At 35.7% G+C, this 72,089-nt stretch overlaps 1 protein-coding gene across 1 annotated transcript; it reads left to right on the top strand.

The window, feature by feature from the left end:
- Positions 1 to 32,529: 32,529 nt before the first annotated feature.
- Positions 32,530 to 70,886, top strand: LOC121382717 (phosphatidylinositol 3-kinase catalytic subunit type 3-like). The gene is made up of 23 exons (XM_041512270.1): positions 32,530 to 32,609; positions 33,256 to 33,444; positions 35,033 to 35,176; positions 35,596 to 35,719; positions 37,489 to 37,671; positions 38,580 to 38,651; positions 39,325 to 39,429; positions 40,113 to 40,205; positions 41,221 to 41,406; positions 42,253 to 42,398; positions 43,123 to 43,228; positions 46,402 to 46,469; positions 51,138 to 51,243; positions 52,736 to 52,852; positions 55,959 to 56,096; positions 60,779 to 60,907; positions 61,472 to 61,541; positions 62,204 to 62,353; positions 63,010 to 63,084; positions 65,364 to 65,532; positions 66,640 to 66,730; positions 68,378 to 68,503; positions 69,625 to 70,886. Exons 1-23 carry the CDS (start codon positions 32,539 to 32,541, stop codon positions 69,637 to 69,639), a joined length of 2,673 nt encoding a protein of 890 aa, XP_041368204.1. The 5' UTR covers positions 32,530 to 32,538; the 3' UTR covers positions 69,640 to 70,886.
- The last annotated feature ends 1,203 nt before the right edge of the window (positions 70,887 to 72,089 follow it).

Genomic DNA, 72,089 nt, shown 5'->3' with positions numbered 1-72,089 from the left:
TTGAAATGACCTTGACATCTATATTATCTTCTTAAACATTTTGTCCATGGTATATATGCCTGATGTAACGCTTTGTAATACCTTTTCTGGACATTGTCTAAAGTTGACCTTTAACCTTGACCTGACCTTGATCGTGACATCTAAAATCGGGTTGCATCATCCCCAAAAATGTGTACTGTCCTAAAGTAGAACAGTGCCAAATTTGGTGCTTTGGGTCAGCAAGTCCCAATCATTCCCCTAAGCCAGTCCATTAGTAACTGTTCTGGAAGCCAAAGCTCGTTTCCAACAGACAAACATAGCGTGATGTAATAACATTGTAATAAAGGGGTTCCACAGTTTCTTCGAAGAGTATTGAATGCATGTATTACACGCTGTGTATATACTGCCCTAGTAACTCCAGATGTGGCTTCTATTATTTTACGAAGAAATCTTATCATTACCGTTAAAGGGACATTCCTGAGTTTGCTGCAATTTTTAAGATGTTATCGACTAACAGAGACTTTTTAATGATTGTAATTACATATCAAATATATTTTTTCTGCATAAAATATTAGTGGCTGTATATTAAACGTGTTTCTAATCGTTATAATATTTGTACTAGATTAAATTTCATTTTATTTCCTAAAAACTCCAGTTTGGGCTTCTTACAAATATTAAGAAGATCAGAAACACATTGAATATACAGACACTGATATTCTAAACAAGAAAATATATTTAATATTTAAGTTTAATTGTAGAAATATTTTATTAGTCAGAAACATCTTACAATGCAGCAAACTTGGGAATGTCCCTTTAATACGATTTTATTTGGTCTAATAACACCTGAAAGCACTAGTTCTCGTCGGATCACCGAAATTAAGAAAGTCGGGCCCGGTTATTATATGGTACTCAAGTAAAGAAACAATTTTAAACAAAAAGTGTTTTTCTCTTTGGCGTGCTGGATTGTTGTAGACATTGTGGAAGCCAAACGATGTCATTGTGACGTAAATTCATTGTGATGAAACATCTTTAAATTAGTACGTGCGCGCACGCACACATGCACGCACATATGATACACATACACGCACGCGCATTTCTTTTTCATAGATATTTGATGATGTTCTGGAAGTCAAACTTCGTTTCCCGACGACGAATAATAGCGTGATGTAAAAACATTGTAAGAAAGGAGTATCACAGTTTCTTCGATGAGTATTGATGCAGGTATCTGTATATCTGTATATATATATATACTGCCCTAGTAGCTTCTATGACTTTTATAAAGAAATCTTAACATTGCCGTAAATACGATTTTATTTGATTTAATGACGCCGGAAAGCACCAGTTCTCGTCAGACCACCGACGATAAGCAAAGTCCAGCCCGGTTAATACTTGGATGGGTGACCAAGAGGCACACAGACAGAAACAAAGAAACAATTTAAAAGGAAAATATCTTTCTCTTTGGCGTGCTAGATCGTGATAGACATTGTGAAAGGCAAACGATGTCATTGTTGTGATAAAACATCTTGGAATTAGCGCGCACACACACACACACACACACACACACACACACACACACACACACGCTGGAGCGGATCTGGTGGGGGTCCAAGGTGTTCGGACCCCCCCCCCCCCCCCCCCCCCCGCCCTCAAATTTGAGAAGAGACTCTTTTATTTAGGATTTTTAGGTTTTTTACAAATTTATTTATTCTGTCAATGTATAGAACACTGTAGAATACGTCTGCCAGCGTCCCTGTTGTAGCACTATTATATTATGGTCCATGTGAACCGTGTGTAATTTTTCAATAGTGCCTTTTCATAATATTATGGTGCCCTTTTTGTCTTGGACCCCCCCCCCCCCCCCCGTCAGAAAAGCTGGATCCGCCCCAGGCACGCACGCACAAATACACGCACACACACACAAACATACATACATACACACGCACACATACACGCACACACGCAAGCACGCGCATTTTTTTGCATAGATCGTTGTTGATGTTCTGGAAGCCAAATTTCGTTTCCCTATGACGAACAATAGCGTGACGTAATAGCATTGTAATAAATGTGGAGTCCCACATATTCTTCGAAGAATATTGAATGCAAGTATCACACGCTTATATATACTGCCCTATTAGCTTCATATGTAGCTTCTATGACTTTTATAAATAAATTTTAACGTTACATTAATGCGATTTTATTTGGTCTAATGACACCCGAAAGCAGCAGTTCTCATCGCAAAATTAAGCAACGTAGGACCCGGTCATTACTTGGATGGGTGACCAGGTGGCGTGACGCAGATGGGTGACGCAGCCAGAAACAAAGAAACAATAATAGAGAAAATATCTTTCTCTTTGGCGTATATTGTATATTTTGTTTCTGCCTTTAGTATTACTTACTTATTATTTAAAATATTGTACAAATCTTTACTTCTCGTGTTTTCATTTAGCATAATTTTCATTTTAAAAGGTAATATAGGTATTGGTAATGTTTTGTAATGAGTGTAAAAGAGATTTTACAGCATTCACTAGCGATGCATAATTTAGAAAGTTTGTCTTTAGATCATATCTTGCTTTAAAAGTTATATAATCAAAAATATTTCCTTCATCATCAAGTAAATCATTTATGAAAAAATCCCTTTGTTTATATAATAATTATACACAAATGGTTTATTGTCTTCTAGTATTTTTATATTGTACCAAATATTCAGTCCTTGTATATCTTCTGTATTTTTTAGATTTTGGTTTTTCTGTATTAACAGCTAACTGATAAGTACATCTTTTCAAAACCTATTTTGGATATTTTTCTTTTTTAATGTAATGAAATAATCTCCATGAATAATAAGATCTTTTGTAGTCAGACCGGTGTAAACGGAATGCAAGTCCGTAGGAACAGTTGTCTGACCGGACTTAATCTCCTAGGAATGCAGGTCCTAGGTCTAATATACCTAGGGATGCATGTCCTAGGACTTACGTTCCTTAGGAATACTGGTCTGACTGCCAGGATATCAAGTCCGGGCCGGACTTGCATTCCTGGACAATCAAAATTTAAGTCCGGTCGTACACATAAAAATTAAATTATAAATGTAAACAAAACGAAAAACAGCTTCCGTTTTGGTTTATTTAATTAACTTAGGATACTAGCGCCTCTGTTTAAATATTTTCTATTTATTCCATTATTTTCCATTTATATCATTTGCAAGAGTTTGTAAACATTTTGTTGACCGTATTGCATGAGCAGAACCAAGGTCTTTATTCATTGCGTATTGTTCCAACTAATAAATGTTTAAACATTTAAAAGTAACTCAAAAACATTTTCCATAATTCGAAGCATATTAGTACTCGCAAATAAGTATAACTTGCCTATATGATATACCAACACAATTATCTGTTAGACATTATATACTGATATTTGATAATAATAATAATAATAATAATAATAATAATAATAATAATAATTTACCTGTAAAAATGTGATATTTGCGTTATATACATTATCTTATTATATAATTTTAAGTTTGTACCTTTTTGTCAATAATGTTGCAGGCGCGTGTACATAGGGTGTGGGGTGGCGTGTTCTAAACACCCCTCTTCAAAGCAAATTTCTAGACCTCTCCCCTGCATAGCTTACTGAACATGTGCCTGCTTTGTCAATTTTGCTAATTTTCAAAAATTAATTTGGTCTAACATATGACATATCAGACTCTAGCCTCTATGTTATCTTAGTTCCAACAAACCATACCATCGATAAACAAATATGTTAAATGGTTTTCATTAATGTTTATCAATTAATAGAAATATCAATGACTAAGAGTGGGTTTTAGTAGCTCAATCGGCTACTACACTGACTAAAACAAGACAGTAACCCCTGAACAATTATCATACTGTCAATAATATGCACACACAATTTACAAAGATCCTTTTAAACAGACTAACTACTCATGACACTTTTACACCTGACAGTTTTGGTCGCAATAGGCATCCAGGCTCCCTTTTTGCTGATTGTTATTGGCCAAATGAAACGAAAATGGAACACAACGTATATTTATATTCGCATTACTACCAAGACGCTAAATAGGATTCCATACAAATCAGTCTGCATTTTTACATGGATTACAACTAATATTGTGAGTAAAATTATGAAAATGCGTGGTGAAGATTTTAGGCCAGCTCATTTTGCCCGAACGTGTCCATTGCCCCCCCCCCCCCCCCCCCCCCTCCACCCAGTCTCGAATGCGTATGGTGTTCCTAACGACCAGGTATAATAATACAGACCCTTTCCCTTCATATCTTATGCTTTTTATGGTCAAAACTGCCAAACAGTCGGTGATAATTGTTTTGATGCTATTTTTAATTGTTCATCAATAAAAGTCAAATTTTTATTCTTATTATTCCTGTTATTTTATATTGTAGTAACTGGTCATTATAGTACTAGTTATAAGTACTAACTACTAGAACTAAGTACAGTTTTTATAGTTTTATTTCAGGGATTTTCAGGAATCATATATATAGTCAAACCTGCCTTCGCGGCCACCTCCATATGGCGGCCACCTGTCCATGGCGGCCACCCTGAGGTCCCCCCAATGAATTTTACTATATATTTTACCTCTATATGGCAACCACCTGTTCAACGCGGCCAGCGGCCACACTTTTGTCATAAAAAAGCGAAAATGAACCTGCTATCGCGGCCACAATTGTTTTTTAGTGCAAGTTATAAAGAAATGTCGGCAATCGTAAAATAAACCGTAAAATGTTTTTGTTGATATAACCAATTGGCTTGATACACAGTGGTCCTTTAAAGGTCGTCGGTCGCTTAGCTGTGTTTGATCAAGACTCCCTTGACTACTCCACCCCCAAAAAACCTAAAAAAAGCAAACCAAACTCTCCCTTGGCAGATATTAGACAACCCATCAACCTATGAATTTTTGTTCTTACAAAACTCAATCTCTGAAATCCAAAAATTACAAAAACCACAAATTAAAAATGAAGTCTTTTTCTACTCTCAGCTTCAAAACGGTGAAACATTCATCAGAGGTGATGAATCTTCACTCAAAATCATTGGACCCTTCCTTACCCTTAGGCCAGACCCAGAAAACAACAAAGAAATTCTAATTTCATTTGGAAAAATTACTGCCCCCCCCCCCCCCCCCCCCCCCCCCCCCCCCAGGAAGGCTCCTGCCTTAATAAGTCTTGTCCACCCACCCCATCCTTTTCGGAGGATGAACTTGACTCTCAAATTACCCAACCCATAACTCAAAGCCTAAACATACATGTTAAACTAAAGAAATTACATAAAAACAAAAAAGGAATCCAATCTGGGATTGAAAATACCTCTTCCAGCTCGGGCTACGATCACGTCCGCAATGGTCATAATAACACAGTAATAGCTGGTCACACCAATGTTTAAAATATGACTGGCAGCCCCTTTCCTCTTAACCTCCCATGGGCTTAATGAATATTGTTTAAGAATTATTATTAATATTAGACCAGCCCATCTAAATTTGCGCCGAAAATATATTATATTAATAATTTATATAGGATAGTAATGTTGATATGTTTCTTTAAGGGCGCAGCCAAACTTTTTTAACCCCAATTTCCCCCATTTTATACTTTTGGCGTTAATTTTCAAAATTTCCCCTATTTGTTAGGTTATCCCTGTCCCGAGTCAGACTCCAGATCCTATCGGAGGCCGGACTCGGGATAGGCGTGTTCGAAACCCTAGTGGTATATGGACACGTTAAACAAGTTACTAAGCTAAGCTAAACAGTAATAGCCACATCTGATGGTAATGACCTTGCGGGGGTGGGGGGAGACTCCGATATGGTTGTAGATGTACCCAATGAGCAAGGTACGGAAAGTGTGCCGGGAGCGGTTATAGGGGGAACCAACCCGGACCACCCAAGTACTTTAAACCCTTTGGGTAAACCAAAATCTAAGTTTTGGGCTGATCCGCGTGCTAGGTCCGACCCACGTAATGGGTCGTAATGGCCGAACCCCCGGGAAACATTCAAGGGTAACCGGGTGTTCTCTGGGGTTCTCTTTGGACTCAGATGCAGATGGTTTCCCCAAGTACAACCTAAAATCAGGCGAAAAGAACTACTTGAAAAATCAAGTTAGGGAACCGTCTCATCATACCAAAAAACATAGAAAAGGAGTTAAATTACCATCTACCAATGCCCACTCTAACTTGGAAAAAACAAATCAAAAAGAAAAAGTTAAGGCAGAAGAGTATCCACCTCTCAAAAATCAAACTCCCGAAACTATTTCCCAAACCCAGATCACAATAAATGGAAACAAAATTGAGGAATTAAATGACAAAAAAAACAATAGCTCTTTTTACACGGCAAACCCAATCGGTAAGAAAAAGATAAAACCCAATCAGGGCCCAATAAATGTCAACACTGACGAAATCAACACTGATCAGTTTACCGAAGTTAACTCTACTAAAAGTGTAAAGACAGTCAACCCCTACAGATTCATTGTTAAAACTAAAAGCGTGGGATGCACCGGCACTGAGTTGTTAACCAAACTGAGGATTGAAAACCCCCCTCTCAACATTAAAAATGTAGTGATTTGGAACAACCAGTACATGGACATCCTACTGCATGAAATTTCAAATGAGGAAACCATTTGCTTCAACGGGGACATCTTTGAGCTCTTTCCATATGTCATTAAACCTATAAAGTGCTCTAAGTGCCAACGTTGGGGCCACACCGCTCGGGGGTGTAGGGCGACTCGTACATCCCCCACCTGTTGCCGATGTGGTAAAAATCATCCTAAAAGACTGGGTCTACATCAATGTCGGGAAGAAATCTCTTGTGCCAACTGTCGCGGCCCTCACTATACCCATGATAAGGGCTGCCCCGAATACAAGAGAGCTCTCCTAGTACTATCCAAAAAAAATCAGAAACCTGATAATTTAAAATCAATTCCCAATCCAACTAAAACATTTAGCTATAAACCAATTGTTTCAGGGACTCTACTCCAACATAGTCAAGAATAATGCTGGAGAGGTGACCCCCAGTCTGCCAACTGTAATTAACCCCAGTCTTCCCATAACCCCCCTTGATCTTGTCAGGCTCCTCAGTGGTCTTTACATTAATGGGGGCTTTGGGGGGGGGGGGGGGGGAAGTCGTTGACTCTCCTACGCGCCCCCAGGTTGATAGGGCCACTGGACGGGCTTGTCACATTTTAAAAACTACCCTTGGAATCCATATTAATCAACAAGATATAATAAATCGAACCTGTCTGTGGTATGGAGTCCTATGTACTGTTGACTCTATATGGGAAAACTCTAATACTACTGAGGCCGTAGTACATAATAATAACAGGGATATAATAGATTAATTATTAATAATTAAGTGGATAATTTAATAGAACTGTTCCCAACGGCATTATGGGAGACAATTATAATATGACTAATAAGAATATTAAAAACAATAATAAACCTTGTCTAAATAAAATAGCTGATAATGGCCTATCCATCCTACAATGGAATGCTAAGGGCCTTAAATCTCAAAATCATGGAGATGTATTAAAGTTATTTATGTCTACTAATTTAAATATAGATGTTATCTGTGTACAGGAGACATGGATTAATGAGAAACAATTAAATAAATCTATGTATCCATATAGTACTGAGGGATATACTGCTCTCTTTACTAATACTAACATAACCACTAGAGGTGGCTTAGCTTTTTTTGTTAAAAATAATATAGCATATACCAAAATGCCTAAAATAGAGCTACATGATAACATAGAGGTAAATGGAATTACTATTCATGGTAATAAAGATCAAATTGACTTATATAATATATATATTCACCCTGGAGGTAAGCAAAGAGACATAACTGATACTCATTATAATAAACTAATTAATAATGACCATAAAAGTATAATAGTAGGAGATTTTAACAGTAGAAATATTCTTTGGGGCTCCACTACAACATGTAAACAAGGAAAAATGATAGAGCAATTCCTTGATAATTACAATATGGCTTGTCTTAATGATGGTTCCATAACTCATATATCAGATCATAATGCAGCATGTACATGCATTGATTTAACACTGGTCTCTTCCTCAATAGCCTCCATCTGTGAATGGGAAGTTCTTAATGATCTTGGGAGTGATCACTTGCCTATTCTAACCACATATAAAATTAATAAAGAATGGAGGGAAGTACCTAAACATAATAAAAAATGGAATTTTGATAAAGCTGACTGGAAATTATTTTATAACTTATGTAAACAAATTAATATTAAAGAGGTTAAATCTAATAATATTGATAAATTTAATGATGAATTAATAAATAAAATAATTGTTATAGCTGAAAAATCAATTCCGATCTCTTTATCAGGTTCCAGGAAACACTCCGTCCCATGGTGGAATAATAACATAGGAGATCTAATTAAAATAAGGAATAAAAATAGAACTAAAATGAAAAAAAATAAAACTACTGATAATATTTTAAATATCTAGTGACACAAGCAGTTTTGACAGCTAAAAAGGAATCTTGGGAGAAATTTTGTTCTAGTATTTCCCAAGAAACTAATAGTAAAGAAGTTTGGTCTAAAATTAAACGAATACAAGGTAAAAAATATAATAATCAAATACCATTAGCTAATAATAAAGACTTTATAACCAACCAACAAAAAGCAAATATATTTGCTCAAACATTTGGAAATAATTCAAGTGATAAAAAAATTTCTATGAAATTCCAAAAGAGTAGAATACATAAAGAAAATATAAAAATACCATTAGATGCTAAATATAATTCAGAAAAATTAGACATTAATAATAAATTTAATAAACAAGAATTCATTGAAAGCTTTATCCACAAAAAGGGTACTGCTACTGGACCAGATAATTTCAGCTATGTATTTTTTAAACATATGCCTGATGAGATTTTAGATATATTTCTAGACCTTTTTAATGTAATCTGGAGTCAGGGATATATACCTACTAAATGGAAGGTAGCCACGGTCTTTAGTTTACATAAGAAGGGTAAAGATGCTAGCAAACCAGTTAATTATAGGCCTATATCTCTGACCTCTAACGTCTGTAAAACCATGGAGGCTATGGTCAATAATAGACTGACTCTATATTTAGAAAAAAATGAATTAATTACTAAGTTTCAAAGTGGATTTCGCAAAAATCATTCTACCATAGACCATTTAGTAAGGCTTCAGTCAGAAATTAATAGAGCTTTTTCCAAAAATCACAAGGTAGCAGCAGTTTTTGTTGACATTGAAAAGGCCTATGATATGGTTTGGCGTCATGGGTTGCTTGAAAAGGTATACAAAATGGGTATTAAAGGTAACTTATTCAATTTTATTGAGAAATTTATTTCTAATAGATCATTTAAAGTTAATGTAAATGGTTATTTTTCTGCTACAACAATACTGGAGAATGGGATTCCACAGGGATCAGTCATTGCTCCAACACTATTTAGTATTTTTATTAATGATCTGGCAGAAACAATGACTGATAATATAAAATATAAAAGTGCAAAATTTAGTATCGGACTATTTGCAGATGACACTGCTTTTTGGCGAACAGGTATGGATTTTAATATTCTCAAAAAACCAATCCAAACTGATATTGATAAATTAGCTAAATGGTCCGAAACCTGTGGAATCAAACTCTCTGATTCTAAAACGGTTTGTATCTTTTTCAAGCACAAAACTAGAGGCGGGAGCTATAGGCTTAATTTAACCCTCAATAATAAAAGCTTAATACAGGTTAATAAAGTTAAGTTTTTAGGAGTCGTTTTTGACCATGCTCTTACATTTAAACAACATATTAATGAAATAGTAGCACATAGTGGTAACTACATTAACATTCTTAGAATCCTATCAGGAACCACCTGGGGAGGAGATAGGAAAACACTAATTATGCTTTATAATGCATTCATAGTATCTAAGTTACAATATGGCGCTCAGGCCTTCTGTTGTGCCGACCCTAATATACTAAATGCCTTGGATGTGGTTCAAAACAAGGCGTTGAGAATCATCTCCAAGGCATTCATAACTACCCCTAATGCTAATATACAAGCAGAACTTGGTATTCCTCCCTTAACTCAAATTAGGAATAAGCTATGTTTAAAATATTGGATGAAATCAAAAAATATAACGCCATATAAACCTGTTAACCAAATACAGACACATTCAGAGAGTAAAATTGGATTGGGGTTTAAATCAACTGAGGGAGTGGGTGATTCGTTTGGTATATTTATGCATAAATTATGTAATCTCTTAAAATAAATAACCTGCTAATAAGTAATGATAGCTATAACAAAAATTCTCCATGGCTTCAATGTAGGCCTCCAGTCCCGCTTCTTATTAGGGACAAAATATTAAATAATAATTATGAACCCTTTAAAAATACTGTATTTAGAGCAAATGCAGAAGAAATATATTCTGACTGTATTCATATATATACTGATGGATCTAAAGACCCGATTTCTGGAAGAGCAGCCATGGCGTTCTATGTACAACCTGATCCTCCCCTCAAACGTTTTGTGGGTAGAACTAGGCTATCTGACCATGTGTCGGTGTACACGGCTGAACTCATGGCTATCTTCCATGCTTTTCTATGGATTAATTCTAATTATAAAAAAATTAATAAAAATAAATATATTATTTTTTCTGACAGTCTTAGCTCCCTTCTGGCTTTGAGGGGGGCGGACTCAGTCAGAAAGGATCTAATACATAAAATATCAGCGATAAATGATCTCCTAGTGGGCAAAGGTATCATAACTAAACTGGAATGGGTCCCAGCACATGTGGGGATCATTGGAAACGAGCACGCGGACATTAACGCAAAAAAATCGTTAAATGACCCTAACGTTGGCTGTAGGCTTGGTTATAATTACTCTGAAATCATGTCTATGGCCAATATTGAAATTCTTAAACTTTGGCAGATAGACTGGACTAATAATAATAATATTTGGCATCTAAATCTTAAAAATAAAGTTAATACATTAGGTCCTACTTCACTAAATATTTTTACAACTAAAATAATAACTAGATTAAGACTTGGAGTAGTAGCAGGCCTCAATGATAACAAATTTAAAATAAAAATGGCTAAATCTCCTAACTGTGTTCAATGTAATGTAGTGGAAAATGTTGACCATTATCTATTTCACTGCACTAAATATACTAATAGTAGAAATACTTTTAAGAATAAAATGATAGAATTGGGTCTGGCCTTTAACCCACGTAATTTACTTAATCCTGATAAATATAATAACAAGAAAGTTTTCTCTTTACTTAGTGAATATGTTACTGAGACAGAGATACTTATTTAATCTAGATATCAACATGGTGGATAATGGAAAAGATTGACTGCCGGATTGAACCGACACACCGGGCCTAGCCTCTGGCAGGGCTGTCCCGGAGGTTAGACGGGACTTCTAGCTCAAACGTATAATTGTTTTTCCATGATTTATAATTATGACGTTGTATTTTTTCTGGTTTTAGGTGGATGGTACTAATGATGTTTTTCTTTTTTTTTCTCTTTCTTATAGTTTTACTGGAAATATGGTAATTTAACTATATTTGCATGTAATTAGTTTTTTTTATGCTTATAATTATATTGTGCAAAGGGACCTTGTAAGTGGGTCTAGCATAATGCTTGGCTTATTTTTAATTTTGTTTGTTCTTTTTTAGAAATATACATACTACTGACTCCTGGCAGAGTCTAGTAGCAATTCTCTTATATTTTATGTTCTTTTATAATTTTATTTTTAGTGTTAATATAGGCCTGTGAGATGGAGGCCTATATACCTTTTTATATTTATGCTTGATATGAATGGCTTGCTTTCTTTATCTGCTCACTGATACGTGATTTGATCCCTGGCAGGATCTGTCCCAGCTCGGTCTGATGTTGGATTTGTAACCTCCTTCTTTTTTAACTTTTGTATTAAATGCATGTTTTTTATTACAGACAAGTTTAATTCTTAGTTAGATGCTTTTTAAATTTTATTAAATTTGGTATTACTTATTTTAACTAAATGTATAACATGTTTTTATTTTAAACAATTAAAGTGATCATAGGGTCAGATCGCTCCCTTGTGTGTTTGCGGTACTATATAGTACCGTGTGCACGCAGGGTATTTGTACATTAATGGCTTGTCTGGGCCATCCGTATAAGTGACACATTGGTACCAAATATGTACCTGCGTCGGATGCGAGGAGGACCTTGAGGATCGCCTATCCAAAACCTCATTCAATATACGTTTCGCTTCACCGCTCGAGCTCGGCGGCTGAAAATTAATTCATATTGGGATCATCTCCTATGATCCTAACCTAACCACCACCTTGTGGTTAATATATTGCCATCACCTTATGGCACCCTAATATATGGTTGTGTAACCAAAACACACCTAGGTGTGTATTCGAGCCCTCAAAAGCTCACCCTAATACTACTTCTCACCACTGGCCGGAATGGCCTCCCGCGACTTGGGGGGGGGGGGGGGGGGGGACGGGTATGCCAGAAATAGGGCGGTAGGGCGTTGGCGATTAGGTGTTAGGGTTAGGGCTAGGTTTGTCTGGCCTCCCCTGCCCGCCAGCCACTTGCCGTGGGGATCCGGCCCGGTTCGGTGGTGTATATCTTCACCCGGGTGTTGGATCGCGAATCCGGATTGAACGCAATGCCCACCCCAATCGTTAACCTTTCCTCCAGGGCCTAAAAAAAGAAAAAGTTAAAATTAAACATTAGTAAATTTCGCAAGCCCGGTCAAAATTAGTGTCAACTAAATATTTTTTCTTAACTGACAATACCATTCACTTATTGGTTTTGGCCGACACATCAAAATTATTATTAAAGTCACTGATTTAGTTTAAGTTTCTAAAATACTCCCTTAGTACAACCCTTCTGCCCCTGGTCGAATCGCTGGCCCTGCCAGGGTTGAGACCAGGGGGAGACATGCCTGAACCCTAGTGGATATAGGCATGTTAAAAACGGTGTCATAGTCATAGCTGTGTTCGTTAATTAACAAGCGTTTTTAATCTGGATTAACGGTGCGATGTACTAGTCATCGGCGGTGGTCATTAAACGCAGTTGACAAGAAGGTATCTAGCCTAAAACTCTAGAAGGAATTAAATACTGCTGCAGTTTATTTCTGATATTTATTTTCAAAATGCCACCTAAACCCAGTAGGCCGATCGCGTTAACGTTGGAACAGAGAGTAGAGGTCATTAAAAAATCAGAGAAAGACAAATTGAGTGCTAGAAAAATTGCTGAATATTTCGGGGTGGGTAGAACTCAGTTTGATGGCATTTTAAAGAGAAAAGCGGAGGTGATACGTGACTTCTTTAGCAAGTGAACATTAAAGGATAATCAGTGGCTTTAATGCGCAGAACAGTGCTCCATTATTCTGTTGTTTGTTAAATATTCTCTTTTTCACTTAATAAAATTTCATATAGATGATAATTTGTTGTCTTGTTTTTAATTACGTTTTTGCACATGTATATGGCTCCTTAATAGTTCTATTGCAACATACGTGTAATTGTTTTTAAAAATTCGGACTTATATATGACCTGCATACGGCGGCCACCTCTCTATGGCGGCCACTTTTGTCATGTCCCACGAGTGGCCGCCATAGACAGGTTCGACTGTATATGTAATAAGCGAACTATCGGAAATAAATCCCAGAGGACTAGGACTACTAGGATTGAAAGTCCTGTGGACTAGAAGTACCAGGAATAAAAGTCCCACGGCCTTCAATTCCTCGGAATGCACGTCCCACAGACTTAAATTCCTAGGGATACAGGTCCCACAGACTAGGATTCCGAGGAATGGAAGTCCGATCAGACAAAAATTAAGAAAATCACTATTAATCAGATTGTGACTTACCGTCAAAATGTAAACATATTATTAAAAATTATGTTGGTGTATATAGGAATTGTCTTTTGTTGTTCACCAAAGTTTTTTTTTGTTACCAATTTTCATATATATATATATTTTTAAAACAATTTTGGGCTACATAATGGGTGTGTGTGTGTGTGTGTGTGTGTGTGTGTGTTCGTGTTGAACACATGGACATATAGCCTACTTTATATCTGTATTTACAATATATATTTTTGAAAAAGCAAGATATTCGTCCTACTTCAGTATGCTAACAAAAATCTAAGACGACTACAAAAATTCACTCAGGTGTCTCATCCACAACTCTATGACGTAAAAAAAATAATTAAGTTGATACTTAAAAATATATTTGACATGGAGGTTTGAACTTACAACAATCTTAAGAAACTGGTACACTTATCCATCACACTACCAGGGAAGGCTGCCAACACCTCACTTTTTTTCTCGTGTCTTTCTAGCAGCTCGTGCAAATTGCAGAGTATAATAAACGGACATCTAATTTGCCGGACTAGTATTTAGTATGTAGAAGGAATTTAAGTCCGGTAGGAATACAAGTCCTAGGATAAAAACAACTTAAAAATAAACCAGGAATGAAAGTCCGGGTAGGACTATGGTTCCTAAGCTATGGAGGTCCGATATGACTACTGTTCCTAGGAACCACGGTCCTACGGACCTGCGTTCCTTTTACACCGGTGCTTGACTTAAATAAATTTACCAATTTTGTGTTGTTTAGAAAAAGCCTTCTCATCCAAGACGATTTTAAAGAGGTCATAACATGATGTATATCTGGCATTTTTAAACCACCATATTTGTAATCTTGTGTTAATATATCTCGCATAACATTTTCGGGTTTATTTAGCCAAATACATTTGAGAAACATTTTATTTATATCTTCCATAATGCATTTTGATGGATTTGGTAATGATATTAGTAAATGTGTTGTTTCAGGTTTTATTAATGTTTTGAGAATTGTAATTCTTCCTAATGATATTAGTAAATGTGTTGTTTCAGGTATTATTAATGTTTTGAGAATTGTAATTCTTCCTAATGATATTAGTAAATGTGTTGTTTCAGGTTTTATTAATGTTTTGAGAATTGTAATTCTTCCTAATGATATTAGTAAATGTGTTGTTTCAGGTATTATTAATGTTTTGAGAATTGTAATTCTTCCTAATGATATTAGTAAATGTGTTGTTTCAGGTATTATTAATGTTTTGAGAATTGTAATTCTTCCTAATGATATTAGTAAATGTGTTGTTTCAGGTATTATTAATGTTTTGAGAATTGTAATTCTTCCTAATGATATTAGGTTTGTTTCAGGTTTTATTAATGTTTTGAGAATTGTAATTCTTCCTAATGATATTAGTAAATGTGTTGTTTCAGGTTTTATTAATGTTTTGAGAATTGTAATTCTTCCTAATGATATTAGTAAATGTGTTGTTTCAGGTTTTATTAATGTTTTGAGAATTGTAATTCTTCCTAATGATATTAGTAAATGTAATGCTTCCTATTTTGAAATGTGTTGTTTCATTTGGAGAATAATTCTTCCTAATGATATTAGTAAATGTGTTGTTTCAGGTATTATTAATGTTTTGAGAATTGTAATTCTTCCTAATGATATTAGTAAATGTGTTGTTTCAGGTTTTATTAATGTTTTGAGAATTGTAATTCTTCCTAATGATATTAGTAAATGTGTTGTTTCAGGTATTATTAATGTTTTGAGAATTGTAATTCTTCCTAATGATATTAGTAAATGTGTTGTTTCAGGTATTATTAATGTTTTGAGAATTGTAATTCTTCCTAATGATATTAGTAAATGTGTTGTTTCAGGTATTATTAATGTTTTGAGAATTGTAATTCTTCCTAATGATATTAGTAAATGTGTTGTTTTAGGTTTTATTAATGTTTTGAGAATTGTAATTCTTCCTAATGATATTAGTAAATGTGTTGTTTCAGGTTTTATTAATGTAGAATTGTAATGTATTAGTAAATGAGAGGTTGTAGAATTGTAATTCTTCCTAATGATATTAGTAAATGTGTTGTTTCAGGTTTTATTAATGTTTTGAGAATTGTAATTCTTCCTAATGATATTAGTAAATGTGTTGTTTCAGGTATTATTAATGTTTTGAGAATTGTAATTCTTCCTAATGATATTAGTAAATGTGTTGTTTCAGGTATTATTAATGTTTTGAGAATTGTAATTCTTCCTAATGATATAAGCTTTCTAAATGACCAAACATTTTTTTCAGATTCTGCATTTGTTTGATTTTAGAATCAAAATTAGATATTATGATTTCATTTAAATTTAATGTAAAGTTTATGCCAAGCAGAATAAATTGGTTTACACGCCATTCTAACTTCCAACGAGTATGATGGTAGACATCTTTAGAATACTTTTTGTTTCCTATCCATATTGCTTTAGATTTAGTGTAGTTTATTTTTTAACAGGTAATTATACCAAGTTTTTGAACATTGGACATTTCTTCAACAGTATAGCTATAATTTATTGATCGGACTATGGAATGTCCTAAATCTGCCCAAAAGAATTCGAAAAAGTCTGCATTGAATCCATATGCATTTCTCACAGCATTGAAATAGCATTGTAATAAAGGACCCCGACAGTTTCTCCGAAGTAGCTTCTATAATTGTTAATGAAATTTTTTTAACATTACATTTTATTTGGTCTAATGACTCCCGAAAGCACCATCCCCAAGTTGAGTCAGTGAACGTTTCGCTAACGTTCGCGAACTATTTGAATGGTTTCCGACGTGGCAATTTGGTTTAACGTGAAGCGCATAAACCAGTCTAGCTAAACGCAGACCTGTTCTTGTCGGATCACCGAAATCAAAGTGGGGTCCGGTTATTACCAAGTGGCACACAGACAGAAACAAAGAAACAATTTAAAAGAAGAAGAAGAAAAAAAAAATCTATTTGTTGTGATAGATCGTTGCAGGCAAACGGTGTCATTGTGACGTAAATTCATTGTGATGAAACATCTTAGAATTAGCGCACGCGCCTGCACACACACACACACACACACACACACACACACACACACCACACACTCTCTCTCTCTCTCTCTCTCTCTCTCTCTCTCTCTCTCTCTCTCTCTCTCTCTCTCTCTCTCTCTGTCTCACATACATGATCATGCAAATTTTTAATAAAAAAAAAATCTTTGTTGATATTCCAAACGACGAACAATATGGCGTGACGTAATAGCATTGTAATAAATGGGTTCCAAAGTTTCTTAAAAGAGTATTGAATGTAGGAATTATTTGGAATAGGAAGTGAATTCAAAAGCTTAGTGATAGCCAAGGAGTTCATTTTTAAAATGACAATTGCTTTGTCACCAGGAGTGCAAATGGTTTATCTATAATGAGACTTCGTATTCATACAGCGAGTTTTCCTTGTGACAAAAGTGGGACGCGGTAAATTGTGGTAATTTTCAAACAAGCTGTTTTTGTGAAAAATTGAATAACTAAACCTTTATTCAAATGAGGGTTTTTATAAGGTTTAGCATTCAATACAAACTCAAACATCTTGAAATATATTCTGTTAGTTTTTGGACATCCTAAAACAAGGTTTACGGACAACAGACAACTGTGCAAGAAAAGCTCTGCCAAGGAAATCCTGGTAGAGTTAAAAAATAATATGCCACCTGCATCTCATATTACCAGCATCTTTATTGTAATGAATACAAAATCTATCATTTTCTAGCTGTAATTATTTGTTAAAATTATTTTTTGTTTTTATTCACTGAACCCCTGTTTAGGCTTCACTTGTATCCATCATAACCACAGGGAAGAAGTGACGGATATTTTAAAATATGAATGTATTACAACTGATTAATTATTCTTAGATTTATCAAAGAAAATTATTATAAACTATTAAATCAAAATCACTGAAATAGATGCTTTACAGAGAGAGAGAGAGAGAGAGAGAGAGAGAGAGAGAGAGAGAGAGAGAGAGAGAGAGAGAGAGAGAGAGAGAGAGAGAGAGAGAGAGAGGCGAAAGCTAAACTGTAAGCTAGGTGTGGGTAAAGGGTAAGGTACATTACAGTTATATATTATGTAGTAGTTAATTCTAAAAGGAGTTCTGCGAAGAACTGTGAAATGTTTGATAATTGGTAATGTAACCGTTACTTAATTTACATTTGTAAATAACGAACTTTGAAAGTAATAAAAAGAAATTAAAAAATATTATCTGTTATTGTTTTATTATTTTCACCAAGAAGAATCAATTCGGCATCAAGAGACAAGTTATAAATGTGTGAACAGTTCTCATGTATCAGCTGTAATCATGTTGCAGCTATGTTATTACGAGGAATATGCTTGCAGGTGGGGTGCATTTCAAACTCGTCTATGGAAGATACCTAGCAAAAGTAGTTTTGTGTGTGTGTGTGTGTGTGTGTGTGTGTGTGTGTGTGTGTGCTTGTTAAAGTATTCTTAAAAATAATAATTTACTCCCATGCATTAGCATAACACGTATTATTATTATTATTATTATTTTATTATTATTATTATTATTATTTTATTATTATTATTATTATTATTATTATTAGTTTATTATTATTATTAGTTTATTATAAATTTTTGTTGGGCGGATGCACCCACACTGGCTTAGTTATTTATGGGACGACAGGAAAAGATATAATATATAACAAAAGATGGTGGTGGGAAAAAAGATCCCCCCCCCCCCCCCCCCCCCCCCGGCTTCGCCAGTACTAACGTAAACGCAGGAGATTAAAACACTGCTCACCTCGTCAGAGCCTTGAGACTGGGAAGCTGAAGTTGGTTCGATATTCAACGTTCAGCACTCAACATTCAATATTGCTGTGACAGAACAACATTCAACATTCGATATTTTTCTCAATTATGTGACATTCTTTAAAATCTACGATACATTTAAGTGTATGTCCGTTGATCGATACTATGGTGAATCTAGGGTGGCTTAGTGATATAAGATAGTATATGGTGTGGTTCGGAAAAAAAGCACAGAGCTAAGCATCGCCGAAATCTACAAAACACAATGATTATATAGCAAAATAATCAGCATCTGAAACTTAACATAGAATGATTATGATATGATAAACAGATATTCACTAGTGGACATTCCAACGATATATAACATATACAGTCATATCATAAACAGGTGTTCAGCTGTGCACATTCATCCCATATATATTGTGACGGTACATGCTCTTAAATTTGTTTCGCCTGTGGCGATTTTAATTGTGTTAGAGGGCCGTGTGCAGTTTCATTGCACTTAAGCCCAGATGGGCAACTTGTTACGTAATACTTCTGCGCGACGGTCCTCGATCGGTACGCCTAATACACACCCAGCCAGGTGCGGAGGCCATGTGGCTAGTAGTTACGTAATATCTCCGGTAGTGCTGTTTATGGCCAGGAGATTGCTCGCGGTTGGCGACAGCCAGACTGACGATCAGAGAGAAATATACCGACTCTAGTAGAGGTAGAATATGAGATGATACGTGAGGTACCGCCTTGTACCCCCAGGCAAAATCCTGATTTATAATAAATAGCTAGTGTTTTAGAGATATCGAGGAGAAACATTTGGAAGGCGTCCAGGGGGAACGTTGTCCGTTTGGACTGGTAAATATTTTTATTTCTGCTCTGTGTATAACCTTGATGTGATTGATGTGACTTTAAATATTTTAATACTGTATTATACCAATATTCTTTAGACAGTGTCTTCGGTCATCTGACGAAGTAAACGTAGACTTTTTGTTCTAACATTATACGAGTATTTGGTAATATAAAGCTTAGCCAGTCATCCTAGACGACCTAGGTAAACTGTAGGTTATTGTCTTTATTGTGATAGGTACCAGTATTAATTCTGTGTTGCAAGATTACTGAAAGAGTAGTTAAGGGTTAATTAAAAATTAACCCGTTAGGAATAGAGCTGTAATTCCTTTATTAATTAAGTTCCCCTGGAAGCGTTTCTAAATTATCACACGTTACTGAACGAGTAGTAAGGGTTAATTAAAAATTAACCAGTTAGGAATGGTGTTGTAATTCCTTTATTAATTAACTTCTCCTGGAAGCGTTTCTCAATTATCACACGTGTGGGTGTGGTGTAACGGTGAAGTGATTCGCATATTGTGTAACTAGACATCTAGAGTTTAACTAATTAAGTGATCAGTTCTGGGTTGTTATTATTGCTGTTATTAATTAACTACTACGGCTGTACATTTGTCAGCGTAGATTAATACAGATTCCAAAGTGTATTGTGTTTTTGTTGTATTTCTAGAGAACTAACGTGCTATATTAATATATACTTTATATAAGATCGTATCTCTGATCATACCTAGAGACGAGCCATACTAGGGTTTAACAGCCTGTTACAGAGAGATCTAATAGATATACAAGTAGGAGAGACATTTTGATAATCGTGTTTTATTCGGTTACGGGAATTATAGAATCCCCGTGACATATATATAAAACACACACGGGGTGGCTCAGGGGAAACTTTCAAGGTAACGCCCCATCCATATATGTGGTATACAGTATAACTACACCACATTCGTTTCCAGTCACGCAGTTCTGAAAGTGTACATAGAAAATTTATGAAATTCTACAGATCCATCCTCTGGTGCATGTTCTATGGAAATGTGCAGAGTCTAGGGTGGCTCAAGACTATCTGGACGTGACACCCCGTTAAAGGTCGAAATTCGGAAATCAGCTCAATATTCAGATTAGACCCACAATTCTGAAACTAAACACAGCATATTTATCATATGATAAACAAGTGTTCAGTGATGCACACCAACCCATAAATAACAAACACAGGGTGGCTCAGGGGCAACTTCCAACGTTACGCCCCATTCATGTATATAGTACTCCGTGTAAAATCAATGTATCCACAATTCTGGAAGTAAACTAAATCTGTCGCGTCGCACGCGTGCGGTTAGAATGCGGCAATTGAAATCAATGATTTCTAAACTAATCGCTCGCATCCGGTTAGGATACAGATTTAATAGAGATTATTACATGAGTTAGTAGGCCTGTCGAAGAATTTTGTTTTAAATGGGGTGGGCTAATGATCAGGGTCGTTGTTAAGCATGGCACGATGTGCTTTGCTAGAGAGTGCACAGCGCCCGAGATGTGTAAGGAGTCTGGGGGCATGTCCCACAGGGGAAATTTAAAAATTGGATGGCTTTAAATGCCTTTTCTTGGCATCTGAATCGCAAAATTAGCCATTTTTAAACAATAATTTAAAAACTATTTTAAGCATTATTTTGCATAGTTTATAACCCAATAATGTTTGTTTTTTCCTGGCATCTTGATAGCAAAATTACCCATTTTCAGACAGTGATCAGTTTCTCTTTTGGAGTTTTATAACCCAAAAATTATTATTTAGAAAAGTTCAAACCCGTTACTCAATCTCAATCATTAAATCGTGAATTTTAGCGTTGACCGCCGTCGAAATAACCAGGGGCAGGAGAACGGAGGAGGACACGAGGAAAAGACATCGAATCAACTTTGCATCGTATCATATATTTCATTGTAATTGTGTGGGCTTTTTGGGGGGTGTTTTTTTGCTGACACTTTTCCAGAACAAATATTTATTCTTAAAAATAATTTTTTTTTTCGTCAAAACATCACTGATCACGTCAGTAATATTATGTTGCAATACATTATCATCAATAAACGAAGGAAGGAAATGTTTTATTTAACAACGCACTCAACACATTTTATTTACGGTTATATGGTCTCGGACATATGGTCTCGGACTACACAAATATTGAGGGAGGAAACCCACTATTGCCACTTCATTTCGATTAGCAGCAAGGGATCTGTTATATGCGCCAACCCATAGAGTAGATAACACATACCACGGCCTTTGATATACCAGTCGTGGTGCAATGGCTCTCTCTCTCTCTCTCTCTCTCTCTCTCTCTCTCTCTCTCTCTCTCTCTCTCTCTCTCTCTCTCTCTCGGCGTGACTCATTGGGCTATTGCTCGTTCGAGCCAGTCTTCATAACATGGCGGCATCGAGTTTCCTCTCTGTGGTCTTTGTCCATTTGTCCGACGCAGTATAATCGTAATTAACATGACTTTACTAAATAATTGGCAAAGTAAAATATTGTATGTCACTATTACTATTTTATCCTTTTTAATGGACTTTTTCGTAGACAATACCATTGAAAACGTGCTGACCACGAATGGCATCATTGTAATATACTGTTTATTACAAGATATTGGACGGTGCATAGCTATAGCTTCCAATGAATGAAAGCAGAAATTTCCGTGTGAAAGTTCGAGGCGCATCGTCAAATATTCACTGAGTATAAAAAGCTGCGGCTCTGATTAGTAGTAATATATGTCAATAGTCATTTATACAAATATTATTATCCATTCCAAATCAATAAATAAACACTTACTAAATATACTCTTGTTATCCAGTATATACTACATAATAAAACCAATAGAGGGTATCCCGTATTCTATATCTTCCTCTTTATCATATGATAAATATACTATGTTCAGTTTTAGAATTGTGTAGCTTGATTTTACACTGTGTACCATATATATTATTTAGGAAGTTGCCCCAGAGCCACCCTGTGTTTGTTATTTATGGGTTGAATGTGCACTACTGATCAATTGTTTATCATATAATAAACATTCTATATTTAGTTTCAGAATTGTGGATCTAATCGAAATATTGAGCTGATCTCCGAATTTCGACCATTAACGATGCGTCACGTTCAGGTAGAGTCTCGAAGTACCCTAGACACTTCACACTTCCATAGAACATGCACTAGAGGATGCATCGGTAGAATTTCATAAACTTTCTATATTTAGTTTCAAAATTGTGTGACTGTAAACGAATGTGGTATAGTTATACTGTGTACCATATGTATGGATGGGGCGTTACCTTTTTTTACGTTTCGGGCACTACCGGTCAATTTGCCGGTTGCCCCATTTATTTATCAATATCCTACCAATTTACAATTAACCAGGTACTCCTTGAATGTTAAAAATATATGTACAATAAAAGTGTTTGTGCTTGTATCATAATAAAATATATTTACTTATGATTGTGTTCTTGTTTTCATTTAGAAACTTTAGTGTATGTTATTTAAAATTGATTAGTTAAAAGATTCTAACCTGGTTTGCGGGCCTGGCCTCCAAAGCTACAAGCCGAGAGGTCCAGGCCTATTTTTTTTTTTACGTTTTGTGCATAATTTGCCAATAATTTTCATAGTTAATACGTAATGTCGAAGGCGTCATTGCACGAGGCAACGACCCCTTCGAAACACCAGTGTTTTAAGAATTTGTCTCTTCTATTAGGCCGTTCTAATGCGACAAAATATTCTGTTTCAACTCTTGAATATACTAAATGTTTGAAAAGTGCCATTTCATTACATGGCTTATCACCCTCTAATAATTTTCGTGTTGTCCAAATTACCGTTATAACTATACTCCAGAGAAAGATCCCTAAGTTCGACGCATAGTTGCCAGGTTTATGTTTAATTCCAAAAATCATTCTATATGGATTTAATCTGAATTTATCGCCAGTTTATCGCGTTACCTTGAAAGTCGTCTTTGAACCACCCCGTCTTTGTTATATATGGGTTGAATGTGCACTGCTGAACATCTCTTTATCATATGATAAACATTCTATGCTTAGTTTCAGAATTGTGGGTAGCTTGATTTTACACTGTACACCTTATATGTGAACGGGGCATTACATGGGAAATTGCCCTTGAGCCACCCTGTTTTTTGTCATGTATTGGTGGGATGGACACTATTGAACACTTCTTTATCAAATGATAAAAGTTCTATGTTTACTTTCTTTTTCAATACCTTTACAGTGTTAGTAGATTTTGGTGTGGGTTACCATTTTGCTTTATTTCCCACACTATTAACGAACGATTTGATAAAACTGACGAAATCTGAACTCCAAAACAAAAGAAACAGATATAGTAAGGCATGTGTATTTCGATATGGATGTCTGGTAATCTTATTGAAACAGCGAAACCCATCATAATTAGAAAAAAAACGTTTGAGGAAGATTTTAATATTCTAAAAATAAATAAACTGTTGTTATTTTCTTAGTACAAAATGTAATTTTAGAAAGTGGATTGACATATAGAGTTATGATGTGTCTCCTACAAATGATTATTAAATATTCGTTATTAATTTATACGCCAGACACCCTTATCGAAATAAACATACTTTACAATATCTACAATGTTTTGGTTTGGAGTTATCATTTCGTCAGTTTAATCAAATCGTCCATTAATAGTGTGGGACTTATTCTCACAGGGGTGAAACTCCCCCTCGTAATGTAAAACAGGCCCCTCAAAGTCCCCTCAAATTGTCGTCTTTGGTTCTTTACATCTCCATTCTTCTTTCTTTTTCTATCTACTTTCCTCGTTTCTTTATTTTTCTGTTTCTTTTTTCTATATTAGCTTCATTTTTCTAATTGTCTATCGTTCTACGTTTTAGTTTTCGTTATTGTCTGCCCCTTCATTCTGTTCTCTGTCACCTTTTATTTGTCTTATTCTTCTATGTACTCGTTTTTTCTCCTATTTTGACTGTCCTATGTTCTCTTGCCTTTGTTTTCGATAAACAGAAGGACGAGAACATAGGAGAGTGGAGAAAGAATGAGTAAATAGAAGATTAAGAGAAAATAAAGTTGTCAGAGATTAGGATAAAAAGGAAAACTGAAAGGAAGAAAGATAATATAGAATAGAAACGGGGAAAAAAAGAGAAGTGAAGTAGGAGATGGTAAATAGTAATAGAAAGACAAGCAAAATAGACAGGAACAAAAGGAAATAAGATAGATAAACTGGAAAGAAAACTGAAATTACAACACGGGCAGAAAACAAAAAAGAAGAAAATATAAGATAAACAAAGTCAAAATAATAAATAGCACTATAAAGCGAACGTAGGTATAAAACACAATATAAGCAGTCGGAAGAAGAATGTAAGGAACAAAAGAGGAAAACATGAGGGGAGTGTCAGGGGCTTACAGATTGTGAGGAGGAGTTTCACTCCTGTCAGATTAAGTTCGCACTATTAATGAACGATTACAATAGAACATGCATTTGAGGACGCATCTGTAGAATTTCATAAGCTTTCTATCTTTAGTTTTAGAATTGTGTGACTGTAAACGAGAGTGGTGTAGTTATACTGTGTATCACATATATGGATAGGGCGCTACATTGAAAGTTGCCACTAAGCCACCCCGTGTTTGTTATATATGGGTTGAATGTGCACTGCTCAACACCGCTTTATCATGATAAACATTCTATGATTAGCTTTATTTTGCACTGTGTATCATTTATATTGATGGGGCGTTACTTGGGAAGTTGCCCCGGAGCTACCCCGTGTTTCATATGTGTTGGTTGGATGTGCACTACTGAACACTTGTTTATCATATGATAAACATTCAATGTTTAATTTCAGAATTGTGGGTCTAATCTGAATATTGAGCTGATCTACGAATTTCGACATTAAACGTTGCGTCACGTTCAGATATAATCTTAAGCCACCTCAGACTGTTCACACTTCCATAGAACATGCACTAGGGGACCGATCTGTAGAATTTCATACACTTTCTATGTTTAGTTTCAGAATTGTGTGACTATAAACGAGCGTGGTGTAGTTATACTGTGTACGATATATGTGGATGGGGCGTTACCGTGAAAGGTGCGCCTGTGCCACCCTGTGTTTGTCATACATGGGCTGAATTCGCACTGCTGAACACCTCTTTATCATATGATAAACATTCTATGTTTAGTTTCAGAATTGTGGTTAGCTTTATTTTGCACTGTGTATCATTTATATTGATGGGGAAGTTGCCCCGGAATACACCGTGTTTCATATGTTGGTTGGATGTGCACTACTGAACGCTTGTTTATCATATGATAAACATTCTATGTCTAGTTTCAGAACTGTAGGTCTAATCTGAATATTGTGCTCATCTCCGAATTTTGACTTTTAACGGACTTTTAACGTTCAGATAGAATCTTGAGCCACCCCAGATTCTTCATATTTCCGTAGAACATGCAATAGAGGACGGATCTGTAGAATTCCATAAACATTCTATGTTTAGTTTCAGAATTGTGTGACTGTAAACGAGCATGGTGTAGTTATACTGTGTACCATATATATGGATGGGGCGTTACAGTAAAAGTTGACCCTGAGCCACCTGAGTGTTTGTTATTTGTGGGTTGGATGTGCACTACTGAACACTTGTTTATCATATGATAAACATTCTATGTTTAGTTTTAGAATTGTGGGTGGCTTTGTTTTACACTGTTTACCATAGATAGTGATGTGGCGTTACTTGGGAAGTTGCCCCTGAGCCACCCCGCGTTTCCCATTTTGTGAGTTGGATCTGCACTACTGAACACTTGTTTATCATATGATAAACATTATATTTCTAGTTTCAGAATTGTGCGTCTAACCTGAATATTGATCTGATCTCCGAATTTCGACCTTTAACGGGATGTCACGTCCAGATAGAGTCTTGAGCCACACTAGACTCTTCACATTACCAAAGAACATTCACTATAGGATGGATCTGTAGAATTCCATAAACTTTTTATATACAGTTTCAGAACGGTGTGCCTGGAAACGAGTGTGGTGTAGTTATACTGTATACAATATATATGGATGGGGCGTTACCTTGAAAGTTGCCCCTGTGCCACCCCGTGTTTGTTATATGTAGGATGAATGTGCACTACTGAACACCTGTTTATCATATGATAAACATTCTATGTTTACTTTGAGAATTGTTGGTAGCTTTATTTTACACTGTCTATCATATATAGTGATGGGGCGTTACCTTGAAAGTTGCCCCTGAGCCACCCCGTGTTTTGTTATATATGGGTTGAATATGCACTACTGAACACTTGTTTATCATATGATAAACGTTCTGTGTTTAGTTTCAAAATCTGAATATTGAGCTGATTTCCGAATTTCGACTTTTAACGGGGTGTCACGTCCAGATAGTCTTAAGCGACCCTAGACTCTACACATTTCCATAGAACATGCACTACAGGATGGATCTGTAGAATTTCATAAACTTTCTATGTACACTTTCAGAACTGCGTGACTGGAAACGAATGTGGTGTAGTTATACTGTATACCATATATATGGATGGGGCGTTACCTTGAATTGTTGCCCCTGAGCCACCCCGTGTGTGTTGTATATATGGGATGAATGTGCACAGCTGAACACCTATTTATCATATGATTGTACACTGTGTATCATATATACTCTTCAAAAAAAGTAGGGGAACCTGAAATATTAATATCAACTATTAGACCACAGACATCCTAATAAAGAACGTTCAGGTCTGTTTATCAACACACCGAAACACATTCCATAGTTTGCACATGCATCATGCAGTTGCCCCGTACACGTGCGTGGAGTGTAATTCTCGATTTTGACAATTTCCAGGAAGGTCCTTAATCACCGTGGAACACTATTTCTGTCAAATCTTTTTCATTCTGTTGATCATACAGTTGTTTACGTTTTGTTTTTAGTCATTTTTATTGTTTGATTGTTTGAATTTATATATTTATATATAATATGATATATATATATATATATATATATATATATATATATATATATATATATATATATATATATATATATATATATATATATATATATATATATATATATATGTCTCTGTCTCCCGCTGTGTGTGTGCGTGTGTGTGTGTATGTATGTGTGTCTGGTTCTGCCCCCTTCCTCTCCCAAGACACCTCCCGAAACATGGCATTTAAACCACTTCACTCCGCATGGAACTTTAAGTAAGTTCGGTTCCAGAATGGATAACATGGGGAGGGCGTAATTATTATTTTATGTTTGTTGGGTCTGCCACATTTATGCATTTTTATGGATGGTGAGTGTATAGTCTAGTATGACAAGGTTCGATTGACACTTACAGTACAAAGGAACCAAATGATTTTTGTAATCAGTTTTACAAGCAGTTTTGTGTTTCCTCTTTAACAGTATTAGATATATTCCAAATTCACTATTTCCAGAAGTGATAATATATATAATTTTATCCGCGTTTGTAAAGTCACACTATTAAGTATATTAAGTTGTCTAATTTTCAGAACTGCTTCTCAATTTGTAATATTTGTTTCCATATTAAAAGCTTAAAAACAGAGATTGCTTCCCACTTATCAAAAAGAATTTCGAGCCTTGTATATATATATATATATATATATATATATATATATATATATATATAAAAACAGATTCTCCCCAGAACAGCTTTATAGCACCTATAGAAACATAATATAATAATGGTATGGAAGCATTAAGCCATTAACGAAAATGTGGTCAATGATGCGGTTAAAAGAATTAGTCAAGCAACAAACATTTCTTCAGAACTGTGCACAGCAAACTGTTCTATTCCTGCAGTTGTTTCCGTTGTACGTATTAGTATCCAGTTGTTCATTTAGATGGCCACAGATCACAATTATTTTCCCTTTCGGTTGACCTAAATCCGGAAATGTATCAGCGCAAGTTGCTTTCTGTTTGATTGCGATTGTTTCAAGACAGACAGCTTAGAAGTAGCAACTATTAGACTGACGTTGACAGGGGAGAGCATGTAATTTACAAAATTGTGTAACTTGTTGACTTTGAAGACGTTTTTGTGGTAATTCCAGCCCATACAAATGTAATACTTTGTGTGTAAAATGGGTGTACTCCGGCCATGTTTAGATGATGTGTTTGTTTCAATCAATGTCCTGGGAGAAATAGCTGGACAACATGGGTTGTCCTTTTCAAGGAATATTGCCTTCAGGCAGGCAAAGGTGCATAACAAAATCCATGTGCTTACTGATATTAATAAAAAAGTGCTACAGCAACTAACGCTATAGAGAAACATATATATCGTAAATAAATAGGTCTGTGGCCATATATACTCTTTAAAAAAAACGTAGGGGAACCTGAAATATTAATGTTAATATCAACTATTAAACCACAGACATCCTAGTAAAGAACGTTCAGGTCTGTTTATCAACACACCGAAACACATTCCATAGTCTGCACGTACATCACGCAGTTGCCCCGTACACGTGCGTGGGGTGTCATTCTCGATTTTGACAATTTCCGGGAAGGTCGATTAATTACTGTGGATCATTATTTCTGTCAATCGTTTTCATTTTATTGATCATACAGTTGTTATTGTTTTGTTTTTAATCATTTTTATTGTTTGAATTTGCGATTTACTAATAAAAAACCCCGTCAACTTTCAAATTTCACTTCTGACCCCAATCGTCCTTCAAGATCTTTGGTGGTCATAAAACCTACTGTAATACTGAACTACCGGTTGTAATGTTTGCCCAATTAATTCACTATTATCATATAACCATTCCCCACAACTAATATACCTGACAATTTTGGCAATTGTAAATTCTTATTAGAGTTCCCCTACTTTTTTTTAAGAGTATATATTGATGGGACGTTACGTGGGAAGTTTCCCTTAAGCCATCCTATTTTTGTCATGTATTGGTGGAACGGACACTAATGAATCCCTCTTTATCAAATGATAAAAATTCTATGTTTACTTTCTTTTTCAATACTTTTACAGTGTTAGTACATTTTTGCGTGGATTACCACTTTGATTTATTTCCGAGTCATCCCATATTATCGTTTATTCCTAAGTCACTCTAAATTGGTTGTTTTCATAGACAAAGACTTGTATTTCAATTGAAGAAAAATAGTCTGAATGTTGAATGTTTGTTCTGTCAGAGCAATATTCAATATTGAATGTTGAACGTTGAATATCGAACCAACTTTCACTTCCCCCGAGACTGTCTACCAACAAATCGGTCTCAGAAAACATGGGCGTATCGTAGTCTCAATCGGGGGGTGGGGGTGGGGGTGGGGTGGGGTGGGGGTGGGGGTGGTGGTGTAGAATGTGAATCTAAGGAACAATCTTGTCTTTCTTGGGCTATTTCTCGTTCCAGCCAGTGCACCATGACTGGTATATCAAAGGCCGTAGTATGTGCTATCCTGTCTGTGCGATGGTGCATATAAAAGATCCCTTGCTACTAATGGAAAAATGTAGCGGGTTTCCTCTATAAGACTATATATAAAAATTACCAAATGTTTGACATCCAATAGCCGATGATTAATAAATCAATGTGTTCTAGTGGTGTCGTTAGGCTAATATTGCACTGGACATATAGCCTAATATTGCACTGTAAGCCTCAGCGGGTAGTGGGGGTCCATCCGATCACCCACCCAGCTTACTCCCATCATAACAGCTCCACTGACAAATGTCATACTGAAGCTTGAACGATTTATTATAGGTGACATAATATGACGAAAACATTATTAAGGCAGGCGCGTGTGCAGGAATTTTAGCAGGCGGTGGGTCTAGCAAAATTTTTAAAGGGGTCGAGACATACTCCCCTGGAAAATATATTGGAAAAAAAAGGAGAAGAAAATATGCTTGAGCAAGGAACGATGGGGCCTACCCCCAAAATCCACCCCTTCACATGCGTCTGTAAGGGCACTTAGTAAATAATCAACGAAATCAAACCTCCAACCTTGATTCACAAATCAATAAATTTATAAATATTCTGGTGAAGACAAACGTTTTTCACATTTTTCCACATTTTATTCATATAGGTTTACAAAATTCAGCTGACATCCTGCAAATATTTAACCAAAATACACAATCTGTGTCTTATTTACAGAACAATATATTTAAAAGACACCGGCAATGTACTTTCAACGTAAACAAGCCATTTCTAGAAAGAATTGACCTTTGACCGCTTTGTTTCCGCTTGGCATGGAACCAGCAAGACAAACATAATCAGCTAGTGCAAATGCATGTTTTTAAAATGGGACCCATCCACATCCTTGACACATCGCCACCCCTACCCAATTCAGACACCTAGTTATCGTCACAAATATTTGGTGTGGTGTGTATCTAACATATCCTCTTATCACCACCTATTGAGACGTTTAGTTATGTTGACAAATGTTTTTGTTGTGTACATCAACCATAGCCTTCACTCATCATAAACATCGCCCTACCAATTCAGACGTTTAATATGTTCAGTGTTGTGTAATTCACATACGAAAAGGAAAGGAAAGGACTGTACTGTTTTGTTAGAGAGGGAGAGAGAGAGAGAGAGAGAGAGAGAGAGAGAGAGAGAGAGAGAGAGAGAGAGAGAGAGAGAGAGAGAGAGAGAGAGAGAGAGAGAGAGAGAGAGAGAGAGAGAGAGAGAGAGAGAGAGAAGCACACACAAAGAAAAGGTATATATATATATTTACAACTGTAAAATTGTATAATCCCTGAAGTGTTTAGGTAATAATATAAATTATGTATATGGCCAAATTGCATACCACCAAATCAAATCACAAAGACGATAATAATAAAACATGTATCGTTTTAATCAACGTAGATGTTAAGCTGCTCGTTTCAGATATAACGGGAAGGGTCTTTGACTAGCCTATCCCAGTTCCGGACACAAATTATTATCCTATTTTTAGTAACCCACCACATCTTTCGAGCACAATAGTAGCTGCCACATTGACAGTAGTTAAAATTACATTTTATAAATTTACTGGCCAGATTCATGAAACATGTTGTGACAGTAAAGACTGTCACCTTTATCATCTACATTATGACATGACTGGTTGCGTTAACTGCGCAATGAAAAGTTGAATGCATGTCTAACTTTGACCCGGTGAAATAGTAGTTGATGTACTGTTACCTATAACATAGAGAGAGATAGTATTTCACAGGATATATAATATCTGAAAATGGCAAATATATATTATAGAATACCTGAAATTTGGTTTAAAGGCATAGTGTCACAGACCACTGACTTATTTAATGGTCTAACATAATTTGATTTGTCCCTAAATGTACTTTATTCAATCATCTTCATAACCACCATACTCCATTTATTAGTGCTATTTTGTAAAAATAACTGAATTATGGCAATGGTCCATAATTCAAAAACTAAAATTGCCGAGAGGGTTAACATAGATTTCACTCCATCATAGTTCAGTTAAGGTGATGCAATAGCTAGATTTGGTTTCCAACAATTAATGTAATTTTTTATTTATTATCCATTTTTAGAGAAATAAGGTCCTTAAATCCGTGACACTATGCCTTTAAACAATATTTAATGTCATTCAACCCCCCCAACAAAAAACCCCAAACAAAACAAGATCCCCCCCCTAAAAAAAAAACACACAACAAAGATGGGAAATAGGAGGAAGAAAGGTAAATAGGATGAAAGATGGATTGTCATGCACGTATCGTGCAAATGACTATTTACATTACTATTACCCAAACGGGGTCGGCTATATCTAATGGCTGCTACCTTCTTACACAATCATAAAAATACGACGGTACAATGTGATCCGATTTTTTGGTTTACTTCAATTTTGGTTTACTTCAATTTTGGTTTTTGGTTTACTTCAATTTTGAGCACATTATAAACGTTGTTCGGGCAAAAATCAACCTGCTCTCCACTCACCCCCCCCCCCCCCCCCAAAAAAAAAGAGAGAGTCCGTTTGCATATGCTAAGGTGTTAAATATTCTTTTTTTTCTTCGATTTTAGCTACTTACACAGTGCGCACGAACACGATCTTACTTTATCGTCGAGTTTTGACAAATGACATAATAGAGTTATGCGCCCTGTGTTTTGCTTCCGGTTTTGAAATGGGGGAGGGAGCGGACAGATTTTGTTATGTTTATAGCTGCGATTTAGACGTGAATGTTGAAATTAAAATGTAAGTACGGACGAGGAATACAATATAGAAAAGTATGTAAGTAATTATTATATTAGGACAACATGGGGGAGTACACTGTCGGGGTTTCTTCCAGAAATTGTGGTAATATAAATACTTAGGCCTATCATAAATAGAGTTAGGGTTAGTGACAGCGCCAAAGGAAAGTCCTTCCGGTGCACTGGCTGAAATGGGAAATAGCCCAATGCCCGGCAATGGGCCCGCTGACGGGGATCGATCCCAAACCGGCCGCACATGGAGCAAGCGCTTTACCACTGGGCTACGTCCCGCCCCTAGTTACAAAATTAGAACCATGCTGACAAATATTTTATTTTATTTGTGAAAAAAGTTTTCACAAAATTTGATTTCAAGAGAGAATCTTGGGTTAGTGATAATATCTGTAGGCTAATGTATTTTTATATTTACTAACCTGGCTGACTAGTATATGTATATATTTTTTAATACTATAGACCCACAAGCCAGACCAAATTTTATTAAACTGTCAATAAAAATGAAATTGAAACTGAAAGTCTACTCTTGTCTTACTGAAACTGAAAACCGAAACCGAAGCCAAATTTCGTAACTGCACATCACTAATTGTATATGTGAAAAATGAAGATCTTTATTTTTTTTGGGTATCTATTTTCAGTGGTACATTAGAGGGACTTCGTGAACGACCAAGTTACAAAGAACTTCTTGAGGATCCAATACTCAAGTTCTCCGGTGCTTACCAAGATGGCTGCTCAGATCTCTACGTGACCTGCCAGGTGTTCTCGGATGCAAGACCTCTTGCTCTGCCTGTGTCGACAGCTTACAAGGCTTTCACTACACGATGGAAGTAAGGCCTGCGTGAAACTATTTCAGTGTCTTGAAATCAGTTTCTGCTTTCAGGGATGGGAGGGATGATAATTGTAGTGGTCAAAAAGTAATCTCAGTGTCACAGGTTCAATTTAAATAATTTAAAGCACAGCAAATGTTGCCTTTGGTTTAATAACAAAAATATTGGAACCAAGGCAAGTTGGACAGGCACTAAGGCAAGAATTTCATCCCAGAGAGAGGCAGCAAGACAATCTTTCATTAAGTTTTCTCAGACAATTTAATGATTTCACCCTATACTCTTCCACCTCATTTCTCCTATAGATAATTCAGGTTATAATTTAATTTTTATTTCTAATGACTATAGAGGTAGATTGTTAAAATCCCACCCCAACAAAAAACCCAAACAAACCCCAATACAAGTGAAATTATGTTAAAATGGATAATGGATTTTTATTGAGTATATGTTTTAACCAATGCATATTAAAATTAATGTGGAAATAATAAACAATACTAGTGCATGTATACATGATAATGCCACTTCTCAAAATACAGTCAAACTTCAATAACTCCACCTTCGATCTCTCAAAAACTTTTATCTCTCGATCTGAAGCGATGGTCCCAGCCGAGTTGCTATACAAACTAACAAACTAGTAATAACGACCTTCGAAAACTCAAACTTCGAAAACGCGATAAACTGGATCTCTCGACCTAATTCTTTGGTCCTACCATAAAGATTTAATAGAGTATGCACCTCCAAAACTTGACGCGTGTGGATTGATCAAACTGTTGTTGCCGATAGTATTTTAAATCATGTCAATCAAGCGAAGCGTGCCTGTCTCAGGTGGTCTTGGCTGTCGAGGATTAAGGTGATAATTACAGAATAATAGATCGCCAACTAAGCGGAATGAACTGAAAGAAAGTAGAGGTGTTAAGCGTAAATAATTTTGTGTAAAACAAATATACTTAGTGTTATTTGGCATTCAGTGTTTTATTTGTTAGTTACGTTTTGCCATGTTTTGACATCTGTAAAATATGTCAAAATTCATTATATAATTTAATTTCTGTTATTTATATACATATATGTATGTAAATGGCTTCTGGTTTGGTTTTGTTTTTCTGTCAATAAATACATGTAGCCTATATGCCCAAGCATATATTTCAAATTCATCTGAATTATCTTTTTTGTTTTCATATTTACTTACTTTTACAACATATGCAAAATGAATGTAACACAGGTGTCGAAGATACACACAGCTGGGCTGGGGTGGGATGGGATGGGGTGTCTTGTGGTATGGTGACAATGATATATTAGTTCGCCTTTCAACTGGGGATGCATAGTTTTCAGAGTTCAGAGGTAGGCAGCGAAGCACATGCTTCTTACAATATTAAGCCAAAACATGAACCAGCTGTAATGCAGTTTCAAATTTGAACTCGTATATTAATTTCGAAAACTCAAACTCCCTGAAACGTGAACTATTATCTCGTCCCCTTCAAGATTGAGTTATCGATGTTTGACTGTATATAATATTTTGCTGCATTAAAAAACTAGATTCCAATTTTAACTACATGTACCTTTAGTTCAAGTTTATTTGTTTTGTATGTTACAGTTGGAATGAGTGGTTACGTCTTCCAGTCAAATACAGTGATCTGCCAAGAAATGCCCTTCTTGCACTCACCATATGGGACATATATGGCACAAACAAATCTTTACCTGTTGGTGGGACCACCTTGTCCTTATTTGGCAAGAAAGGGTGAGGCACTATTCAGTTTTTAAAGTGGAAATTTAGAAGAAACATATAATACAGTATTTTGTTTCATTCTTTCAAGTGAATTTGTACCATGTGATTACATTATTTTGCAAAGATGTTTTTAAAAACAGAAAGAGCTTCATTTTGTTTTAGAACCCATTGTTCAGACAATTACATTTGATATTGCATCAATAATTTTGTTTTAAAACATTGTCCATTCATCTGCATTGCAGATTAAAACCTGCACTTATTATTGATTTCACATATGGTATTTAAAATATTTAAAAAAAATAAAACAATTTAAATTGTTTTTGTTTTTTGTTTTTTACTGAATCAATGGAAATAAATATATTCTGTGACTATCATATAAATGAAATAAAATATTTATTGTTTTTATTTTATCTTATATTTTTACAATGTAGAACATTTCGGCAGGGCATGCATGATCTCAAAGTGTGGCCAAAGGTCGCGGCTGATCCAAGTCCTCAGAGCTCGACGCCGGGCAAAACTCGGGACTCTAATGACCAGATGACACGCTTAGCTAAAGTAAGCCTATTTGTTAGACTAGATGATGATTTATTTTATATTATCAATCACATATGAAACAGGGGTCTTTAACGATGCCGACTCCCACCCATCCCAAATCTAGGAAATTGACAATATAAGTGAAGTGTTTTCTACTATATATTATGTGCTTGGTTTCAGTAAATGTTTATGCTACATACAAGGTATAGTGCTTACAAATGTGGAAATCGGTGCAGCTTAAAAATGTCCAATGCAAATTTCTTTGACAATGCCATCTTCCAGTAAAGTGCCACCCCTTATATGTCACACTGAAAACAATTTTATTTTAGCCAATTTTCACATATTTAGAGCATTTCCTTGAAAGTTCTTCAAAAGTCGCTAATCTGAAGAAATTTTTATTAGCCAAATACTAGATGCAGCCATTTTGTATTAAAATTAGCAATTGGCTAATATGGCAATGGTTTTTATAATAAAATGAAAAATAAGTTTTTTTATTTAGTAATCAAATGTATTATGTATCTGATAAATTTGTTTAATCTAAGTGAACATTTATTTTGGTATTTGTTTAATTTTTATGAGCATTACTATTTAACTCTTTAATAAACAATTCAGTATTTCAAAATTAAATATTAAACTTTATTATTTAACTTATTAAACATTTATTCACTACCAGAGATCGGTTGTTGGTAATTTAACTAGTACACTGGTGGCACATAAGTCTGCGCATCTAAGCATTTGTGGTATATTTTAAAGTTAAAATCTTTATTTAAAAATATTTATTTCACCGCCACAGTACAACGGAACAATAAACGTGTTACTACTGAAAGTTATTATTTTTATTTTTTTTCGACTCAAGTAATGAGCACATTTTTAGTGGGATCCCCCTGTATTTACTAGCTTGCATAAGTCTGCACAACAAACATTAAAACAACCACTTCTGTTGCTAATGTTTACAGAAACAACAACAAATAATGGATCCGACTTTTTGTAAGTTCTAAATAACAAACACATCCTGTTATAGTCTGTTTCAGAAACATTTAGATCATGCAAATGAGATAAATATAAATGGTGTTCTATGCTCCTTAGTTTGGACAACACAAAATGACTATATATAAAAAAAGCCATTGTCAAAATTTTGATCATTATTCAACAAAAGTTGTCTGTTATTAACTGTAAATGAACACAAATAATGTTCGTTAGACATACAGGACAATCAATGATAATTTTGAAACAGACTGTAGCTAAAAATAGGCCATGCTGTAAGTGTAAGCTTCAAAGTCTGGGCAGCTATATTGCTTTGTTATGTCACTTGGAGGGAAATTCAAAGTATACATGGATGTTTACGTTAACAGATAAAATAAAACATTTATTTCATTTATGGATTCATAAATTACAGTAAGGTATGTATTGAAGCTTCTATGTAAACTTGTGTAAGTTGATATACAAGGTTAATCATCTCAGTGGTGACAGACATGTGTTGACAGGTGATATAAAAGCACGTTGATCGAGGCTGGCAAAAGTATACTTTTAGTGCATTAATTCAGAGAGTGTTTTTTTTAATCACATTGTTTTCTGTCAGTTTTATACATATGTTCACAATCAAGACGTGTTGTTTTAACCATTGTTTTATGAATTAAATTAACGTTGTTTGTTTGTTTACAAACATACCCCAACACTTGTTTCAAGACGTAATTAACATGCACAGACCTTTATGCCACGCAGACTAAGGTGACATGAGTGTACTGTAAGAATTTTTTTATTTTATTAATTTATCATTTTTATGTCCACAGCTGAGTAAGAAACATCGAGATGGCCACATGGTGAAGATAGACTGGTTGGACCGGCTCACGTTCCGAGAGATAGAGATGGTGAACGAACGACAGAAACGAGACTCAAACTTCATGTATTTGATGGTTGAGTTTCCTTACATACACCATGAAAATATGCAATACTCCGTGGTCTACTTTGAAAAGGTAGGTCAAGGAATATTTTGCCCTCAAATTTTTTATTAACATAAGTTGATAATTAATTGAAAATTGACTATCAACTTTTTAATTGTATAATGATCTCTGAAACTTGCATTGTGAATCGTGATGCGATAGTGAACAAAAGTTTCCCTGTGGGTACAATCAGACTGTTTTTGGCACAATTTACATTTAATAAAACTGCATATTACTGTACTGGAGCTTGTGTTTACAAAAGTTCATTGTGCTGGATTCATTCATGATTGCTCTTGGGTATATTATGTCATGGAATACATTTGTATAAACATGGTCCTTGATATGACACATCTGGGACAGATAATGGTGAGGTATATATTCTAAGGGTGGCTCCAGAATTGATCACATGGGGTGTGTGTTAATGTAATTATTACTTTATGCCAGCTGGTTTACCTGCTTACCTCACATGTGTATTTGGTTTAAATATATCTTTATTTTGTGGGTTGTGCATATATATTAAAAAAAACATTAGTTACTGCCCGGCCCCTCCATGTGATCAAAAAGGTTTGTTTTGTTTAACAACACTGCTAGAGCACATTGATTTATTCATCATCAGCTTTTGAATGTCAACCATTTGGTAATTTTTGACATATAGTCTGAAAGAGAAAACCCTCTACATTTTTCCATAAGTAGCAAGGGATCTGTTATATGCACCATCCCACACACAGGATAGCACATACCATGGCATTTGATATACCAATCATGGTGCACTGGTTGAAATAAGACATAACCCAAATGGGCCACCAATGGGGATCGATCCTAGATCCACCATGAATCAAGCGAGTGCCTTACCACTGGGCTATGTCCCGGCCCTTCCATATAATCAGTCCTGGAACTGTTCTAAATATTTTGTAGTAAACCAGTGTTTTCTTTCTCTACAGGATGCTGACCGGCCATTTGAGTTCCAGACCCACGCAGAGATAGTCACTGTACCTGACCCGGAAATACTCCTGGTACGATATCTACAGTCAGGTTCACTGTTGTTATAAAGTCAGCCAGCACATACAAGTTTGTTGGCAAAGTATTACGAAGTAATTAGCATCAGGTTTCACTCCGTTAGAACTAAAAATGATCCTTATACATGTGTAGTTCATTTCATTTGAGTTTATTTGTGTGTTTTATCCAATTAAAAGTTCAAACACAATGTCATTAAAAAAGTAAACGTTTATTTTGTTTAATGACTCCACAAGAGCACATTGATTAGTTAATAATTGGCTATTGGATGTAAAATATTTGATAACTCAAACATATAGTCTTCAGAGGAAATCTATTAGCAGCAAGGGAACCTTTATGTTCACTTTTCCACACACAGAATAGCACATACCATGACCTTTGATACACCGACCCCCCCCCCCCCCCCCCCCCCCCCCCCCACACACACACAAATTGTTTCAACAGACTGACTCTTTACACGTTCTTATGGATTATGGTCCTGTATGATTTCAAGAAAACTTGGTTGAAAGTAAGCACCACAAGTTATTTAAACAGACTGATTCTTTGCATATCTTTGTGGATTATGGTCCTGTATGATTTCAGGAAAACTTGGTTGAAAGTAAGACCCACAAGTTATTTAAACAGACTGATTCTTTGCATGTTGTTATGGATTATGGTCCTGTATGATTACAGGAAAACCTGGTTGAAAGGAAGCACCACAAGTTGGCGAGAAGTCTGAGAAGTGGACCTACGGACAGAGACATGAAACCAGATGCGAAGATCAGAGATCTTCTTAATGTAAGTTCAACATATCCATGGCTGGCTTAAGGGCCTCTTTTGATTCTCATTAAAGTAATCGAACTTAATGATGGCACCGATATGCAATTGTCTCAACTCCGATATAGATTGCCTTAGGTCATGGGCTTTACTGGTGGTATTTTTTTTTTGCCTCTGGATAAAAATTGCTGTCTATTGAGTGGATAATTTTTGCTTTGTATGTTAATTTAATTTGTACAAAATTTACTGCTTTAAAATTGCTGTAGGCAGGGTAAAAATTGCTGTATGTTTATACTCTTCTTAAAAATGTTAGTAATTGTCATTCTTTGTCATGAGCAAAGTCAGGGCGAACTGAAGATGCCAGGGGAGCAATCACATGAAGTTTCAAATGAAATTCATTAAAATTTTAATGCAATATAATCAATTTGCAGCTGTCGTAAACCTTCCCAGGCGAGTGTGGAGAAGAGTGGGAATTATCACTCGCCTTTCTTGGTGAAGACTGGTTGGGAACAGCCCATCAGTTTCCAATCTTGTCTTCCAATCTTTATTTGAGACAAATCCTCAAAGTTAACTTATTCATCTAAAATTAATGCTTTAAATAGCCGACACTTTTCTCCAAGTGGCTTATGATTGTTTTAGTACCTGTGATTACTGTTTGGTTAGAGGTGTGAATATCTACATTGACAGCTTGTGTTTTCATTTAGAATATTGTTGGGTATCCCTCCATAAGACAGCTCACCTCTGAGGAACAAGATCTGGTGTGGAAGTACAGGTTTTATTTGTCAAACCAGAAAAAGGTTAGCGTTTTACTACAACTTTGTATTTTGAATGAAAAATCTGTATATAGTTCATCAGAAAGGAGAGAACTGTAATTGAAAAAGGTTAGCGTTTTACTACAACTTTGTATTTTGAATGAAAAATCTGTATATAGTTCATCATAAAGGAGCGAACTGTAATTGAAAAAGGTTAGCGTTTTACTACAACTTTGTATTTTGAATGAAAAATCTGTATATAGTTCATCAGAAAGGAGAGAACTGTAATTGAAAAAGTTGAAAACAGAATATAGTGTTGACATTATTAGTCCTGTACTAGTCCAACTGTTTGTCTGTCTGTCTGTTTTTCTGTCTGTCTGTCCCACATAGTGTTTCAGATGTTTTTTTCACAATCCCTTGAGATATTGACCTGAAATTTTCTGTATAGTTTTATCATGTACATTTATAGATCATGTTTAACGTTCATAGTAATTTACCCAGTTTTCATAGTTATTGCCCTTGAATTTAGAAGATACGAAAATGTGTTGGGCCTGGTAGGGGACATGTATTGTTTTAGCAGTACTCTCAGAACACTTGTTAATATAGTATTAGGACAACCAAACAAAAATGTTTATAGTCAGATAAAATATCAGCTAATATCACATTCAATGGAGGCTAAAACAGTTTGAAATCCTCTTCTGACAATAGTTGTTGGCAGGTAAAATGAGTTATTAGGGTTTTATGTGGGGAATATGAGTTTCCGAATATATCATACACTAGTGTAATAGTGATATGCAAGCAACATTGAGTGGTTAAGCTGTATATATGCTAAGGAGGTCCTGTACTGCAACAGGTTTTTAGGTGTTTTTTAAATTGATATAAAAGTATTTGATTGATATGTGACAGCTAAACCCTTTGTCTTTGTTTTAGTTATATTTTAAAGTATTATCAAAGTAATCATAGTGTTCATACTAGCTGTGGAATTCCTGAAAAATGGTGAAATTTACATAGAAAGTTATCAAAAATGAAAATTGGTTTGTAGTACATATTTTGATTTCAGGCTCTGACCAAGTTCCTCAAATGTGTGAACTGGTCCATGCCGCAGGAGTCGAAACAAGCCCTAGAGCTGTTAACCAAGTGGAGCGCCATGGATGTGGAAGATGCCTTGGAACTACTTAGTCCGGCATTCACTCATCCTGCTGTGCGTAAATACGCTGTGATGCGACTGAGACAGGCTGATGATGAGGTGACTTTTGTTTGAATTTCTTACTGAGAGCTGAGAACCAGTTTCACAATATTTAACCAGTTTTAATGTTAAAATTTAAGAAAAATCTGAAAACAGCAATTGTATTTGTTTTTCAAATTATATAGCTTTGTATCACTTCTATTTGATCTACTTCATGTAAGTCCTCCGGAAACACTTCATTATGTAAACTATATTTTTTAAATGGTGTCGTATAAAAACAAAAACGTTTAGCAATTGGGTACTACTGCATAATATTTTAACCCCCAAGCTACATTCAGTGACACATTTCATTTTGTATGAAAATCTGTTACTTGTACTGACAATTAATGCCTCAGTTTTCTTTTATTTAAGCATCTTTACAAAATTGCTTAACTTTTTTGTCATTAACTCCAAGCTTTATTATGTTGCACTATAAGGAAAGAAAAAGGATATAGTATATCAATACCTCAGCCCATTTTAAACTGTAGCTATTTGGTGTTTAACATACAGATATTTCAACACTTGGTAAAGCACTGGACCAGAATGCAATAGTCATTGTTCCCCATGACTGATACAGGCCATGATACATGTATGTACTCTCCTGTCCACTGGAAAATGCATATAAAATATCCCTTGGTGCATTTCATAAGGAGTAGCCCATGTGACTGCACTGAGTTTCCTCCCTCACTCCAGACCAAATGTTGAGATAATCAGTTACGATAGACCAAATGGCCTCAGTTTAAAATGTGCTGAGGTGTTGTTGAAACAAGTATTCTTTTCTGTACAACATGATACATGTATTTATTATAATTGTACCGGTAATAACAAATGACTGAAATGATTACTGTTATTTAATAATAATTTCAGGACTTGCTGTTGTATTTGCTACAACTTGTTCAAGCTTTGAAGTATGAGAACTTTAAAGAAATCAAAGAAGGTTCAGACATTTATCCACCCCAGAGAGAGTCGGCACCATCTCCTGAACTGTCTGATAAATCTGGGGAAAAACAGAGGTAATTTAGGCATTGTATTTCATATTAATTTATGTTAACAACAGGGCTTCTAGGATTTTTAAAAAATCCACTGGCCATGGGATCAGTGATTTTTTTAATTTACTAGCCACGATTAAAAATGAACTAGCCCTACTTTACATAAAGTTAATATAATTTTACTAAATAATAGTTATAATGAGATATGTTACCCAAAGAGGGAGATAGAGATTAAAAACACTAACATTGTGGGTTGAGGTGGGGTCAGGATATTCATATTTACAAAATACACTTAACTGCAACATTTGACTTCTTTTCTTTTTTTTCACTAGCCATTGGGCATGGCAATAGTAGTTATTTACTAGCCCAACGTTGAATATCACTAGCCATGGGAGTGGGGCTACCATAATCTAGAAGCCCTGGTTAACAAACACTACATGTATCTTTCACACATAGCAAATCAGTAATTTTCCTTCTGGATATAGTAGGGCCAAAGGCTTTGTTATTTTTAAAAGAGTTTGAAGGTAAACACATTTTTTTTAAATTTTTAATGTTTTATAGTGTAGTATTAAAGTTATCTCTTAGGACATTGAATGTAATATTAACTTTATTTCACAGGTCATTGAGTGTAATATTAAATTTATCTCACAAGTCACTGAGTGTAATATTAATTTTATCTCACAGGCCACTAAGGGTAATATTAAATTTATCTCACAGGTCACTGAGTGATATCAAATTTATCTCACAGGTCACTGAGTGTAATATCTCGATCGTCATCTCATGATTCGATTCTAGAAGCACTGGAAACATCTCCAGCTAAAGAAGGCAGCCCAGAGAGCAAACTGGAAAATGAGGTATGGATCGGTCTTCATTTTATGTTTGAATCAGGGCTGTACTAGAACTGATCACTTGGGGTGGTGAGGGATGAACCCACGGGTCGAAATAGTCGCCTGCAAAAAGTGAAAAAGCAATCCGTTTTTGTATGTACAATTATCTCACGTCATTTTTCAAGAGACAGATGTATATACAATTATCTCACATGTCATTATCCAAGAGACAGATGTATGTACGATTATCTCACATGTCATTCCAAGAGACAGACGTATGTATGATTATCTCACATGTCATTTTCCAAGAGACAGACGTATGTACGATTATCTCACATGTCATTTTCCAAGAGACAGACGTATGTATGATTATCTCACATGTCATTTTCCAAGATACAGATGTATGTACGATTATCTCACATGTCATTTTCCAAGATACAGATGTATGTACGATTATCTCACATGTCATTTTCCAAGAGACAAACGGATGTATGTACAATTATCTCACATGTCATTTTCCAAGAGACAGACAGATGTATATACAATTATCTCACATGTCATTTTCCAAGAGACAGATGTATGTACGATTATCTCACATGTCATTTTCCAAGATACAGATGTATGTACGATTATCTCACATGTCATTTTTCAAGAGACAAACAGATGTATGTACAATTATCTCACATGTCATTTTCCAAGAGACAAACGGATGTATGTACAATTATCTCACATGTCATTTTCCAAGAGACAGACAGATGTATATACAATTATCTCACATGTCATTTTCCAAGAGACAGATGTATGTACGATTATCTCACATGTCATTTTCCAAGATACAGATGTATGTACGATTATCTCACATGTCATTTTCCAAGATACAGATGTATGTACGATTATCTCACATGTCATTTTTCAAGAGACAAACAGATGTATGTACAATTATCTCACATGTCATTTTCCAAGAGACAAACGGATGTATGTACAATTATCTCACATGTCATTTTCCAAGAGACAGACAGATGTATATACAATTATCTCACATGTCATTTTCCAAGAGACAGATGTATGTACGATTATCTCACATGTCATTTTCCAAGATACAGATGCATGTACGATTATCTCACATGTCATTTTTCAAGAGACAAACAGATGTATGTACAATTATCTCACATGTCATTTTCCAAGAGACAAACGGATGTATGTACAATTATCTCACATGTCATTTTCCAAGAGACAGACAGATGTATATACAATTATCTCACATGTCATTTTCCAAGAGACAGATGTATGTACGATTATCTCACATGTCATTTTCCAAGAGACAGACAGATGTATGTACAATTATCTCACATGTCATTTTCCAAGAGACAGACAGATGTATGTACAATTATCTCACGTCATTTTTCAAGAGACAGATGTATTTACAATTATCTCACATGTCATTTTCCAAGAGACAGACAGATGTATGTACAATTATCTCACATGTCATTTTCCAAGAGACAGACAGATGTATGTACAATTATCTCACATGTCATTTTCCAAGAGACAGCAGATGTATGTACAATTATCTCACGTCATTTTCCAAGAGACAGATGTATGTACGATTATCTCACGTCATTTTCCAAGAGACAGATGTATGTACAATTATCTCACATGTCATTTTCCAACAGACAGACAGATGTATGTACGATTATCTCACATGTCATTTTCCAAGAGACAGATGTATGTACGATTATCTCACATGTCATTTTCCAAGAGACAGATGTATGTACAATTATCTCACATGTCATTTTCCAAGAGACAGATGTATGTACGATTATCTCACATGTCATTTTCCAAGAGACAGATGTATGTACAATTATTTCACGTCATTTTCCAAGAGACAGATGTATGTACGATTATCTCACATGTCATTTTTCAAGAGACAGATGTATGTACGATTATCTCACCTGCTGTATAGCTCAGGATTCTGTTATATTTCAGTTTCACAATGCTGTAAAATACATCTCAGAGGTCCGACATTTTCCACACAATATCCTGAACCCTCCACTCACCCCGTCTTATTTTCAGAGGACCATTTTATTTTTTTAGCAGGACATTTTTTTTTGGCCAGCTATTGTAAAAAAATGAAAGAAGGCCATATATTTACTTCCTGTTTCAATCCCTGGAGCCATCATTATTATTTTATGATTGAAGAGTCTGCCAAATTTTTCCCCAATGCATACCTGGTTGAAATAATATTTGTTTTGTGGGTTAAGGTATATAAACAATTGCCTCCCCCAACCTCGCCGAATATGATCAAGTTTGGAATCGTCCCTAGTAAATAAATTGTGAATGACATTTATTATATACTGAACGACAAAAGAAATATAAATATAGTTTTCTTTAATTTATTTAAGATTATTCAGTTTGAATCCCATAGTTTTTGTTTCTATTAGAAATATGACTGTTTACTGAATTAACAGCATCATGAAAAGAAAGTATGTATTAAAATATTATCATATCTGTTGTTGTTCAGTATATTTAGGTGGGAATGTAGCTCAGTGGTAGAGAAATCAACTGAGATGTGAAAGGTTGTAGGATCAATCACTTTCAGCAGATGTGTTGATGTTTTTCCCTCATGCTCAGCAGTGCCACCCCTGTGATATATCAAGACACTGTATGTGCTGTCCCGTCTGTCTGAAGTATGTTTCTTGCTGCTGTGATCGGAAGTCAGTGGGGCGGGATGTAGCTCATTGGCAAGGCGCTCTTTTGATGCGCAGTCGGTGTGGAATCTATCCCCGTCGGTGGGCTCATTGAGCTATTTCTCATTCCAGCCAGTGCACCAAGACTGGTAATTAAAGGCCATGGTATGTGCTATGCTGTCTGTGAGATGGTGCATACAAAAGATCCCTTGCTGCTAATGGAAAAATATAGCAGTTTCTTCTCTAAGACTATATTTCAAAAGTACCAAATGTTTGACATCCAGTAGCCGATGATTTATAAATGAATGTGCTCTAGTGGTGTCGATAAACAAAAACAAACTTTAAACTTTTTCTTGCTGCTATCTAGACCAAATTTTTAAATTACTTTATCTTACATACCTACTATAAATATTAAGAGTTTAAAAATGTGCTGATGTGCCTTATGGCAATTACTGGAGTCTTTTTTGCTTTTAGTATATTTATTCCATTGAAATTCAATTTTTCTTTTCTATTTAGATGGATCTTGCCACGTTCCTAATCTCCAAAGCATGTGATGATTTCACAATAGCCAACTACTTGTACTGGTGAGTTTCTGCTACTTAACTACTGTGGTTAATGTTAGTGTGCTATCCTCTAAGTGGGAAGGTAAGTTACTGCTACTTAACTACTGTGGTTAATGTTAGTGTGCTATCCTCTAAGTGGGAATTTAAGTTTCTGCTACTTAACTACTGTGTTTAATGTTAGTGTGCTAGCCCCTAAGTGGGAAGGTAAGTTTCTGCTACTTAACTACTGTGTTTAATGTTAGTGTGCTAGCCTCTAAGTGGGAAGGTAAGTTTCTGCTACTTAACTACTGTGTTTAATGTTAGTGTGCTAGCCTCTAAGTGGGAAGGTAAGTTTCTGCTACTTAACTACTGTGTTTAATGTTAGTGTGCTATCCTCTAAGTGGGAAGGTAAGTTTCTGCTACTTAACTACTGTGTTTAATGTTAGTGTGCTATCCTCTAAGTGGGAAGGTAAGTTTCTGCTACTTAACTACTGTGTTTAATGTTAGTGTGCTATCCTGTAAGTGGGAAGGTAAGTTACTGCTACTTAACTACTGTGGTTAATGTTAGTGTGCTATCCTCTAAGTGGGAAGGTAAGTTACTGCTACTTAACTACTGTGTTTAATGTTAGTGTGCTATCCTCTAAGTGGGAAGGTAAGTTACTGCTACTTAACTACTGTGTTTAATGTTAGTGTGCTATCCTCTAAGTGGGAAGGTAAGTTACTGCTACTTAACTACTACTGTGGTTAATGATAGTGTGCTATCCTCTTAAGTGGGAAGGTAAGTTTCTGCTAATTAACTACTACTGTGGTTAATGTTAGTGTGCTATCCTCTAAGTGGGAAGGTAAGTTTCTGCTACTTAACTACTGTGTTTAATGTTAGTGTGCTATCCTCTAAGTGGGAAGGTAAGTTACTGCTACTTAACTACTACTGTGGTTAATGATAGTGTGCTATCCTCTTAAGTGGGAAGGTAAGTTTCTGCTACTTAACTACTACTGTGGTTAATGATAGTGTGCTATCCTCTTAAGTGGGAAGGTAAGTTACTGCTACTTAACTAATACTGTGGTTAATGATAGTGTGCTATCCTCTTAAGAGGGAAGGTAAGTTACTGCTACTTAACTACTGTGGTTAATGTTAGTGTGCTATCCTCTAAGTGGGAAGGTAAGTTTCTGCTACTTAACTACTGTGTTTAATGTTAGTGTGCTATCCTGTAAGTGGGAAGGTAAGTTACTGCTACTTAACTACTGTGGTTAATGTTAGTGTGCTATCCTCTAAGTGGGAAGGTAAGTTACTGCTACTTAACTACTGTGTTTAATGTTAGTGTGCTATCCTCTAAGTGGGAAGGTAAGTTACTGCTACTTAACTACTGTGTTTAATGTTAGTGTGCTATCCTCTAAGTGGGAAGGTAAGTTACTGCTACTTAACTACTACTGTGGTTAATGATAGTGTGCTATCCTCTTAAGTGGGAAGGTAAGTTTCTGCTACTTAACTACTACTGTGGTTAATGATAGTGTGCTATCCTCTTAAGTGGGAAGGTAAGTTACTGCTACTTAACTACTACTGTGGTTAATGATAGTGTGCTATCCTCTTAAGTGGGAAGGTAAGTTACTGCTACTTAACTAATACTGTGGTTAATGATAGTGTGCTATCCTCTTAAGAGGGAAGGTAAGTTTCTGCTACTTAACTACTACTGTGGTTAATGATAGTGTGCTATCCTCTTAAGTGGGAAGGTAAGTTACTGCTACTTAACTACTGTGGTTAATGATAGTGTGCTATCCTCTTAAGTGGGAAGGTAAGTTACTGCTACTTAACTACTGTGGTTAATGTTAGTGTGCTATCCTCTAAGTGGGAAGGTAAGTTACTGCTACTTAACTACTGTGTTTAATGTTAGTGTGCTATCCTCTAAGTGGGAAGGTAAGTTACTGCTACTTAACTACTGTGTTTAATGTTAGTGTGCTATCCTCTAAGTGGGAAGGTAAGTTACTGCTACTTAACTACTACTGTGGTTAATGATAGTGTGCTATCCTCTTAAGTGGGAAGGTAAGTTTCTGCTACTTAACTACTACTGTGGTTAATGATAGTGTGCTATCCTCTTAAGTGGGAAGGTAAGTTACTGCTACTTAACTACTACTGTGGTTAATGATAGTGTGCTATCCTCTTAAGTGGGAAGGTAAGTTACTGCTACTTAACTAATACTGTGGTTAATGATAGTGTGCTATCCTCTTAAGAGGGAAGGTAAGTTTCTGCTACTTAACTACTACTGTGGTTAATGATAGTGTGCTATCCTCTTAAGTGGGAAGGTAAGTTACTGCTACTTAACTACTGTGGTTAATGTTAGTGTGCTATCCTCTAAGTGGGAAGGTAAGTTTCTGCTACTTAACTACTGTGGTTAATGTTAGTGTGCTATCCTGTAAGTGGAAAGGTAAGTTACTGCTACTTAGCTACTGTGTTTAATGTTAGTGTGGTATCCTCTAAGTGGAAAGGTAAGTTACTGCTACTTAACTACTGTGTTTAATGTTAGTGTGCTATCCTGTAAGTGGGAAGGTAAGTTTCTGCTACTTAACTACTGTGTTTAATGTTAGTGTGCTAGCCTGTAAGTGGGAAGGTAAGTTTCTGCTACTTAACTACTGTAGTTAATGTTAGTATGCTAGCCTCTTAAGTGGGAAGGTAAGTTTCTGCTACTTAACTACTGTGGTTAATGATAGTATGCTAGCCTCTAAGTGGGAAGGTAAGTTTCTGCTACTTAACTACTGTGGTTAATGTTAGTGTGCTATTTTCTAAGTGGGAAAGTAAGTTTCTGCTACTTAACTACTGTGGTTAATATTAGTGTGCTATCCTGTAAGTGGAAAGGTAAGTTTCTGCTACTTAACTACTACTGTGGTTAATGATAGTGTGCTATCCTCTTAAGTGGGAAGGTAAGTTACTGCTACTTAACTACTACTGTGGTTAATGATAGTGTGCTATCCTCTTAGTGGGAAGTTAAGTTTCTGCTACTTAACTACTGTGTTTAATGTTAGTGTGCTATCCTCTAAGTGGGAAGGTAAGTTACTGGTACTTAACTACTGTGGTTAATGTTAGTATGCTAGCCTCTTAAGTGGGAAGGTAAGTTTCTGCTACTTAACTACTGTGGTTAATGATAGTATGCTAGCCTCTAAGTGGGAAGGTAAGTTTCTGCTACTTAACTACTGTGGTTAATGTTAGTGTGCTATTTTCTAAGTGGGAAAGTAAGTTTCTGCTACTTAACTACTGTGGTTAATATTAGTGTGCTATCCTGTAAGTGGAAAGGTAAGTTTCTGCTACTTAACTACTACTGTGGTTAATGATAGTGTGCTATCCTCTTAAGTGGGAAGGTAAGTTACTGCTACTTAACTACTACTGTGGTTAATGATAGTGTGCTATCCTCTTAAGTGGGAAGGTAAGTTACTGCTACTTAACTACTACTGTGGTTAATGATAGTGTGCTATCCTCTTAGTGGGAAGTTAAGTTTCTGCTACTTAACTACTGTGTTTAATGTTAGTGTGCTATCCTCTAAGTGGGAAGGTAAGTTTCTGCTACTTAACTACTGTGTTTAATGTTAGTGTGCTATCCTCTTAGTGGGAAGTTAAGTTTCTGCTACTTAACTACTGTGTTTAATGTTAGTGTGCTATCCTCTAAGTGGGAAGGTAAGTTTCTGCTACTTAACGACTGTGGTTAATGTTAGTGTGCTATCCTCTAAGTGGGAAGGTAAGTTACTGCTACTTAACGACTGTGGTTAATGTTAGTGTGCTATCCTCTAAGTGGGAAGGTAAGTTTCTGCTACTTAACGACTGTGGTTAATGTTAGTGTGCTATCCTCTAAGTGGGAAGGTAAGTTTCTGCTACTTAACTACTGTGGTTAATGTTAGTGTGCTATACTCTAAATGGGAAGGTAAGTTTCTGCTACTTAACTACTGTGGTTAATGTTAGTGTGCTATCCTCTAAGTGGGAAAGAAAATATAATTAAAATCTTTGCTGCTAATCAAAAGTGTATCCTACATGGCAACAGCCACTTTCTAGTAAGAGCCAACACTGATTAAACGTTGTGTTAAATTGTTGAACAAAAGTACATGTCATTTCAAATACGCTAGACTCAGAAGTTGGGTAGGGGCATAGGGTTTCGTTCACCCCAACCAGTGCCATACTACTGGTACATTAAAAAACATGCTATAAACTCTATGGACTCTGTGAAGTGCATATTTATTTTGTGACCACTGTTTCTAGCAGCTGATTATGATGACCAATTAAAGCAAAGTCATAAAGGTGGACTAGCCGATTATGACTTTCGACGTCACGCTTGTGATTTCACATGCATAGCTACATTACAAAATCTAGGCCATCATACAGTGCAGCTGAGATAAAAGAAATAAGAGCTTTTCCCCTTATTTTTTATGGACTGCAAGATAAAAATAAAAACTAGTTAATGATGTAGGATATCGGCTTTATCCTAGCGAAATGAGAAATTCTCCTCGGCAATCTTCGCAGAATTTCCCATTCTTACCTTCATAGGATAAAGCTGATATCCCACGTCATTAACTAGTTATTCTCTATATAAAATTCCTGCTGCTTTATAGTAGGAGTAGCATATGTGGTGGCAAATGGTTTTCAATCTATCTCCACCCAGTTTTGAAATAAATCATAAATAGAAAAAACAGGAGTAGTTTAAAATGTGAGATGTTTGTATGCTGTGTTTGTCAGGTACCTGACGGTCGAGTGTGAGGAGAAGGAGACTGCAGTGAAAGATGGAGCCGTCAGTGAGATGTACGTTACAGTCATGAAGAGATTCAGTCGAGCTCTCAGCAAGGTCTGTATTTGGGAAACAAGACATTATAGGCCGAATTACGAAGCCTGTTTTTATTAAACACAGGTGTTTAAGCATTGTTAAAGCAGGCTTTGTAAATTTGTCCCTCTGAACTAAAACAACTATTGTTTCATTTACCAGCTCACTTCACCATATTGTAACAGCATTTACTAATATAATATACAAACACACCTACACACAGTCACACCTCACCATGTTATATCATCATTTTCTAAAGCAAAATACAAACAAATATCTACAGTATTAATACTCAGTCTGACATCACCATGTCATATCATTGTTTACCAAAGCAAAATACAAACAAGACTATAATTTTAATAAACTCGGTCTCACCTCACCATATTGAATGACATCATTTACTAAATAAAGCAAAATACAAACACATCTACAGTTTTAATAAACTCAGTCTCACCTCACCGTATTAAATAACATTCACTAAAGCAAAATATAAACACACCTACAGTTTTAATAAACTCTGTCTCATCTCACCATATTAAATAACATTCACTAAAGCAAAATATAAATACACCTACAATTTTAATAAACTCAGTCTCATCTCACCATGTTATAGCATCATTTACTAATGCAAAATATAAACACCTTCAGTTTTAATAAACTCAGTCTCATCTCACCATATTAAATAACATCATTCACTAAAGCAAAATACAAACACAACTACAATTTTAATAAACTCCGTCTCATCTGACCATGTTACATGTATAACATCATTTACTAAAGCAAAATATAAACACACCTACAATTTTAATAGTCTTAGCATCATCACTATGAATAGCATGCAGTCTTCATTCAACGTACTAATCCCATGTTTTTTTTAATACTCTGTAGCAATCCATTGAAATTGCAACCTGTTTCTCAAATTTAAAATGGAGAGTAGTACTGTTTACATATGACATAGATGACAAGTATAGCTTTTACTGTATATTTTGCTGAGATATTGATAAACATTCCTTTTATTTACTTTTCACTGGTCATTTATTCATTTCAACTTGTTTCAGTGCTTATATCCAATTAAGGTTCAAACATGCTGTCCTGGACACACCTCAGCTTTCTGGTTAGTTGTTAGTGAGAGAAAAGTTGGTGTATTGGTCTTACACCTACCCACTGTGAACTCAGTACCTACCAGCCTTATGTCCGATGGCTTAACCACGACACTACCGATGCCGGTTCCATTGGGCAAAGTACTTTTACTTTCATTTCATTCATTTGAACTTATTTTCGTGCTTATATCCAATTAAGATTCTGGGCTGTCTGTCCAGGACAATGGGTTAGTTGTTAGTGGTTAGAGAGAGAGAAGAGGATGTAGTGGTCCTACACCTACCCACTGAGTCGTTAAAACTCGCTCTGGGTGGGAGCCGGTACCAGGCTGCGTACCCTGTACCTACCAGCCCTATGTCCGATGGCTTAACCATGACACCACCGAGACTGGTAGTAATTTACTTTTGTTTTTGTGCAGGGAGGACCAGAATGTAGACAGCGTCGGTCGTGGTTGGCTGAACAGCAGGTACTGATACATGGTATAGTGAACCTGGTGAAGCAAGTGGCTCGCGAAAGTGGAAACAGGTTAAAGAAAGTGAGCTTTTTTTATCTTATTCAATTTTTTAAAGCACCTGTTAAGTAATAGTCAGGGAGCTAAGCCTGAATTTTTTGGTCTACTATACTTTTTAATGTAAAATACAATGTAGTGGGTGTTAAGTGAGTTATAGTTTATCCTTATAAGACATATACAAATTTACCAGTACAGCTCTTAACATACATGGATACATTTATGTATGACAGCAAGTGTGAAATAAATAGTGTCAATGTCCAGCAACGCAGTGCTAAATCACATGATATTGCCAGATACCTGCTCTCTCACAGTAGGTAAAAACCGTCAGATTGGTAACCAAGACGTCTGCCATAAGGTTGTTACAACATATATATTTGAACTATACACTTGAAGGAATGGTGATACACTTGGGACAAATTAAGAAATATCATCTCCTTAGAACACTTCTGTGCTGTTTACTTTGCTCTTCCTCACCATAGTATAAGTGTTCAGGACATGTATTCCGAAGTGACAATACTATTTCATAAATGGCTTGGTCACATGTAGGCAATTTGAGGAATACATGTATTAGCTCAAATGCTTTGACTGTTGCTTAGGATTTTAAAAAAAACCCGAAACTGATTAATACACACCATATCGGAGGTGTAAATTTCAAATCAAGACCACTTACAAACGAGAGCTATCTTCATTAAATGCTATAAAGTATCCAAGCTGTTGGTATAATTTCTGGTAGTGAAATATGTAGCAACAGACTACCAGATAGTGAATAGCCTGCTGCTTTACATCAGAAGAGGGTACGACAGAGTGAGTGGTAAGTAAAATAACCAACTTCAATACCCTTATCACATGTCATCAGGTGTGTGTAACATGGAAATGTTTCCCCCATATTTTATGCTCTCGTGGAAACCTTAGTTCTTGTCTTCCTATTCAATGAATGGCTTAAAAATTCAACCATTTAAATTAGCTGATCAATGGCTACAGCTATTGTGGTTACACTAAAACAAAACTTAGATATTTTAGATTATTATCTAAATATGAAATTTATTTAGGTGTGTGTTTGTTATTATGTATACTTAAAGAAAACAGATATTAAGTTTAAAATCAACAAAATCATAGGTTTTGTCAATATTGGTGAATGTGAGAATGGTGTTCCCAATTGGTGTTTAAAAATAAAATGAGTTACAATATCTTCATCATACTATATTTAATAAACAGTATTTCTTTTTAATAATTGTATTTATATCATCTATTAACATATTTATTGTTATACATTTTTATACTCATGTACAGACTAATAGACCACAAATTATTAAAATATACAATTTTAATATTATCACAACTTGGCAATTAAGAAAATGGCCACTGCTAAAATATGCCATAGAAAAATAGGCTCCACAGCATTTTCCATGGCAGGTTTGAGGTTAATGTGTAAGAGAGCAGTTTAATTTGTCAGTATTACAAACAAAGAAAATAATTAAGAAAAGTGGCATTAAAATTTTTTAAAGTTTCACGGAAAAAGCCGTGGACAAATGAAAACTCCACAGCAATTTGCATTGCTGATTGCCGTGATCAGTTGCCAGGGTTGTTATTATGATATTTATTTTAATCAGAGAAAACCTGCATTAAACAAAGAGGGTTCAACTAATATTAAAATGTTTTAAAAGTAAAGACTTGGCATAATGCATGAAAACCTGCTAATGATAATAAATGCAATATATAAGAGGGGCTGTATTGTGATATGTCACATGACCTGTAGGGGTGCTTTTGTGTTGGCCCTCTTATCACATTTTATTCTGCATGAGATACACTAACTACATGCAAATCTGCTCTATCATGTTTTTATAAATTTCTATTTTATAGCTAAAAACAAACAAGCATAATATTACATTTTCAACATATTAATAGCAGCCATCTTGAAAAATGGCCACATTGCTAGTACACAATTTTTTTTAATTACTTTTAATTTTAAAATGCTCCCTATAATATATGCTATGTGCGTTCTAAGTTTCATTGTAATATTAAAATAAAAAAAATAAAAAATTAGTTTGAAAATAATCACTATTCGGTTCATTGTGTGAAAAATATCAGGGGTGCAGAAATGGAAAATATTTGACTTGCTCATCGGACCAAAACTAACTAAAATTTACTAGCCCACCAGAGTTTCTACTAGTCCACCAGTCTATAGAACAATATATTACTAAACATATTATAAAATACAGTCTTCACTTCAAATGATATATATAAATATATTAACAAAACATTATTAAGAACACTTGGTAAGTGATCAACATCATGTGGAAAACGAAATCAAAAAGAAAGATAGACCGTCGGACAGGAAGTTGCATTTTTTTAACTGGGCTATATCCCTCCCTACTACTAAATTAATTAACTAAACACAAGCTTGAAAGGTATCATGGAATAATGTTTCTTAATGTAACTTAGCATGTGCACAAGCACAAAATATATTATATATATAAGTGAATTAGTTAAATAGAGTTAACTAAACACAAACATGATATAAAAGGTAGCAATGAATTCTTTCAACTACTTTCTGTACATCTTTCAATTAGATGACTTTCCGAGTTACTTCATTTTTTTTCACTTTTAACACAAGCAAATGTTTGGATCTGTGATATAATTCATCCTAAATAAGAATTTAAGGAATTTTAACGATATTGACTTGTCTTGATACTATGTTTACTTTTTTCTCTTTTTTTGTTCAGTGGAATGAATCATGCTTAAAATTTTCATTCTATTGATGGATTAATCACAGAGGTGTGTCCCTTTTTTTACAGTTGTTTTGGTCACGGCAAAGAAATTTACAGGGTCAGTGCAGGGTCCAAATGGGACCTCGGTGAAAATAATGAATAATATCCCCTGAAGTCATATAATCCATGTACCCACAGTTTATTTAACTATACTGTGACAGGTCACATAATCTGTGTGACTATGTCTTTTATCGGTCAATTACTATATTACCCTGCCTTTAAAGTAGTCTGTATAGGCAGCATCTACCAGTGTGACAGTATTGTTTTTAATGCTAATTTTTTATCCTCACAATGTTATGTTCTTTCAACATGTGTTTTCAATGTCAATTTTTAATCCGTGTGTTATTGTTTTTCCAACGTAGATTGAAAGACTGCAAGGCTTGCTTCTGGACCAAGAAACGTTCAGGAAAAACTTTGCCGATTTTGAACAGTTGCCGTTACCTCTGGATCCCAGTGTGATGGTGCGAGGCATTATTCCGGAAAAAGCAATGCTTTTCAAGGTAATCACTACATGGATCTTAGATCCCTTGCTATTAATGGAAAAATGTAACAGGTTTCCTCTCTAAGACTATATGTCAAAATTACCAAGTGTTTGACATCCAATAGCCGATGATTAATAAATTAATGTGCTCTAGTGGTGTCGTTAAAGAAAACAAAGTTTATTTTACATGGATCTTACTTCATTATAAATGTTTGTTTTTTTCATTGTGGAGATTTTTGTGTTTGGCTCTCTGTGCATTGAGTTACAGCCAGTGCACCACAACTGGTATATCAAAGGCCCTGGTATGTGCTATCCTGTCTGTGGGATGGTGCATATAAAAGATCCCTTGCTACTAATGGAAAAAAATGTAGCAGGTTTCCTCTCTAAAACTATGTCCAAATTACCAAATGTTTCACATCCAACAGCTAATGATTAAAGGAGACCGGACACCAAACTATATATACGGCGTAATGAATTTGTTTGCCGTCATAAACCACAACACGCATCTACCGCACTCCCCTTAATGACCAAGTTAAGCGTGCCAGTCTTGGTTGAGGTTTTTTTTCGCCGATCTCCGATGTTTGCCGGAAACTGTCGACAATTGATGAGCTAGACCCGTGACGTCATCGATGAGAGGAAAACTGAAGAAACTACCAAGCAGCATGGACGAATTTAGCGATTCAAGTGACGAAGAATTGTGTCCAGCTGGTGCTAATGGCATCAAACAGTGTCAGTTTGAACCACTTATCAGAGACTTTGTCCCTAATCCTGGAAATGTTGTCTTAGACGAAAATTCAGATGAATCAACTGCCGATGAAGACGAGAAAGCCACATGGTCATAGACTAGCATACAAGCATTTTTTTAAACATAATTTTTTATGACTTTTTTTAATGTAAACTGAAACAAATGGACCTAATTAGAAGAAAAACACGAAATGTAATAATATTTCATCATAAATCTTGTTCAGCATAGATGTAAATATGACACGTCAGTGGATATTTTAGAGACCGATTTTGCAAATTTGCAAAAAGCGTCCCCTCCTCACCAAAGCAAGATATAATAATTTAACAAAAAACTAAATTAGCACAATTTTCTTTGTTAGCTTAACTAGTTATGCTCCAAGTTTTAATGTGTTTGGTTAAACCGTGTATTTTTAATTATTAAGAAAATGTGTTACCAGTCTGCCGAAACTGTCCACAGCTGGGTACAGAAACACAGAAATGTTGGAAAATATTATACTGTTGCGACATACTGACAATCAATTTACAACTAATATGTCTTATCGACAGTATTATTATGTAGTCTTTGAATTTATTAATATAAAATACAACAGGCCCGTAGGAACTAGGGAGGGGCGGGCCTAGGGGCTTGTTCTCCATAACACACTCTAGGATGAAAAAGTATGTTTTAAATTTTCACTACTCGACATAAATAAAGATGATACAAAGATAAAAATCTAGATTGTATCCTTCACTTGTATTCCCCCTCCACCCCACACTTCAAATATCGTTCCTACAGGCCTGTACAAATGTAGATAATATGTAGAGGGTGAGGTTAGGAGCCAGTTCCTTTTATCTTTAGGATTTTATAATCATGATTTCAAACCAACTGTTTCAGGTAGTTTGCTCCACATACTGACATAAAACACATTTGTTATATATTGGAATGAAATAAAAATAATTACAATATATCCAGTGTTATTTTCTTTAATCATTCATGGAGGAAGAAGGAAGTCCTGATGAAAATATATTACAGGTAAAACAAAATAATATATGATGCTTATTTCATGTGGTAACTATTGTTAATTTGCTTTAAATTGCTAGATGCCAAAAGTGATTAATTATATTATTTTATGGTAACAGTCGAAAATTAGACGACCAATTGTTTCAACCTCTGCTAAAGGTACCAAGTTTACTGCCAGAAAATAATTTGAGGGTATGTAATAAAACAGGCCACACACACACACACACACACAAACACACACACTTGTGAGCTTTTTTTATCACACTAATTTTTGCCATTGTAACCAAAATCTGATGTAGAGTGCCACCCCCCCCTCCCCCCCCCCCCTCCACCACCTCCCAAAGTCGTTCCTACGGGCCTGTAAAAACTAAATATATTCAAAGGAGTATATTGGGTAGTTATAGGTTTGAAATGTTTTTTTATTAGACATTTTATTTCATGCACTTTTACAAATTTTAAACAGCAATTATGTTACTATAATCTATCGAAAAAATAAAAAATTATATATATATATATATATATATATATATATATATACACACATGTATATATATATATATATATATATATACACATTAATTTCTAAGATTTTTTAGTACATACATGTAAGTTTACCCTCCCTCCGCACCCTCTGGCAGAAACCCAGGGTAGGTAAAACAATCATTTGGTGTAGAGTATTTTTAATATGACATACAGAACGCATTGAAAAGTACTATTTTAATATGCTTTAATAATCAACATTAGCTTTAAAACTAATTAACCACCATTCCTTCTGGCCAGAGTACGTATGTTGTTCCTGCCAAAGTGTTAGCATTTTAATTTGAATGACAATATACTGAACTGACGATAAACATTGTTAACAAATGTAATAATTCACATTTTGAAGCTGTTTTGTTATGAGGTTAACAGACCAACGAGATCAAGAGACGTTAGTATGGAGTCGTTATGGGCTGTCGATGAAAATTAATTTGGTAATTATAGGTAAATAAATGTGAAGTTTAAATATTCGTATGTGAACAAATTGCAATAACTTTATTTAATGTATATCTTAAGTACATACTTGTTTTAATTTTCACATAGTAAATGTACAATAACCTGCTGTATTTAGTTGGTGTTCGACGACAATAATGCGTCCATGTTTTAAAACAACTTTCGTTTTTTTGGAAATCGAAACCACGATTTTGGCCGTTTCTTGGGATACATTGCTGTTACTGTTGCCGTTAAACACTGCACAGTTAACCATCATATAATTACGTCGACAGTATATAATAACACTAATTATCTTGTAAATTAAATTTCCGATAAACCTGGAGACAAAAAAAAAAGACAACTAAAAGGCACAACCAAAGAATCAACACGTGTACCGGTATTGCTTGATAACTCTCACCGATGACGTATTGCCGCGCTTTCATTCAGATCTATGCATAATCCCGCCCACTTCTGTTTTTACCCCAAACCTAAGACGCGCAGCTGACCGGTGACTCGCAGCGAGCCATGCGTTCGAGTAATGCGGTCTTTGACGCTGACTTAATCCATTACACACTACATGTATTTTGGTGTTCGGTCTCCTTTAATATATCAGTGTGCTGTAGTGGTGTTATTAAACAAAACAAACTTTCTTTCTCTGTGCCCTGAGTTTTAATGTTTAACCTCATTTGATTTCTCGCAAACTATAAGTTCTTGATCAAGTTGCACATGTAATGTGTTTGATCATCTGAATGCAGGTTAAAAAAACCTTAATTTTTAATTTAAAATGTTTTCAAGTTTAAAAATATTTTAAGGTTTTAGTAAATAGAACTAGATTATTCATGAATTTGACACCATAAATCATTTTAACTTTTTAATTATTATTTTGTTTTCCCACCAAAACAGGCAATTTCTTTTCAGCTTAACTTGACCTATAAGTCTTTGTCCCAAATATCCCAACAGGTGATTTTTTAGAAATCTTGTGTAAAACCCGGTTGACTGCTTGCCTGAGGTGCTTTCATCGCAGGATTGATCCACCTCAGTGCATCCATTCAACTGATTGGATTTTTTCTTGTTCCAACCAGTCCACTACAACTGGACACGGCCGTGGTATGTGCTTTCCTGTCTGTGAGAAAGTGCATATAAAAGATCTGTTGCTACATTAGGATGACTACATGTCAGAATTTACAAATGTTTGATATCCAATAGCTGATAATTAATTAATGTGCTCCAGTGCTGTTGTTAAACAAAGCAAACTTTAACAAACCGTTTCTTCTTCCGGTCATGCAAAATATTTAACGAGCTTGATTCAGTGATGGTGGTTCTGGGAGAGAGGAAAGGAATGTTATAGCTGTTTCTAACAAGATCTTCTACAATCACATAGGGTACTCTTACCGATTAGCAGCAAGGGACCTTTTATACAAACGTTTCCAACGACCTTTGAAATATATGTCACTTGTGTGATGATGAAAAGCCAGATGGGTTTGTCCACTGACGGTGATCGATCCTATGACCTATTGTACTTCATATGAGCACTCTATTCCACTGAGCTACATTATGTCCACTCTATCAACAGATTAAGAAGTTTGTTTTGTTTAACAACACTACTATTGGACAGACCAAAGTTAAAGTTTGTTTAAGACATGAGTTGAGCACATTGATTTATTAAACATCGGCTATTGGATGTCACTAGTTAGATAATTCTGTCACTTAGGGTTCATTTTCCCTTTAGCAACAGTGGATCGTTTGTATGCACTTTCATACAGACAGGACAGCACATACCATGTCCTGACACCCCAGTTGTGAAGACCTGGTTGAGATGTGGAAAATCCCTGATTGGTCCACCAAGGGGTTTGATCCTATGACCAAAGCACCACCAACACGTGCTGTACTGATTGTGCTAAATCCAGCCTCCATTGATGATGTCATATTGAACATGTAGATCCTACCCCAAAGTGTAACCATTAAGAAAACATTTAATCTGTTTTCAGAGTGCCTTGATGCCAAGCCGACTGACATTCCGCACTGTGGCGGGAGATGAGTATGTGACAATATTTAAACACGGAGACGACCTGCGCCAGGATCAGCTCATTCTTCAGATCATCACACTCATGGATAAGGTTACACATGTTTTGTTATTTCTACTCGTGTTTTAAGAGCACCTCATAGATAGATACGTTCTTAACATTACATATATATTTTGAAATTTTTGCCAGTATTTTAAGAACACCTCGAAGATAGATACATTTGTGATTTTTTGCCAGTATTTTAGGAGCACCTCATAGATGGAAAAATCTACTGAATGGAAACATTTTCTGTATACAAATTATTTAGAGGCACTGATCCTTGTTATTAGGCAATGTGGAATATGTTTGGCTATCACTGCTTAAATTACATGTTACTTAGAATGTCTTGTGTTAATTAGTCATTCTGGTGTTTGCAATAAATACAAATACATTTGATGTGAAACTAAAAAAATTCAATTTTAAACATAATTTCTTCTTCCATATTTGCATAGATGTTTTTTTTTAAATTATATTTTCAAGGTTTTACCTTCTTGTCATTCTTTATCCATGGGAATATATTAGTATAAACATATGTGCTACTTTACCATGTTGTGAAGTATAAATTCAAAATTCATTTTGTCAGCTTTTCTCTTCACTTTTTCTTTTAATTTATTTCAGCTGTTGAGCAGAGAAAATCTTGATCTAAAACTTACCCCCTATAAGGTTTTAGCAACAAGTAGCAAGCATGGCAAGTCTTACTGTCTACTGTTTTTAAAATATACATTTGTAACTGTCAACTTTGTGTTATACATTTAAAGTTTTTCTTAATTGTCAAGAATTTATGCAAAGGTTAATCTTTCAGTGACTTAGGATGTACATGTAAGCTGAATAGTTAAAATAAAATGTGTGTCATTGAAGTAATTGAATCTTAAACTGACAACATATAATCAGTTAGATAAAATCTTAAAATATTTTAAGTATATTCATTGTCTCTTTTTATGTCAAATTCACAGACAGCTCTTAGTAATAATCTCTGATTTGGTGGGCGGGACATACCCCAGTGGTAAAGCGCTCACTTTGTGGGCCATCGGGTTTGGATCGATCACCGTCGGTGGGCCCATTGGGCTGTTTCTCATTCCAGCCAGTGCACCACAACTGGTATATCAAAGGTCGTGGTATATGCCATCCTGTCTGTGGGACATTGCATATAAAAGATCCCAGCTTGCTGCATTAGGAAAAATGTAGTGGCTTTCCTCTGATGACTTCGTGCCAGAATTACCAAATGTTTGACATCCAATAGCTCTAATGGTGTCGTTAAACAAAACAAACTTTAATCCCTTATTTGGCAAGAACCTGCAAAATTTATTTTCCCATTCTAGATTTTTTCATTTCTAATTGACTATGTTGCAGGTTTTGTTCAGTTTATTGATTCCATCGGTGTGGCTGATGTACTTAATGAGTTTGGGAGTATTCAGAATTTCTTCAAGAAATATGCGCCGTGTGAGAACGGTCCATACGGAATACAGCCTGAAGTGATGGACAACTACATCAAGAGTTGTGGTCAGTTGTGGTCGAATATTTTGTCAAATGTTACATATCAAGTTTGAGTTTCATTGAACTTAGGAATTTTTTTTTTTTAAATCCGACCTTTTGTTTTGCAATGCCTGTTACTTACCAAGTTTATGTATTATAGTGATTTACCCACTTCACAAAAGTATGTCCCTTAAATTTAGGAGATATGGGAAATTGTTTGGTTCGGTAGGGGACATGTATTGCTTTAGCAGTTCTCTAATAATGCTTGTTTCAACTGGGTACTATTTTGGTTGTACATGTAGTGTTGTGAGATCGATATCATAATATAGTGTGTGATTAATGTTGTATGTTGTGTTATTTCAGCTGGTTACTATTTTGGTTACTGTGTTGTGAGATCGATATCATAATATAGTGTGTGATTAATGTTGTATGTTGTGTTGTTTCAGCTGGTTACTATTTTGGTTACTGTGTTGTGAGATCGATATCATAATATAGTGTGTGATTAATGTTGTATGTTGTGTTGTTTCAGCTGGTTACTATTTTGGTTACTGTGTTGTGAGATCGATATCATAATATAATGTGTGATTAATGTTGTATGTTGTGTTGTTTCAGCTGGTTACTGTGTTGTGAGATCGATATCATAATACAGTCTGTGATTAATGTTGTATTTTGTGTTATTTCAGCTGGTTACTGTGTGGTTACATATCTCCTTGGTGTTGGTGACAGACATCTTGATAACCTGCTTCTCACCAAGACAGGTAAAACTATATTTAACTTTTCATGGCATGCTGATGTATTTGATTTTGTTTTGTTTAACGACACAACTAGAGCATATTGATTTATTAATCATTGGATGTCAAAACATATGGTAATTCTGACACGTAGTCATTGGAGGAAACCCACTACATTTTTCCTAATGCAGCCAGTGCTCTTTTATATGCACTTTCCCACAGACAGGACAGCACATACCAAGGCCTTTGATATACCAATCGTGGTGCACTTGCTGGATTGAGAAATATCCCAATGTGCCCACCGATGGGGATCGATCCTAGACCAACTGTGCATCAGGCGAATGTTTTACCACTGGGTTATGTCCTGTTCCCCCGATGTATTAGGATTCAAACAGTAAATAATATGTATTATGATACACCCTACATTCACTTGACATACACCGGCCTCAGTGGCGTTGTGGCAGGCCATCGGTCTACAGGCTGGTAGGTACTGGGTTCGGATCCCAGTCGAGGCATGGGATTTTTAATTCAGATACCGACTCCAAACCCTGAGTGAGTGCTCCGCAAGGCTCAATGGGTAGGTGTAAACCACTTGCACCGACCAGTGATCCATAACTGGTTCAACAAAGGCCATGGTTTGTGCTATCCTGCCTGTGGGAAGCGCAAATAAAAGATCCCTTGCTGTCTGTCGTAAAAGAGTAGCCTATGTGGCGACAGTGGGTTTCCTCTCCAAATCTGTGTGGTCCTTAACCATATGTCTGACACCATATAACCGTAAATAAAATGTGTTGAGTGCGTCATTAAATAAAACATTTCTTTCTTTCGCTTGACATACAATAGCCAATGTATTCCTTATTGTGGGGTGTTGTTAACCATTCATCCCCTTCATATTCGGAGTGATATAGTTGGTAGTTTTCTTAAGTCTGTAGGACTGAATCTCCTTGGTGGACCTAAAGTTTTCTTCCCATCCCAGCCTGTTCACCACGACTGGTGCATCAAAAGCTGTGGTAAGTGGGAAAAGTGCATAGAAAATATACCTTAATGCAAATGGCAAAAATGTACATTTCCTTTGAAGACCGTGTGTCAAATTAATGAAATAGAGAATAATACATGAGTGGCCATTAGATACCATTTTTCTCACAGCGAAAGCGAGTTTGATACTTTTCTGAACAACGAGTTGTAAGATAAATGGTATCTAACAGACACAAATGTATTATTCTATTTCTTACATATCCTTAAAAACCAGGTTTTAAGCAAATTTTAACATCTTTTTCGACTAAAAGTTATTTACATCCGTTGCACTTGTAGTTAACTTACGTATCACAGACCCATGATTGTCAAGTTAACTATATGTCACAATGTAATCGATTTCCATTATGTAGTTTTTCATTGGATGTATGTCAGTGGTGACCTGGTTATCACCTAGGAGCAGCCAGTCGTATGTCTTGAACTTATTAACACACGTACATATGTAAACAACCATGTGTTATCAAAAAGAATGCATGGTGTTCTCACCAACGGGTATGTAAGAAATGTGTGTCATCCAATAGCTGGTGATTAATAATTTTTTCCTCGAGTCCATTGTGGGTCAGAAGCTCTGATCTCTTTGCTTTGATTGGTTCTCTCAGTTGCTAAATGCTTACTGAATTTGATGACAAAGACAACTAAGTTAAAACTTCCTCAAATAGCTCCTTAAGTTTACTTTCGATGAACCATTCCAAATCATGCGTAAAATTACCTCATGAAAACTGTGCAAATTTTTATTTTTTGGACAACCCTATGGGACAATCAAAATTCAATAGCGCCACAAATGCCCCTGCCAGCTATCCACCATGGTCGGGCTACTAGTGCTCTCTCGCACTTGTCCCTTCTCCCACCCACCTCAACGCTATCCTGTCCTGCACGAAGGAGCCAGCATAAGTTGACACCTGCGCCCACGACAGGCATACTCTACAACAGCTTGCTCTGAATGTGCACGTTAAGTCCTATGACCTGACCTGACCTGATGACAAAGACACAGTTTAGATATATCCTCTACTAATGCTATTCAGACCAATCCATTTGTTATGGGGGGAATTACACGGTCTAAGTGAATCCTGTGCTTATAATAAATATTTGTGACAGGTCCTTAATTTATGGGGGAACTGCTTTATGGCATCAGCTCAAGATAACTATTTATTTTATGACAAATCAATTTGTTTCTAACTTCTTGATAGATAGCCCAATAATTTTATATTTTTTAAATTATTGTACGGAAACCTCATTAAAAACATTCCTAGTTTATTGGTGTTTGTTTTTGTTTTCAGGCAAACTCTTCCACATAGACTTCGGTTACATCCTTGGTCGTGATCCAAAACCTCTGCCGCCTCCGATGAAGCTTTGTAAAGAGATGGTAGATGCGATGGGGGGCTCGGGTGCTGAGCACTTCCATGACTTTAAAAAACACTGTTACACGGCATTCCTTACTCTCAGAAGGTGTGTATTATTGGACCTTAACCCTACGAACATGAGTTGAATCCAAACCCTCCTCAGACTTGCCAGGAGAGGGTCTTGTAAGTTGGATGACTTGTGCCCATTCCTGTTGCATTTTATATGCAGTCAAATACGTTTCAATCAGAGATGCCAGCCACTATGGAATTGTTACGATTTTAAGGATAGTTTTAAATGTTAGTATTGTTCTGTTAAAAATTACAATTTCATACAAAACATATGATTTATAATTTTTAATGTTGCCTGATATTATATTGCAAGGAAGAGTTTTGCCCTAACAACATAAATAAAACAAGTGGTGTAACAAATGATTGAATTACTATCAGTCATATAACATTTCTATTTTGATATTTAAATCTCTGTTATTTATTATCATGATTTCTTTAACACAGCAGAAGTGTACATGGCTAAACATCTGTATTTATCATAAATTATTAAATAAACACAGCTGATTAGAGAAATTACATTTCTCCCATCCCTAGCTAACCAAGACAGACTCATTCCATGACATCAGCCCATATGTAATAAATTTGTCTTGCATAGGCTATGATGTCATTGAATTTAACATGTGGAGTATTATGGCATTGGTAATATATGACGTCATATTAATGTGAGTTGGTTAGTTTTAGATCAATATTTTATTATTAAAACTTTCATTATAAAAGTTATCTTATCAATTTGTAGTGTTAAATTTTATTTAACACATAAAACAGATGCGGCAAATATGATAGTGTAGTTTATTTATGATAAAACGGTCAAAAGAAGTTACTTTTTCAGCCATCTTTGTTTGTTCATGTAAAATAATGGTTTATTTATGAAATGGATGGGAGAAAAAGATTCTATCATACATGTATGTGGGCATATGGGATAGAAAAAGTACACTCTTGATGGTGGAAATTTTGACATTGGGACTCTGCAAGCTTCGTCCTGGGTCGAAATTTCTACCACCTTGGGTGTACTTTTTCTATCCCACATGACTGCATATGATGGAGACTAACACATTTATTACATTTATTTTGTAAATTTTGCTCTAGATGTTTATCTACAGATGTCCTAAATGATTACAGGATTAATACTCTCTTTTTTTCTCAGATCATCAAATTTATTCCTTAATCTGTTTTCTCTGATGGTTGATGCCAACATTCCAGACATTGCTTTAGAGCCAGACAAAGCTGTGAAAAAGGTACGACTTGTTTAAAACACATAAATTCTTAAAGGGACTGTAAGATGTTTTTGACTAATACAATTTTGTGATGACTAGAATTACACATTAAATACATTTTCTTGTTTAGAATATCAGTGTCTGTATATCCCGGGTGTTTCTCATCTTCCTAATGTTTGTAAGTAGCCCAAAACTGGATTTGGTATTCCAATAATTTTATATGTATGAAAAAAATATATGTTAGGAAATAAAATTAAGTTTGACCTGATACAAACACTAGGGTGATCAGAAACATGTTTAATGTACAGCCTCTAATATTTTATTTAGAAAAAGATATTTCATATGTAATTACAATCATTAACAAGTCTCTGTTGGTCAACATTATTATAACAATCGCCGAAAACTTACGACAGTCCCTGTAAACAAGGCTTTGACATCCATCATGCCGGATTCTAGTTCAGTTCATGTTTAGCAGTTTGGTTACTGTGAGTTTAAGCACTGGTTATGAAGATCAACAGATCAAATGCCATAATTGTTATAAGACCATCAGATCATAATATGCAACAGATTATAGTGCAAAACCATAATGTCAAAACTGTTCCCCCCCCAAAATCATACATACATGTAACCTGATCTGTGACCTCAGGCACTTCCCCTCCTCCCTCGAGTCATATGGACTGTTCTGAACATTCCAACAGCCAATCAGATACATTTATCTCTGCTTATCCAAATCATACATACATGTAACCTGATCTGTGATCTCAGGCACTTCCCCTCCTCCCTCGAGTCATATGGACTGTTCTGAACATTCCAACAGCCAATCAGATACATTTAGCTCTGCTTATCATACATACATGTAACCTGATCTGTGATCTCAGGCACTTCCCCTCCTCCCTCGAGTCATATGAACTGTTCTGAACATTCCAACAGCCAATCAGATACATTTAGCTCTGTTTATCATACATACATGTAACCTGATCTGTGACCTCAGGCACTTCCCCTCCTCCCTCGAGTCATATGGACTGTTCTGAACATTCCAACAGCCAATCAGATACATTTAGCTCTGCTTATCCAAATCATACACACATGTAACCTGATCTGTGACCTTGGGCACTTCCCCTCCTCCCTCGAGTCATATGAACTGTTCTGAACATTCCAACAGCCAATCAGATACATTTAGCTCTGCTTATCATACATACATGTAACCTGATCTGTGACCTCGGGCACTTCCCCTCCTCCCTTGAGTCATATGAACTGTTCTGAACATTCCAACAGCCAATCAGATACATTTAGCTCTGTTTATCATACATACATGTAACTTGATCTGTGATCTCAGGCACTTCCCATCTTCCCTCGAGTCATATGAACTGTTCTGAACATTCCAACAGCCAATCAGATACATTTAGCTCTGCTTATCCGAAAGTATTGACTTATCTTAACCAATGTTTTAAAAACATTTATTATAATTCTTTTTTAAATACATATTTACTATCCCGAAACCAATATGGCCATTTCAGAGATCATCTCCTCCAATAACTGTATACCAATACACTATGAATACTGGTTTCTTTCACTTACGCATTTCTGTTAATAAATTTTCCATGTTATACAGTGTTCTGTAACACTAACCATTTGACTACAGCTAACAGCGAGTATGTTTGTGTTCAGGTTCAGGAGAGGTTTGTATTGCACTACACGGATGAGGAGGCGGTACACTACATGCAGAGTTTGATTGACATCAGCATCCAGGCCATGATGGCGGCCATTGTGGAGCAGCTGCACAAGGTGGCAATGGTAGGTAGTCTCACCGCCACTCGTTTTGTCTGGTGGACAGCAGTTAGTTTCACTCAGGGCTGTTCCAAAATTAAAAATGGTGGAGTTGGGAGGCATTGTAATTGTTATTTTATATGAATGGTAGGTATGCTGAATTTGTTTTTCATGCATATAATATATATAGTTTAACTACAGTTTTATTTTATGGCTGGTGGGTATATAAAAAAGGTGCCTAGTGCCTCTCCAATTAGCTCCAAAATTACTTCAGAACCATTCCTAATTATGAGCCAAAATTACCTCAAGAAATTGAGCAAACTATTTACTTTTTGGACATTTTCAAAATTCAGTAGCATCACAAATACCCCTGCCCGCTACTAACCTTAGTCAGGCTGTTTGTGCTCTCTTACACACACACGCACACACGCACGCACTTACACACACACTACCCCTTTTTCGTCCTGGACGGAGGAGCCGGCGTCAGTGGACAGCTGTGTTCATGACAGGCGTCTGCTGCAACAGCTTGCTCTGAATGTGCATGTTAAAACCTATGACCTGACCTGAATGCCTCTCCCATGTAATCAGTTCTGGAACTGCCCTCATTAGTAGTACTAAGAGAGTGGAGATAGCAGGAAAATATGACAAAACACCTTTTGGGGTTTAGACGTGCCCTTTTTGTCTAGCTGGAGAAGACCCTATCTTACTGTGCCTGGTGTTTTTTCACTCTGCCCCCAGTTACTTTAGATTAGATTTGGCCCTGGTTATGTAGTGTAGATAAACTGGCCAACTTGCCATTACCACTTAATAAAGTGGTACCGGGTAATGGCAGGTTGGCTAGTTTCACTACAACGCTATGTTTTATTCAGACTAACATTGCATGTTGTATTAGAGTAGATATCCAACTCCTTGACAAAGTTACAAAACAATAATTCATATCAAGATCTTAGAAAAATTATTATCTGCAATTTTGTTTTCCAACAATGCAACACAAGTTTTAGACATTCTTTTGCATCATTCATTTTTAAAGTAGCAGATGTTTTGTTCATATTGCTAGACTTTTTGAAAAGGGAAATAGTAGCTCTAATGATGCAAATATGCTGTTCTTTGTATAGTAACCAATGTCTTTCATTTTATTTTGTTTTCAGTACTGGAGGAAATGATTTGTGGGACCCGAAAAGCCTTCACTCCTCTGTGATAAGCATTGACACATTTGAAACATTGTTCTGCGATACTAGAATTATGTTTTGAAATAGATTGTTATCTTTCATTGACACTGAGAAGATCAACAAATCTTTTGCTAGTCAACGCACAATGGACTGAGAGTATCACCAGGTGTTTTGAGAGTTGAAACACACCAGATTACGTCTTCGTCAAAATATCCTTGGATAACAATATCAACAGATGACTGTCAATATATACTGGACTAAGAATATCAACAGATGATCGTCAATACATACTGGACTAAGAATATCAACAGATGATCGTCAATTCATACTGGACTAAGAATATCAGCAGATGTTTTCTTAGTCAAAATATCACTGGCTAAGAATATCAACAGATGATCGTCAGTACATACTGGACTAAGAATATCAACAAATGATCGTCAATACATACTGGACTAAGAATATCAACAGATGATCGTCAATACATACTGGACTAAGAATATCAGCAGATGATCGTCAATACATACTGGACTAAGAATATCAGCAGATGATCGTCAATACATACTGGACTAAGAATATCAGCAGATGTTTTCTTAGTCCACATATACTGAACTGAGAGTATCGACAGATGTTTTATTTGTTGATATATGTGTTAGGGGATTAACAGATGTTTTATTTGTTGTTTTATTTGTTGATATATGTGTTAGGGGATTAACAGATGTTTTATTAGGTGATATGTTTGTTTAAAAGACCTGGGGCCTAATTCACTAATCTCTCGCAACTTTGCAGTACTAAAAGGCTTACAAAGAGGCTCCTGGTCTCATTTGACCTAGAGAATGAACGAGGAAACTCGGTACCACCACGTAGGCTAATCCTAGAGAGGAAACTCGGTACCACCACATAGGCTAATCCTACTGAAAAGAATTGAGATATCTTTTATATACACTTCCCATAAACAGGACATCAGGTATGATACCACAACCTTTAGTATACATACCAGTCATGGGACACTGGTTGGATTGGAATAAACTCCATTGAGGGCAATTGATCCTACATTAATTGCATCTTAGACGAGCATGCCAGCCCCTATCCATTCAAAAGTTCATTACTGAAAGCAAATGTATAAATATTGACATAATTATGTACTGTGTGTGTGTGTGGGGCATGATTTAGCTCAGTCGGTTGAATGCTAGCTTCAGGTGCCTGTGTCACAGGATCAAACCACCTTGGTGGATCCATTCAACTGATTGTTTCTTTTCAATTCCAACCAGTGCACCACAACTGGTCAAAGGCCGTGGTATGTGCTTTCCTGTCTGTGGGAAAGTGCATATAAAAGATCCATGGCTGCATTAGGAAAAAGGTAGCGGGTTTCCTCTGATGACTATGAGTCAGTACATACTGGTTTCCTCTGATGACTACGAGTCAGTACATACTGGTTTCCTCTGATGACTACGAGTCAGTACATACTGGTTTCCTCTGATGACTATGAGTCAGTACATACTGGTTTCCTCTGATGACTATGAGTCAGTACATACTGGTTTCATCTGATGACTATGTGTCAGTACATACTGGTTTCATCTGATGACTATGTGTCAGTACATACTGGTTTCCTGTGATGACTATGTGTCAGTACATACTGGTTTCCTCTGATGACTATGTGTCAGTACATACTGGTTTCCTGTGATGACTATGTGTCAGTACATACTGGTTTCCTGTGACATAGTACTGGTTTCCTGTGATGACTATGAGTACATACTGGTTTCCTCTGATGACTATACAGTACATACTGGTTTCCTCTGATGACTATGAGTCAGTACATACTGGTTTCCTGTGATGACTATGTGTCAGTACATACTGGTTTCCTGTGATGACTATGTGTCAGTACATACTGGTTTCCTCTGATGACTATGAGTCAGTACATACTGGTTTCCTCTGATGACTATGAGTCAGTACATACTGGTTTCCTCTGATGACTATGAGTCAGTACATACTGGTTTCCTCTGATGACTATGTGTCAGTACATACTGGTTTCCTCTGATGACTATGTGTCAGTACATACTGGTTTCCTCTGATGACTATGTGTCAGTACATACTGGTTTCCTGTGATGACTATGTGTCAGTACATACTGGTTTCCTGTGATGACTATGTGTCAGTACATACTGGTTTCCTGTGATGACTATGTGTCAGTACATACTGGTTTCCTCTGATGACTATGAGTCAGTACATACTGGTTTCCTCTGATGACTATGAGTCAGTACATACTGGTTTCCTGTGATGACTATGTGTCAGTACATACTGGTTTCCTGTGATGACTATGTGTCAGTACATACTGGTTTCCTGTGATGACTATGTGTCAGTACATACTGGTTTCCTCTGATGACTATGAGTCAGTACATACTGGTTTCCTCTGATGACTATGAGTCAGTACATACTGGTTTCCTGTGAT

This window comes from Gigantopelta aegis, chromosome 2 (assembly GCF_016097555.1).
Source record: "Gigantopelta aegis isolate Gae_Host chromosome 2, Gae_host_genome, whole genome shotgun sequence".
Lineage (NCBI taxonomy): Eukaryota > Metazoa > Mollusca > Gastropoda > Neomphalida > Peltospiridae > Gigantopelta > Gigantopelta aegis.
This window is presented reverse-complemented; position numbering and strand designations above follow the sequence as displayed.

What these genes read in the sequence shown, in the direction of transcription:
- LOC121382717 (XM_041512270.1), top strand. Translation starts at nt 32,539, where the DNA reads ATGGGGGAGGGAGCGGACAGATTTTGTTATGTTTATAGCTGCGATTTA. An exon ending in CTGACCCGGAAATACTCCTG is followed by an intron (nt 38,652 to 39,324) that starts GTACGATATCTA and finishes GTATGATTACAG; the next exon opens with GAAAACCTGGTTGAAAGGAA. An exon ending in GTGGAAACAGGTTAAAGAAA is followed by an intron (nt 52,853 to 55,958) that starts GTGAGCTTTTTT and finishes TTTCCAACGTAG; the next exon opens with ATTGAAAGACTGCAAGGCTT.